Below are 72,089 nucleotides of genomic sequence, written 5' to 3' on the forward strand. Positions count from 1 at the left end.
TAGTGCTTTTTTATGTTCTCTCGCTGTTCCTGTCAGTTCAAATTAACAAATTGGTGTTAAAGGCTCTGGAACAATAATAAAAAACAGGCAACAACAGCAAGATATGACTAATTTCTGGAAATATGTGAGGTATTATATAATGGTTGCAGCTAAGGTGCAGTTAATATTGTTGATAGTTATAAGGAGTTTTCAAGCAGTCTCTCTCGCCAGCAAGTGGCTTTCTCCACTCCTTACTCTGCAGCTCTGCAATTTTGCTGTTGTGTGCAATGGGTACAGCCGTTTTCTCGACTAAAGGCTTTTTTCGAGTTTGGGCTCATGAAAATGTCTTCGATGTCGGACTCTCAACTGGCCCGGATCGGTTCTGGCTTGCATTTTCACGGCCGTTTAAAACTCTACTCTCTCGTTCTCTGTCTCTCAACACACAACACTCAATGTTTTAGTTGTTATTTTGGAATTAAATAGTATGAACGAGCTTTAAAAATAGCACTACTTGCCATTTCAATCTTTTCTTGATTCAAAGAGCCAGACAAATAGTCCCCATCATCGGCTTTCTGTGCATTTATTTTAATATTATTTTTGTTACCAAGAAATGGCTAGTAATAGAAGGTTACCTTAAGATTCAAGCTTAAAAGATTATGCGCTTTTATATGCGTCTGTATGGTCCATTATTTGATAGTATTTCTTGAATAGAGTAAGCCCTCTCCATCACTCCTCCTATCCCTCCCACTGTCCCCTGCTTTCACTGTTCACTGTTGTTCACTCATTTATCAGTCCATCTTTAATTCAGGCTTTATCTATTCAAATACAGTGTATGCTCATCTTCACAAGGCATATAGCCAGCTTAAACCTTTCACCAGTGTCAAATCTATAACTTTCTGTACTGCATCATTGATCCTGTGGCTTACTCTGCATGCAGTACCACCAGTGCATTCACTGACAGGCCATATACATAATTTAATCCTTTATAATATGAAAAATCTAACCTATGCAGGGGAATATTCATTTTCCCTCCCAACATCACGCCACCTGACTACTCATTTTATGAATTATTCCCGAAATTGGTAATGATGTCCTGTGTTGGTAGGCCATTATAGGGAAGGAGCCTAATTCACCTATCACTAATTAATTGCTGCATACTTACCAGGAGTAATAAAAATGCTATTAAGTAAAATACCTCTATCATTAACCTAACTCTCTTAATATGGGGATCAGCAGGGCTCGATAAACAAAAGCCGTAGTGCCCACCGCCATGCAGGGGTAATTAAAAATGCGCCGTCATTAATTATGTTGAGCGAGATCGTCCGATGAGTTAGGGGCTTGTTAAGTTTTCCCCCTGGTTGCGGCGCTGTCAGTCTCACAATGAGAGAACTCTGAGTTCTAGTTTTACTGCGTCAAGGCTAGACCCCCTGGTGTTGGCTAACCAAGGCAAACAATGCAAAATATAAATGAAGTTGAAACTCAGCAATTTATCCATTCCTGGAAAGAGACTGTAAATTAGTGGAAGCTAATGTATTATGATGCAGTTGCATCTGACTGTTGTTCATTTCAGTGCGTCAATGTTATTGCATCCATACCTTGAAAGTAATCTATGGATTCAGGATCAATGGTTGATTGATGTAATCTATGTAATCAATGGTTCAGAGTTGTTTTAATAGCCACTACTAACTTCAGCTAACTTTTAGCACCACTGGGAAGGGGGGCGGGGAAAAGTTAAACATTTGTGGCCCATAGACTACTTTCAAGGTAAGGAACCAAGGAACCACCACCATTGTAAAATACTGATCTTTCCCTTTAAATAAATAAATGGAGCGTTGTTAAGACGAACTGTTAAGACAATTCCTTGTGTAAAAATTCCCAACATGAATCGAGATAACCCCTCTTTTGATTCTGACTTTGTGGTTTGCAGTAAGTTTCATTGAATAGTCAGTGATCCGGGGTGCAATGAAAACACCTTCAGGTCAAGAAACCAATTAAATCGTATCAGGTTAAATATTCACAGTCTTAGCAAACAGCAAACATGCGTAAATGGTGCCCTTAGATCCTGATAGTGATATTGAGCTTGAATAAACAGGTTTGTTTGTAGCACAGATGAGATTGTGAGATAACTGTGCCATTCTGGAAGAGTCAGTGGAAGGGAAAATGTTGGAGTGATGGCAAAACTGTAAGTTTCCCTTGAAGATAGCAATGGCATGAAAGATACTCAGATATGAAATACCTTTGCAATAACTGTAATCTGAGGAAATATGCCCTTACGTGAAAGTTTGTTTTTCCATACTGTTAAGGTATCACTGCATTTTCCCCAGACACTAAACATTTTATGGCAAGAAAGTATTCTCATATTTTGACACTCCTGACAATACAGGTAAAAATCCCTTACCCACATTGCATACTGTGCATACACTCACACAAATGGTACACACAGGAACACACATACACAATCCTCCACAGAACCAGGCATGAGAGGAACATAGCTGTATATATCTCTGTATTTTTTTATTTTTCTCCATTTCTCACCGCAAGCTCCTGTCTGTCTCTTTCCTTCTTTCCGTCCGTCTATCCTCACCTTGTCGCGTTTCTGAGAAACCTGCCGGCGCGGGCGTGAAATTGATGTGATGAAAAACAACTGGGATATCTCTATGAGCCATTTGCTTTGCCATTATGGCGGCCCTCTCTCCCCACAGCACGACACTGGGGCGTCTGCTGTGATAGGGAACACACTGCAAATTACCCAGCAGCTATCTCAGGTTATCAGCCCCGCGCACCGTCGACCCCCCTCCCCACAAAGTTCTCCCCATCTGTAACCAGCACCGCTCCAGCCCCAGCCCCAGCCCCAGCTCCAGCCCCAGCCCCAGCCCCAGCTCCAGCAGAACTTCAGCTAGATGGGCTGAGCTTGGCTCCTCTCTGAATGCCTCAGCAACAATAAACTGGTCTGCTAGAGACCAGAGAATGTAGAGCTGAATGGCTGTGTAGGATTTGAATGCATTTGGTACTTTCTTCTCCCCTGATATTGAGGATAGTGTCTCTGAATCACAATGGAATAAGCAACTCACTATGAGCTCAGAATACCACAGATGGCTAAAGCACATATAACAAAACAGTCACCCTAACATCTCCCCGATGTGCCATGAAATGGGGCTCTGGCTTATCCTGGAGCTCCACATTTACAAGGACAGATAAGAGCAGGTCAGATCCATTGTTGTGGCCAGTGTGACCCCAAACATCTGAGGGCATCTCAGTCATCTTCAGTTGTGTGCCACAGTATATTGAGCCATATAAACTTTCCTTTGTGTGAGGAGAAAAGAGAAGTCTAGTAATTAAGTGAGGAAGAATGTAAGTGACTTCCTATGTGCATAAATGAATACACAAGCAAGCAACTGTGTCATCTCGGATGTGGATAAATGAATAAGTTGGCGAATATGGGTGTGGGTGTAACTGGGTTAGCATGTAAATAAATGAATAAGTTAGCAAATTAGTGTTTAAGTGTGTTACCATGTAAATAAATTAATAAGCAAGTGAAATACAACAGAGGGAGGGAGTTAGAGGGGTGAATAAAGACATTAAGGAAGTGAGGACGTTGGAAAGTGAAAGGGAGGGAGCCTCTTTCACAGAGCTGTCCTGAGCTCAGAGTAGAAGACTGACCTAGGTACAGATCTAGGATCAGCTTACCCTAACCCCAATGGGTAACCTCACCATAATGAGGAAAATTGACTCAGAACGGACCTTCAGATCAGCGTCTATGGGCAACAGCCGTTTCAGCGGGCCTTGTCGCAGCGCTGCGCCCAGCGTATCCCTGGCTCACGCGTGTCATCTTTCCTCATGTAGAGATGACATGCCAATTACTCCTTAATTACACGCGTCATCTGGACCAGAGTGCCCGTCGCCAGCGCAGATTAATCCTGTTTACTGTGGTGACGACAGTCCCGGTGGTCACATCGGCCCACAAGAGAAAGAAAGGAAGAGAGAGAAAGAGAAAGAGAGGGTTGAGAGCGTATAGGGGTGTGGAGTGGTTTGGACACCACAACGGTGTCTGGAGATTAAGACGACTGAGAGAAATAGTCATCGGATGTCATGAGTCAAAGCTATTTTATGGAAATGAGATGATGGCTTTGCCATGGGAATTGCCTAAGGGTGAACAGAAGAGGCCTGAGAAAAGCACCAAATCACCAGTGCCAACAACTCTTGAGGTTACCCACTAATGAGGACAGGCCAAACATTGGCCTCTGCCCTAAACAACAATATGCTTACACACACTTTCAAGTTGTGGGATGTTTGCCAAATCATCTGAATACTATACACGGTAGACACCCCTTTTAGTTTTCCAAACCCATCTAAAGTGCCATCAATAAATAGGACTCCTAATTCATTAGTTACCTCCCTCGATATTATTAACAAAAGAGCTAGAAAGATTGCTGCACAATTGCATTTCCTCGAAATGTAATACTCGCCCTGAGTAGTGAGGTCATGTTGGCAATGGAAAGGTGTGTGCGTGTGCGTGTGTGTGTGATAGACTTTTCTGTAAATTAATACATAGCACATGTGAGCCATATACACATCAACTTAAGCAGGAAGATCTCAGGCCATGATGGGAATGGGGGGAGGGGGAATAAGAATGGTGGCAGTCCCATGTATTTAGATTAGCGATTGTAGAGATGGTAGAACAGCTGGTCTGGGGTCAGTGGGGGGGCTGAGTCAGGTCCTCTGGGGGGGTACAGTAGCATGGCTTATCTGAAGATGAGAGATGGGGTTGTGTGTGTGTGTGGGGGGGGGTTACTCTGTCATCTCCAGTTTATTCAGGGGTGGGGTGGGAGGCTATGGCTACACTATAGCTTGTTATCATAAAAACGTTCAAATTTTCAGATGGGGGCAGCCACCTCTCGTTCACATGATGTAAAACCCTGCTCAATCAGACTGCTTTCTATTATAATTGGTGACATGATTTGATATTATGTCATAAGGGTTTGCAATAAACATGTTTCTCAGTAACTTTAACTAGCTATTTACCATACCTGTCAACATGACATGGAAAGAAACATGCTAGCTGGCCAAGTGGTTTGATATATCTTAAGCGGAGATTTGGGCAATTGTTGCAAAAGTATGGTGAATGTATCGTAACAGATCCACTGCATAAACTTCCAGTTGATTTAGCCTCATGTGTCATTGATTAGATATGGCTGAATTTATGTGTAGAGAGGCCAATGTATTATCGACCAATAGCCTACACGTATGTGAAGGTGGGAAATCTGTCCTGACGGCCCTCGACCGTATTATATGAGATACTAGTTGTTTTATTTGATATAAACCACAAAATAACCACAGCGTTTTTTCAATGTGTTTCTATCAACTGGAGGGCACTCAGCCCCCCAGCTGACAAATCGAAACGTTCACACACAGCCTTTTGTGACGCTTAATGATAACAACCTATATCTCTAGTCCTGTCAGTCTAGTGTTTCGCGTAGAGTCTTGTCCACTCTTCCTCTCTCCTAATCACTTCTCCTGTACTCACCTTGTGTCTCCCTTTTCTCTTTATCTGCCCCTCCTTTGCTCTCCACGTGGTCCCTCTATTTCTATCATTTCTCTCCTGCTCTGCTGTTTATCTCTGTCCCCCTCTCTTTCTTCATGTGCTCGTCTGTACACATCTGTTTCTTCCATCTCTCTCTCTATCTCTCTCTATCTGTCTCTGACAGTAGGATGCCTCAGTGAAAATAGGAATCGACTGTGCCTTCGCTTCCCAGTTGTCCCTGCTTCTTTTTCCCTCCTTTAACGGCGTGCCCCAGCGGTACGCCATCCTTTTAGAGGGGGATGAAAAGAGGAGTAGAAATGCTCCCTGTAAGGGGAAAAAAAGGTGATGATACAATCAGTTTTATTGTGCCGTAAGGATTTTCGCCTTGTGGTAATGCACCCTGTATGCAGGCCCATGTAAGAATTGCAATTCACATGCTTTTTTTTTTTCTTCTCTCTTTTCATTGCTCAAAATAATTAGGCTGCTGTCTGGACTAAGGGGCGTAACGCTGCTGCTCACATTTCTGTGGTACAAGAAAAAAAAAGAAAGAAGAAAAAGCCAGGTTGTGCTGCTCTAGAAAATTGTACCTGTGTGTCAACCCTGTCCCTTTATATGGTTTTAGCATGGAGTTCCACAAGGCACACAGCACTTCAGCTGACCTAATTCTTCTCTGGCACACATCCAGTGTCTAAGAGAACTTTAGAAGCACGGGACTTGATCTGTTGAGCTTTGGGGGTTATAGTGACCCCATAGAAAGTCCAACACCAATTCACAACATTTGATTAATCAAGATTGCCTACTATAGTGTCACATACCATGTAATAACTAGCATCTTTGTCACAGTCCAGAAGCTGTGATAAAACCTACTATTTGCTGGTTGTGTATCATAGATAGATACCAGTACTGCTCTGGCACAGACAAAACATAGCCGAGCCCCTCTTCAATCTATTTCACATTTCAGGTGTAGGCTACAGCATCATTTAATATCAGCAGGAATTGTACAAGTCTTGACATTCAAGTTCATGGAAACTTCAGCACGCAGGCTTGAATTTGTGTGTGTGTGTGTGTGTGTGTGTGTGCGCGCGCTACGCACCCCTCATGGTCCATGAGTTTAACATTCCTCTTGAGTGCCATCCAAGCAAAACCCAAAGCGCCCCACAAGTCCTTGCCCAGAGCATTATCTTACCACAGCTCTGCGCCACGCATTACACGCCACGCCTGTGCTTGCAGTTTGCCCTCTTCTTCCGCCGCCACTTTCCACATGCATCATTCATGACTCTGTGGTGATTTTAAACAGCCCCAATAACAGCCTTACAACAGGGAGCTCCAACGGGAGACTCCAACTCGCTTCGCCAAGCGACCATGATATTATTCGTCTGCAGGGGAGCGAGGCTCGCCGCTGTGCCCCGCTCCTAAAAAATAAGACGGGGTGCCACCCCGCTGAGCCCCGGGCCCCTTTTGTGTTTACCAGCCCCTGCATGGGACTGATGTTATTTTCAATTTCAAGGCTCAGCCCTGGCTAACTCGCCCCAGCCCTGTCATGCCATTTGCCTTAATAATGCGGGCTGGACTCTCGACAGGGAGAATCGTTGCCACCCTGAGACCTGCTAAATTACACAGTGGGGTTCACTGATGGAAAGGATTACACGCCTGCACGCAGGGTGGCAAGGCGACATATTCTATGAAGGGCACTACAACTAAAATGTAACAGCCTATGTCAAATTGTTTATGCAAGTATGGCATATTGCATTATGCATGTGCTATGCGCTTCTAGTGTAGTGTCCTTCACAGAGAGTGCCTATCGCATTCCGTTTGATGAGGGAGGTCACCTCTCTTGTGCCTGTGGTATGCATTCCTCTCAATTCTGGATATGCATTATACCTACATCCATAATTTACAGTGTGATTGGTCTCTTGTCATGCTTAGTAGATTGGGATTTAGTATTGTTCATAAATGAGACCAAAATCTTGAACTCTTCTCATATCATGCGTTTCAGATAAAACGTGTGGGTGATCTTCTTCCTTGAAGCGTTATCTCATTGTGGTTCGTCTGTCGTGTGCTGTACACCTCAGGAAGCCCTATGCTATCATTTGGTATCAATATGACCACATTAGGTATTCAAGCATGTATCTTTTTTCCCATTTCCTTTGGTCAACTTTGTATTGAAGCATGGCTTAGTAGGGCACTCAACTGTTCTGAAACACCGCTTCCTTTTTTGTCGTGAGCTCTAGGGCGGACAACGCATTTATCAAAGGAAAAATGACCTGGGTCGTAGAGCTCTGAAAGCATGTCAAACGACGATCATGACGAAAAAGATAGTGTATCTTATCATGTTTGTGAACAATACATGAAGAGATAGGGCATTCTCTTACCGCAGCCTGAGATTAATCAAAATAAAATCATCTGTTGTGCGTCAAACTGGCCAGATGCTGGGACAGATTCTGTTGGGAGGGATGACATGCGACAAAGTGATACAAATCATCTTCTGAAGCCTTAGATACAGTCTCTGTGAGCCACTGAAACAGATTACCTGACACTGGTCACCTTTTACGAAAGGTATGTGTCCTATGAAATTTGGTTGTGCAAATCGCACCTAGACGGTCTAGACACTCATATCTGACAATGGTTATATTAGAGTGTTACATTAGTGTGAAAGAAATGCTACATGACAAAATATATTTGCAATAAAGGGGGAAACATATTGAGCCTGGACTCTGTCATGTAATCATGATGTCTCTGCCATGTAATCATTTTAAATGGGGAAAGGGGACTTAATACCAAATACAGTGGCATGAAGCCAACAACAAAGAAATGACTTAATCCTGGGTGAATATTCAATATGGGAATATTTGACTGCCGTAGCCTCATATGTGAGGCTTAAACTCTGTAATATGAGTCGGGTAATGTTGAAAAAATTCTAAACTGAGATCATTATTAATGGATTATCATTACCCTCATTTTGGATGTGAGTTGCACCTGTCAGCTAATTCTCCAACAAATCATATAATCTCTGTATTTCTGTTAAATGCCGTCAGCACTGATGGACACTCATATCTAGCCGTCCAATGGGCTGGGTGGAATGTTTTGCTGTGGCTCTTCATTTTTACTAACCAGCAAAGACGGCATGATTTTGAATAGAACTACGTGAATGTTGCGTGTGACTACTTTAGTTAGCCCTAAACTGCCAATATTTTCAATGAGTCGGTTCATTCTGAAAGAATATAAAGGCTTTACTATTCTAGCTGTTAGATTGTAGCCATTGATGCGCTAATGCATCAATGTTCTAAACCTATGCTTCAATGCAACCACGTCCATCACACCACAGTTCCATATGCTGCAAATAGGCGTGAACCCCCTCCTATAGACAGATCCTTTTGAGGCATGATATCTATGGGGAATCCTTAATGTAAGGACTGTGTGAAAGCAGATCTTACAGTCATGCTTTGATGCCAGGAAGAGGAAGATGTGATCATGCTGCATGCATTGCTCTCAACAGGTTGCCCCAAATCTGCTTTATAATCTGTGCCAATAAATGTTTTCCAATGACGTAATGTGTCAATGTCTCAGACTACCTCCACAGACTGCTTAATTTGTCAATGGACTATCTTTATTTATTACACACTACCTAAAGTATCACAATGATAACCTCTACTTCAAATAGGGTTAGACCCCCAAATCCCGAGATTATCCCTTAATCTATAAACCTACTCAAATATATATAATATACAGTAGTTGTATCTACCAAGGAGAATGTATTAGAAATAACATACTGTAGTCATTGCTATATTTAGTCTCTGTTGTCTTAATTGGCATGAAGAGTACAATCAGATAAGGGGCACTATTTTCGGCTGGGTGCAAAGCAAAGGTATTGTAAAAAGCGTGTTGGCAATTTCAGTTTGTAAAAGCTGTAGTATTTTCAAATCATAACGCCAAGATTGGCAAATTACCAGTCTCACATCAGCTGTGGGAGGGTTGGCGTTATTTGAGGTGTGTCCTTAAAGGGGCAATCTGGGATTCAAACAAGAACAAAGCTGACTTCCCGACACTTTTTTGGTAAACAGCTAAGGGGTGGGGCTGGAGAAATGTAACCACTCTCAATTTCATAAACAGAGCTATGGATGCAAGGACTGACCAGCCATGAGATCAGCATTAGAGTTTTATCCATTTTTAAGATATGCAGTGTTTGTTTACAATTGGTTCTGATGGGGTAAGACAGTTGATTGGTCAGTGAGTGGTCAAGCCCTTGACACATCTCTTATTATTCATTTATTATTATCTAAAGCCAGGGTTTTTACACTACCGCCGGCATACTGTACACCCTGACTGATATCACCACAAAGCTTCATTTCTAAAACACCCCCTGAGTGATAGCGCCATGCCATAGCACTTAAATCAACAATTGGATTGTTAAAATAAGTGTGAGTGTGAGTCATGTGCCGCTACTGGAGATAGAGAAACTCCAGCATCTGTCTCATATCCACCATCACCAAAGGGGCTGTCCTGGATGTTGAATCTATCTACTGTATGTTGTCTTACTGTTTTATTTCTGCCAGACTTCAAGAATCACCATCTGTTCTGTGGTCCCTTTCCACAGTATGTAGCATACATACATATGCATGTTATTGGTCCATCTGTCTCATATCCCCACCACTGAAAGGGCAGTCCTGATTGCTGAATGAATGTTCCCTTCACGCCATACTTCCAGAGCCACCTACTATCACGTTCTGTGTCATTCCCATAGTCCCCTATTATATGTATGTATGGTATTGGTCCATCTGGGCATGGTGAGGTCACTGCACACCACCTGCTCAGATAAGGTTTCGCCGTGGCTTCTGGGTAGCGTCTGTGGGCACGCATGGAGAAGCAGATGTGTAGATTTACTTGTAGAAAGGTCCTCAGATGGCAATAAGCAGAAACACATTTCCACTGCGTACAATGCAAATCTCCAGCCCCGGAACCTTTTTACAGGTTTCTGTGCAATTTCATGTTTAATGAGACTTATGTGGCTTGCTAATTCAGGGAGACAATTGCTCCTTGTATGCTCAGGTGGACTTAATAGGCTTGCAACAACAAAACTGAACCGAGCATGGTAGATTCCGTAGAGTGAATTGTTATTCCTTATTATGGGCTCGTGTTGCATGGAATGATCAAAATTGTATCCTAAGTATCTCTGAAAAATACACTAATAGTCTTCCTGATGGAAGCAAACTCACATAAAAGAGGTGAACTGGTGCCTCAATCTACAATTTAATGTTTTTTGCTCTATTTTACCTTGACATATGTATTGGAATTACATGAGAGATATCTTAGTTGTGTCTACTTATATTTAGAAGGCTATCTAAACATTTGTGTCAACAATACTAAAGAAACATTCTGATGTTTCTTCCTAAATTCATGTCTTAATAAATGAATCCTGAATTGGATTATTTGGATGGTCTTACAAGCACATTATCCAAGGAAGTAAATACCACAAACAATAGGTAGGCTATTGCCCCCCTCAGGAGTCTGGTGATGACCCACTTTGTTTGAAATGTCAACACAGAGCTTTTGTTTTTGTTTCCTGTACTGATGTTGCATATACATGGTGTGTTTATAGTGTATACTTGGTTGATACTGTCACCTGCACCTTTATACCGTCTCAATAGGAAATTTAATCGTTAAACAGAAACACCGTTCACAGTCTTGACATCGTATCAGATCAGGTTACTGGTCTTGAAATTATATATATATATATATATATATATATATATATATATATATATATATATATATATATATATATATTTTTTTTTTTTTTTTTTTTTTTTTTTTTCAAGCTGCCGTGCTTTGGGGAGGCAAGAAACGAACCATACATGCAAAATGTATTTACTCTCGGTCGGTATTATGAGAATAGAACTGGAAATTCAAGACATTCCTCTAACGTTTGTTTGGATGAAGCACGCAGGCAACCGGGCAACTGCTGGATATTATGTAAACGATATAGCCTTTACGCACAAGACCAGCATCGAATAAGAGGTCTCCGAAGTGTACCCCAGTGGCATGCATTTGAGGTGTCAGAAAACATCACAGTAACATTGTTTAAACTATTTTGAAATGTGAAAGGAGTCGACTAGAGCACTTTTTATTTGTTATCCCCGTGATCGGTTATTTACTTGGCAGACTGAAATCCATCCACTCACACTCAACTGATGAGCTGTTTGGTCATGAGTAACAGGGATTGCGTCCATCACAGCTCTTTCTATAATTGAATATGTTTGGTGGCATTTATATACACCACATCAGTTTCCCATGTTGGGATCCTAAGCACAGGTTAGAATGTGTTAGGACACGCTGAATAAAGCTGATCCATCGCATTGATATCAAATAGTGCATTTTGTTATTACATCTTAAATATTCTGCATGACCATGATTCGATTGAGATATGTTTATGGAGCTAATGCGCGTTCTGACAGGGACGTCTTGATTAGCAGAGCGACGATTTACGTGTGCTGCGTTCGAAATGTCTTTTATCTCGCCTTGTCATTAGAATTGAGCGATTTTATAGTTGGAAAAGATTTACTATGCGCGTGCCAGACCCCGCCTGCTTTACAGTACGTCATTGGCGAGTAGTGGGGAGGGGGGTGAAGGGAGTCACTCCCATGCCTACTTTTAATAGCTTTGTCATGTGATGGAAAGCAGTTGTAAGACAGGTGCCCTCAGTTCATTCTCGGTAAGGGGCAGTTGCCTGTGCGAGAGCGAGTGGAGCGCGAGTGGATTTCTTTTTGCCTGATTTTGTTTTTGGTTTTTTCGGACCGTCATTCAGTGCCTGGATGGCGTGGGACAGGTGTAACCAGGACTCGGTGTGGAGAGAATTAGAGGTGAGCAGTTCTAAATATCCAACTTATTGTCAGCTGTAGAGCGTCTGGACCGTTTTGGGAAGATGGACCGCACAGAATATCCAAGACCGTGATTCCGATAGAGAATAGCCTGCGCTTTCCTGTGCTGGCGTTGGCACGCTGTATACGCAACTGCACAACTGAGGATACGGGGGGAAATACGAAGCGCAAGAATATGTGACAAGTCGGGGAGATAAGCAGAATCGCTGTTTTTATTTCAAAGTGTCATGCGTTAGTGCTTAGGTCCCGAGTGTAGTCTGCATGAGCGGTGTTTCTCGTGCGGCGCCGGAGTTTGCTGCTGGCAGTCTCCCTAGGATGTCGTGCAGTCGGAAAGAATGTTTACATGCTCGTGGAGATATTTCCAGTCACGGACTCAGTACGCTCCTATGCTGATGTTGAGAAGTGTCTGCTCTTGAAGCTACAATGACAGAAATGATTTTAAGTCAGGTATTGCCTGGTGTCTAAAAACCCTCTGACACTCTCTTTTTTTCTGGGTTTTATTGAGAATGAACATGATGTTTTCAAAGGCAAGCGCAAAGATGTTCCCAGGGACGGAGGAGCATCTTAGAATGTGTCGGGAGCTTTTAACATCTGTGGCAACATCCTTTTTGCGGAGCAAATATTTGTAGCCTAGAGTTGCATGTTACCAAATGGTTAGTTTGGCATATGCCAATGTTTCTACTTTTTATCAAAAAATATTTGCGTATTTGCCAGAGAAGATGACGTTTTCAATAATAGACTTGATGCTCTTTAAAATGCACAGAGGAACAGATTGGCAACTCTAAGCAACGATTTTAAATTGATAAAGTAGAAATTGAATAACGGAAATATTAATGAAACGGTGGTGTACTTATACATCCCTAATTCCAACCATGTTATTATGTTCATCATGTCCTCACGTTTAGCTTCAGGAATGTATAAGATTGCCATCGACTTCAATGCATTTAGGGGATAGAAAGCTCATCTTTAATATGATGCAGTCTATCAGCGTATTGTTTGTCTGCTATCACGACTTAATCGGTAGCAAGCTTGAAAAGAATTCGTCTGTCTGTAACGTCAGCTAAATCCATTATTTATTCACCAAGTATGCATGTATTTATTTGTGTTCCTTGACAGATCTTGGATAGTGATTTTATGCAACCGTAGCACTCCTTTACACTTTACCTGAATTATTCATAGAGATGGATGCTTGGTCGTCTGAGCTTGCTTGTCAGAAAAATATTATTTTTGTTTGTCTGATATGTTCAAGTAGCCCTCATCCGCGTATTGCTGTGCCAATATTAAGCCATAGTGTTAACCCCATAGACTCTCATAAATATGTGCGTGTTCTTCAAAAGCATGTCCTGTGCTGACATATTCTTGTCATTTTATTCTGTGAGTAGGCGACGTCGGTTCATTCTGAGTTGAGCATTAATCATACCGTGTAATTCTTAAAGCCTTCCTTTACAATCAGGGAATTGCTCCCCAAGTTTACAGTCATATTCCTAATAATCCCCACAAAGCAGGTGCTTTTATGTGTTCTGCGTGCGTAAATCACAGCGCTCGCTGTGGTGGAGCGCTCTCACCCTCTCCCTGTCTGGCGGCGCTATTTCATTAACATCCTTGGAAGTCGATGAGAAGATTGAGAGGAATTGTACCTTTTGAGTTCCCCCCCCCCTTCTTTGGTTCCTTATTTCCTCGTGTCACTCCTAAAACGGAATCATTCCTTATTGGGGCTAGGGTATTGACAATGATTAATCTGCATCCCATCCTCTAGTTGCAACTCCAACCCGACTGCTTCCCAGTCGGTTAGCACAAAAAGACAGTCGAAAACAGAAAACACACCGTCGCACTCTATTGCTGAATAAAACTCCGCTTCAAGATATCCTACTTGTTTGTTGTGTTGTTCTAAAATGAAGTCGAAATACTCACCAGAAGAGATGTTTGATCCGTGTTTTCCTGTGATGGTGGTGTATTCCGGGTGCCGGCTAATGCAAGCGCACGCTTTCCACTCAAGTTGTATATCCAGAGGAAAGCGTGCGCTTGCATTAGCCGGCACCAGGAATACCGAACAGCACAACAAACAAGTACGATATCTTCAAGCAGGTTTTTATACAGTGATAGAGTGCGGGGGTGTGCTTTTCTGTTTTCGTCTGTCTATGTGTGCAAACCGAATGGGAAGCAGTCGAGTTGCAGTTGCAACTACTTATCCCCATGCCTATGGCGGAGTAGACGAGTTTGTTTCGCAATAAATATAAAGTAGGCCTATGTCATAGCACAATAATTGCAATAAGGCTACAGATCAACTAAGGCACACATGTCTGGGCGGTTTTTTATACATAGCCTACGGATTGACACGGTATCCGTCTCGCTGCTGCCCTGAACGGAGTTCATCTCTTTATATCCGCACTCTCTGCCTTCATGGCCAACTGCCTCCCGGTATGTCGGAGGATACCCATCCCTATGTATTAGGCCTAGACATTGTAGCCGGATCATGACAGGTGTTCTCGTTATCATTAGAACGTGCAGGCTTGGCAAAAACATCAATCACATTTGAAAAGCTGTTAAATCCTCGAATAGATTATGGTGTTGAATGAACTGTATGGGGTAGGGAAAAAAAACAGTTTGGCACACTTTGTGTGACCTCTCCTTGGATGCCTTGGGATTGTGCGTGCATAGTTTCTCACTTGAAGTGTTCCAGAATGAAATGCTGGCGTGATAGCGTAACCTTGCTGCAAGCCTGGCCGCTGAAGCAATTAACATTTGTAACATCTTGGCACCTGAATAAGAAATGTAGGTTACCGAAACCGTTCCTCCTGGAACTTGTTTACATTGAGCCTGCAACTATGCTGGCACAGAATCATAAACTATATGCCCCATGGTCCCCTCTCACATCACCAAAGCGGGCTGACAGATTTAAAGTGTGTACCCCCTCGATCTCAGTTCGATGAAGCCGATGATTTGTGTTTCGAGAGTGGCGGAACAGCTGTCGCATAGACGTGCATAAAAGCGGACGGTGAATAATAAAATGTCAACAGGCAACATCAAGGCCCGGTGTGGATCACGATGTGTAAGGGAAAGAAGCTGACCCCTTGAAGGGAAATGTGTGCCGTAGGTTTGATGTCCAGGCAGTCGTGTGGAAAGTCTAGCCATGTTGTCATTCAGATAAATTTGACCAGTCAGATAAGCCAATTAATAAGCTGTGTGGACAGAAGCACATTCATAGTCTACTGCAAGATTTTGAATTATTAATTGGAGACCATACCACTTATTTGGCTAATTGTGAATAGGCCGACATACAGTAGGACTATGGCATATTGAAAACAAACATTGAAATATCCTACATCTCTCTCTCTTTCCGTGTGTGTATGTGTCTGACACCTCTCGTCATTGTTTTGCCTCCATAGTGTGCTGCCTTGGTTGGTGAAGACCAACCCCTCTGTCCAGACCTCCCCGAACTTGATCTCTCAGAGCTTGATGTCAGCGACCTGGATGCAGATAGCTTTTTGGGCGGGCTCAAGTGGTACAGTGACCAATCGGAGATCATTTCCAGTCAATATGGCAACGAGGCATCAAACTTGTTTGAGGTAAGAAACATAACTATGTTTTTGGACCTGTTATTCATTACCAAGCTTCTTGGTCCTCTTTCGACACCTGATTTATGACATGGTTGTTAACTTTTCACCAGTCATCACAATCACTATCATGATTGCCAGGAACCTAATTTCTTTTTAACTTGGAAACATAGGAAGTGAGTAAAAGTCAAATGAACTCTCAGAGGTCAGAACCTAGCTTTGTGGGAGATGCATATTTAACAAACATGGCACTGGAAGCATGCAATCTCTTTCTTAAAAGTTGTCCAGGCACTTAATAAAACCTGCGTCATCTACCAACTCTCTGGTTCGAGTTTACAAACAGGACTTTACATCCCCCAAAAGTACAAAGTGAAGATAACGGGGGCCGTATGATAAGCTCTGAGACCTTTGTCCCGCTGGTTGGCTTCTCCCTCTGACAGTACCTTATCAAACCTCAAGTCATTCATTTCAGTCCAGCCACAGGTCTGCGGCAGACATCTGAAGGGCAAAAAAAAGAGTCTACTATTAAACCCTGTGCTTGTCCTCTTGGCCGGCGGCCATATTGCGAAAGCCCCTTCAAAGAATTGGGAATAAACTTTAACCTGCTGCTCTCTCACACATTCAGGAAGCAAAGTCCACAAGAAGTAGCTCGATGGCCTGGGCAATAAAGCCATTTGGGTCTGGATAAGCTACAGGCCCAGTTCACTACTACCATTATCAGTGGTGGAGACCGACAAGAAAGAGAGAATTTGGAGCTTTTGCTTTGTGTTTGGAGGAAAGCACCTGGTTGGGGGGGGGGGCTGCAATGTGTGTCTGTGGCCTGTCATGTGGTCACGTTTGTGTGTTTGGGGGCCGGGGGGGGGGGGGTCTGAATGGCCCAGTAGGAGAGAGGTTGATAACAGACTGAATTCCTTCCACTACCACCACTACCCCCCAAGGCCCTTTAGCCCACCACCAGTGAGGTCCCCTCTAGACAGTCCCCATGCTCAGGGGCCTTGAGTGCTAGCTAGTGTGACTCTGGACCCTCTGTCGTCTGAGAGTGATATGGCCTACGGTCGATGAGTGGCTCTGGGGATGGATAAAAATACCAGGGAGGGTGTGTGTGTGTGTGTGTGTGTGTGTGTGTGTGTGTGTGTGTGTGTGTGTGTGTGTGTGTGTGTGTGTGTGTGTGTGTGTGTGTGTGTGTGTGTGTGTGTGTGTGTGTGTGTGTGTGTGTGTGTGTGTGTGTGTGTGTGTTTGAAAACACAATGGAGCTTAGCACTGCTGAGGCAGCCAGCTGAAAGAAACAAGCACACACAGTCAGGAGCTGTGCGTGCGTGCGTCTGTGTGTTAAGGCGTGTGCTTGTGCATGCAGGCAGAACATATTAATTCTGTATATCCAAACAGTAGGAGATGTTTCAATTCTCATAACAAGCCACTGGCTATGTTTTTAGGAGAGATGATGAGAAACACTCAGAGGGTTGTAATCAACAAGAAAGAACAGATATGAATTCATTTCAAATCAGATGGGTTACAATCTAGTAATGTATTCAGTTCGCCATCTGTGGAAAGTTTGGAGTTGCCATGTGAAGTGCTCAGCACATCATCAGGCAGAGTTGGGACTTGGCTGGTGTTTTTGCTAATCCTCCCTAATCTGACAGGGGAAAGTTTGTTCTGCTCAGATCAGAGGCTGGGGCTGGGACTGCACACATCCTGCACTTCCCTGATTGGTCTGTGTGGGGCACTGCAGTGCCCAATCACAACGTCAGGATTCAGGACAAGGTTAATAAATGGCCCAGCTCTTGTGTGAAACAAGTTGGCACACACATCCTCCTCTCTCTCTCTCTCTCTATCATAATCTACTGGCAATGTTTTCTTTAACTGCCTGACTAGAGGTTAATGGGTGTCCGGGGCAGGTTAGGGCTAACCCAACTCCAAATAATGCACAAAAACACACACACACACGCACTGGCACACTCATACAGACACAGCTCCCCAAGTCCATTCACACACATTACTCCTGCACACGCACGTGCAAACCACCATCTCTCTCTCTCTCTCTCTCTCTCTCTCTCTCTCTCTCTCTCTCTCTCTCTCTCTCTTCGTCTCCCTCTGTCTCTATTTTTCTCGCTGTGTGTCTGTCTCTCTGTTTCTCTTACACACACACTCACCCCCCCCCCCCCACACACACACACACAGCTGAAGGGGGTGTTGCTCTGTTGTCTGCTGTTTGTGATTTGCCATGGTGTTATTCCACTGTGCACAGAACAAGGCCTGGCTGCCAGGCAGATGAGGAGAGAGATAGGATCAGGGAGCAGAAAGGCACAGGGATTGTTGCGAGTTGACGGCTGATGCCCTTCAGTGCCAGTTCAGCATGATTTATCTGGCCCATCTCGGGGCTAAAATGGAGTCTGGAGGTGGGTTGGGAGTGGTAGGGGAGCGCTAGGCAGCGTCTCGCCCCAGGGAGAGTGCCTGGAAGCTGGATGCAGCTGTCACCGGCGGCCCCTCTCCTGGGGAGGGTGGGAGTGGAACCAAAACAGGGACTGCGTGTGCTCCCTCTGGCTACCGCAACAACTGGAGAGAGAGAGAGAGAGACAGAGAGATAAGGGGGTGGGGCAGGAAGAGAGCTTTTTGTCGTTCCCTTTTTTCCTCTTCAATAAACAGGGTCTCAGAATCTTAGTGTTATAGAGTTGTCTTTGATGAAGTAGAGTTATCTTGGATGAACTACAGTCCCAGTCCCACACTAATTTTTGAAATGATTTCCAGCTACAATGGAAAGAACAGCATAAGTGTTGTTTTCATTGCGTTGTCACTTTTTTGATATTCGGTGGCCGTGTGACAGGCAGGGGCAAATGTGTAGACAGGATGTTATTATACAGCTAAAAATGAAAAAAGTCACAGCCTGTCAAGAATGTGCCATCTAGCATGAAGTCTGTTTGATCATTAATGGGTAAACGGGGAAATTGTTTCCATCCTGCACGTGGCATATAATTGTCTGTGTTTGCATGCATTTGTGAACATTGGTGTGTGTCTGTGTGTGTGTGTTTCTATGCAAGTTGTGGTGTCAGTGTGTATCTCCTCGTGTTGTGTGTATGTGTGTGTTGGACGAACCACTTTGGGGGGGCTGTGCTGTCCCTTGGATGGCCTCTTGTTCTTTACTCTGCCACTGTCCCTGATGTGGGATCTGGACTATGCCAAGAACGGTACACCCCCTAACCAATGCAACACTCACTGTGCCGTCACCTCTGGTGGCTATCCTCTTCAGCCAACATGTTCTATATTGGGATGGGGTTCATGGTGGGGTTTCAGTTGCGTTACAGTGAGATTATGTCCAAATGTGCTGCCAATGTGTTCAGAGAATCTAACTGGGGTCAAAGTTTCCGTTATGGCTACCTCTTAGTAATAGCAGCAGTAGCTTTCTATGGGTGACCTGCATCAGACACACTGATCAAGCCATTTAAAGACAACATTATTTGATGCTGTCAGTCATTTGCTATTACCAAGTAAAGCAATCAAACCATTAACTGTGTCTCTTATTAACATAGATAGAGAGTATGTGTGTGTGTCTGTATCTGTATCTGTATCTGTGTCTGTGTGTGTGACACAAGTGGATGATCCCAGGTTTATTGATCAACGTCATTTTGTCAGAAGTGTGGCAGAGTGCCAGCCGAAATCCCAGATGATGAATTAAAAGTAAAAGGCTGGAGTTCAGATGCCGTGGCAAGACAGATGCTAGGATTTAGGGCATTAGCCAGGTAATATATATGAAATGGCTTTTCTTTGCGTGGGCACGTTGGTCGTGCAAGCTCTCCAAATTAGTCATTGACGGTATTTAAGATTATTCTGGGATTGGCAGTGTTAGGGGAGGTATTATGCGCAGAGGGACCCTCCGCTGTTTGTCTTGTTTGTTTATGCGTCTTCTGGGCAGATGCAGTGCTTACTCGTAAGCGGGGACAATGTGAAAGACTAATTGGCTAGTCCTTGCTGGTTATTTTTCAGAACTGCTAAACGTGTCATGATCAAAATGGTTTGTTCGATATCTCCTCCAAAACACACAGGCATACATTCGCACACAGTTACAGACACACAAAGATACACACAAAGACATACCCACAAATACCCTTGCATAGACTACACTCACACAAGACTGACACATACTGTACACAGGAACACTCATGCCCACACACATGCCAATTTGCTGGCACTCACACACACACACACACACACTGAGACACACACACACACACACACACACACACAGACCCTTATCCCCCCTGTTACCAGTCCCTACTGAATGCTGGCTGCGTTTATTTTGCAAATTTATGCTGACATTTGAAAGTACACCGCCCGCACCGTTTCACCAGTTCAGCGAGGGTGCGTGAATAATCATATTGCGCTGTATAATATGATTTTCTCAAGTGAGCCCTATTAGAATAAAACACACTTCCTCTTATTGTCAGGCCCTGTTTTTGTGCATACTGTATGTATTTGTAATGGTTGATGAGAGTAGGAGCCAGAACATTTCATTGGTCCTCCCACTCTCCCTCCCTCCCAAGGCTTGTTTTCCGTCTGGCTGTTCAAAAGTTTAAGATCTAATGGGCATAAACAAATGGATACACCCGTGGACACTTCTGTGGGAAATGGGGGGGGGGGGGGGGGTGAGGGAGGCACGAGTGAAGGAGGCAAGAGGGCGAGAAAGGCAGCACTTGCAGCTATAAAATAGTCCCTGCAGGGCATGTTTGGAAGAGACCAACTGAACATCTTCTGGTGGTTGCTTGGCTGGCTGGCTGGCTGGCTGGCTGGCTGGCTGGCTGGATGGCTGGCTGGCTGGTTGGCTGGCTGGATGGCTTGCCCTCTCTCTCTCTCTCTCTCTCTCTCTCTTCCTGCTGCTGCCTCAATCCCAGTAAAGCAGAGAGATGCTGTGGGGATTTTTGAATGGGAGTATATCAGAGTGTGTGTGTGTGTGTCTGTGTGTCTGTGTCTGCACGTTAGCCAGGCCAACTCTGCCTGTCTAATGTTTCGTGCTAATTATAAAAAGCTTTCACTTCCATCACAGAGGACGCACTGTACTCTGCCTGGATGGAACCGGCGGTGTCAGCTGACGAGCCCATATCTGTGGCTGCTGTCCCTTCTACAGGTGGGGTCAGCTATGTGACCCTTCCCCTTCTGGCTCCTTGTTGCCCCTTCTTGACAGCCTATTTACTAACCCCCTGAACTGGACTGGAACCAGGACGAGATCACTTAACTCTGAGAGCCTCAATGTAGAGTTGAGACCATATAGTCAGTTTATTCTGTCATAGTTTAAAGGTACAGTATGTAAACACTAGTCCATGTGTTGGCATTCCCTTTTACGTTGTAATCTCTCTCTCTCTTTCTTTCTCTCTTTCTTTATCTCTACTATTACTACTACTACTTAGTCATGCTACGTGTGTGTGTGTGTGTGTGTGTGTGTGTGTGTGTGTGTGTGTGTGTGTGTGTGTGTGTGTGTGTGTGTGTGTGTGTGTGTGTCCTCCTTGGGTGGTAGTGACACCTTATAAAAAGATCAGATGGTGGCGTTTGCATGACGACTCTGGCTAGCCACTGCACATAGCTTGCCAGTGTGTGTGAGGGGACTATTTTTAGTGCAAGGGGTAATCTCTGCTAAGAGCCTTTCAGGACTGCTTCTCTTTAACCTGGCCGGAAACACTAAGCCAATAAGCCACCACCCCTGACCCCCCCCCCCCCCCCCCCAGCCCCCCACCCACCCACCCAGCCACCCTCCTGTACACACACACATACACACTACCTTCCCCTCACACAAACACAGACAGCAACAAGAACCCAAACCAAAACCAAGCCTTCCTGTGTTATTTAATACTCCAGGAACGCTTTTTAAACCCCATATACAATGGCCGCAGAGAGAGAGAGAGAGAGAGAGAGAGAGAGAGAGAGAGAGAGAGAGAGAGAGACACACACACACAGAGAGACAGAGAGGAAGAGATAAAGGGAAAGATGGAGAAAACAGACAAGGAGAGAAGGAGAAAGTTAGGGAGGAGAGAGAGGCCTTCAATCCATGGGCGCTGTGATTATATGTGAAGCGCTATCAGTCCTCTCTGATCCACCACTTCCCTCTCCAGGAAAGGGATATCGATCAGAGGTGTGCAGTCCTGCCACCGTGCCCATGAGTCAGTGCTGCAGCTAGCATTTCTGCACTAGCACTCCTTGCTAGCTCCCCTTGCCCCTGCAATAGATTAGAAAAAGTTTGTCAACACCAATGGTTTGGGAATTTGTATTGTATTTAGTAGACATGGCCTACATCAAGGCTTGTTTTATCTAAGAGAAGGTTTTGGTTGAGGCAGCCCTTAACTAGTTGAAGAACCTCTTGAAGTAACTGCATTGCTAAGGCAAAACATGTCCTCCTATTTGGTATTTGCTGTCCAACACAGACCTGTAAAACTAGGCTTTCTCTCCCTCAGGTGCTCTTATAGTACAGCTTCCACAACATCCTCAACTCTCTTTACAGTCCATCTTGTATACAATGGCTCAGAACTGTTGTGAATGTGGCCATTAAAATGTTGTTTGGTATTGTTGAATTAGTCAGTGGTGTGTTTCTATCGCTCAGTATGTGTGAGTGTTTCTGAGGAGATAAAAACAAATGGTGATCTCTCATTGGCTGGGTGAACACACATTTGTAATGAAACTAAATTCGTACATCCTGGAAATAATGTGTTTGTGCAGCCTTGATGGTGTTGTTGACCTGATTAATCACCTCTTTCCAGGAGTACCATTTTCAAAGGGAGCTGTAGCTTCAAATCCCTCCATCTTCTTCTCTGTAAAATACAGTGTTGTGTAATTTCTCTATTGTCTGATAGAATGGGTTTTGGGGAAAAGTGTATTTTGGCTTTTAACCTGAGGATTTTGTTCAGCGTCATCAATCATGCTGTGTAGGATGCTACTAGCATGCAGGGTAGGATATGGCAATGATGGAGCATCAGAATATTTAAATGTCCACAGAGAACAGTAAGCAGAGTAGAGAGACATTAAGTCAAACTAAGAGACACTGTATGAGCACTTTCCTATAATTACCCATATTACCGCCTACGTCTTGGTATTGGTGTTGTGGAGGCCGACTTGGCCTCAGAAAGTCTGCGTAGTCTCTTTTGGTCTTTTCATTCCTTTGGTTGTAAAGATCTGAACAGCCCCATGTGGTACCACTTAAACATGTTAAGGCTTCTAGTGTCCTCTGTGTTTACTTGCTGCCACACGTGCCTCCGTCACACAAATGCCACTAGATAGTGCATAAAACATTCTCTGATAACCCGCTCGCAAAGTCAAGGCGCGGACTAGGGCTACCTACTGCTACAGCACCCTACAGTACCTGGAACAAGAAAAGAAAAAAACACACGCACACAGAAGTCAAGGTAAAAGATAATACGTTTATTTAGTAATCAGCAAATAGCTTTTATGCAGTGGGTAAGTGCTGAGGTCTGTAGGCTGATAAGATCATTTGCTTTCAGGTGTTTCTCTCCCTTATTGTGCTCAGCATTGAGTGCAAATTGAATCGGGTGACCTTTTGCTGCAGAATCAAATTGACTGCATTTCCAAAAAGATTCTGTGGTTTCAATTACCATAAATTTGTGATATTGGGTCCATACCCCCCCCAACAGGCATGCATGCAGACACACACACGCACGCATGCACGCACGCACATGCACACACAGTGCTCCCTGCATAACAATATTTATATGTGTCCACCCTGGTCCACGACACTCTGTGATACTGTATATTGTCCATCCGTTCTGCCCTTTCATTGGCATGCTTCCTCCATTGATATTACTGTGACAAATGAAAAGCCTCCGAGCCCTTATAGTGAGCCCTTGATGAGCTTGGCAGGGTCTGAAAGGTCAGGAGTGGAGAAGAGGGAGCAGCGGATATTAATCTTAAAGAATTCTGCCATTCTGCTCGCAAATCCGCAAATCCATGCAAATGCCATGACAAAACACCCGCCCTTCTGTGTTGTTTTTGTTTTGTTTACACACGCACGGCTGACCATAACTGTTACCAATGTGTGCTTTGGGGGGAAATGTGACAATGTCCATTTGACAAGATGGACGTTAGATCAGCGCCCCCCTTGTCCTCCCTCCCTTTCTCCCTCCCGCCCCCCTCCATCTACTGACCATCATCTCCACCCTAGTGTGTTGATAGGGCTGCTTAGCACTGCAGATTCATAGCTGCCTACTTACTGCTAAGCAAATAGCTATTTGCATACCATTAAAAGAAGGCAGGAATAAACACCACCTCTCACCCCATATATATTAGAATTTTTGATACAAGCTCATGTCAGAATTTCCATCCCCCCCCGGTATCGATGCAAGAACCTCTGTATCTTGCGTCAACCCAACTCATTTGGAGAAAAAACCCCAATGCCCAATCAAGAAATCGAAAGAGTATCCAAACATTGTGATGGTGTATAATTACACAAGACGGGGAAAAAACCCTCAAACAGGCTCGGACCATCTGTCGGACAGCAACAGCAGAAAAACAACAGCAGTCCTCCGCAGCCTTAGATGTGGGTTCTCTGCTCCCGCCTGCTAAACCCCCTGGCGGCAGCTTCAGCTGTTTGGAGAGGGAGGCTCTCTTGGGTGTATGGCTCGTGACTAAGCCTTTCCTTGACACTGGAGAGCTCCAGTTGTCGTCAGAGAAGGTGGGCGGATGGCTCAAGTCTCCCGGTGGGGAAGAAGGGTGGCGTCTGGTGACCGATTGGGTTTTTTATTTCCCCCTCTTTGCTGTAGGCCCAGTGCACTGGCTCCATTTAGTTGTTTCCAAAACCCCTCGTTTTGGGAGTTACAGAGGCCACAATGTGTTCTATTGTTAACACACTTACTTTAACTAATGTAAATGAGCATTGTCTCCATTTAAGATATATTCATTACATCAGTGTGTGTTAGTGCCAGGCTGTAACAAATGCCTGTACACACAGCAGCCCTCCAGGTCCAGAGTTGACCGTCTCTTCCTCCAATGGGACCTGTGTTTCTGTCATATTAGAGCATGGCCCTTTGCTGCTGTTGGGGTGTACCTCTGACCCAGAGATAGGTAAGGCTCCAGAATAAAATGGCATCAGGATGATATGGCATCAGCTGATTTCGGAGACCTCTCTGTGTTTTGTGTCAGAGTATGGACAGGCTTTGTTTCTCTCAGAGTTAGAGGCAGTTGTGACAAGTCTAACTCTCTTCACTCGAAAATCAGTCACAGCTTTTCCACCTCTCTCTCTCACTCTCTCTATATCTACCTCTCTCTCTATCTCTCTCTCCTCCTCTATATCTGCCCTACTCTATCTATATCTACCTATCTATCTCTATATATATATATATATATATATATATATCTTTCTCTATCTATCTATCTATCTATCTATCTATCTATCTATCTATCTATCTATCTATCTATCTCTCTCCCTCGCTCTCTCTCTATATCAGCTCCACTGATAGCTCTCTTGCAATGGTTCCCAGGAGACACATCAGTACACTCGCTCTAACACTTTTCCTCACAGTCCGAGGCTTTATCAGCAGGTCGAAACAGTTTCCGCTGTTAAAACTGTCTATTTGGTTGTCAATGGGAATGACATGTGACAACGATATCCCGCTGTGACATTGATCCTCGACGCGATGCAACTGAGGAAGCGTGTGCTAGTTTCGACAATAGTTCCGGTTAGGCTCAAGCGGCCAATGGTGGTGCAGGACAGTGAATTCCGACTGTGTAGAGGGGATTATGATGAGCCCTGTTATGGCATTAGCACAGCAGGCTGAAATTGTCTGAAATCAGCTGCATGAATCACCCATGGTGATGGCGATGTCCACTTGTATCTGTATTTAGAGCATAGGGCAGAAGGAACCCAGACAGGGAATTAGTCACTCACTGCTGGATTATTGTGAAAGACATGGTGTGTGTGTGTGTGTGTGTGTGTGTGTGTGTGTGTGTGTGTGTGTGTGTGTGTGTGTGTGTGTGTGTGTGTGTGTGTGTGTGTGTGTGTGTGTGTGTGTGTGTGTGTGTGTGTGTGTGGCAGCCTATGCGGCCTATGAAGTCTACTTATGATACGTAGTTGATACTAGCCTGTTTATTTAAACTGAGGGCCTGTATCGTGTACGGGTTGATTGTCCTTTTATACTGTATGTGTCAACTTGTATGTGTAGTACTGATACAATGCTGCAATCCTTGTGTCCAAAGCAAGTAGACCCAGTGTCTACTTTACAGGACCATTTGCTTGTGAAATGGGCTTTGAATAATTCGATGCACTGTTGACTTTTGTGGCCAGACAGAAAACGAGACTAGCCTTCAGCTCTGGAATCTGTTACCAGTCCAATCATGGTAACAGTTTAACATTTAGTTTTATGACTTGTACCACCGGCTGTGCAGCCACACACACACATACACACACACATACACAGGGACTAGGCATTGTTATGTATTGTTGTGTCGTTGTTTCTATAGGCTATAATCACCTTCTCTCCATCTCAGTAAGTTTGTGCTAAATGACTGGACGTCTCTCGTGGCTGCGTGATTTGTCTCTCCGCTGTGCATCGTGCTGCACCTTACCCCCCCTCCTCCCTCCCCTCCCTTCCCCCTCTCCTGCCATATGTTGCGCTGGTGTGACCAGCCGACGTGTCAGCCCGACTAAAGCCTTAGCAGTGGCTGACTTTGATTTATTTCCTCTGAAATCTTGGGCCAGGGGTAATAATACAAAATGACATTATTTGTTTATCAAATCTAATGTGCTTTCATGGCGGAGTTGAGATGTTGTGCCCCCCAACCCCCCCCCCCCCCACACACACACACACACTTCTGATTGTACTGTGATTAGAAGGTCTGGCTACTCGTTTAACCTCGTCCGAGGGAATGCCTTTGAAAACGGAGGGATGAAAAAAATAATCTAGACGAAGCAGCGCAATTAAATTGTCAAGGCGCAGATTTAACCCCAAGCAATTCTGGGTCCAATTTATTAAGAATGTTTTCTGTCTGAGTGGACTGGTTTCTTTTTCACATTTGCAGAGAGAGTATAAACAGTACTTTCAATACCAGATGACCCATTTAGGATGAGACTCTTTTTTTTTTTTCTTCTTCTTCCCAGAGCGGCTTTGTCACAGATTCTGTCTCTTTCATTTTTAAGATAACAGCAGTGCGAGATTGTGTCTGCAAGATACATACATATGTTATTGAATGATCAGGTTTGTAATTGTGAAACTTTTATAATATAATTGTATTCTCTCTTCAAGATGTTAAGATGCATAGCCAAATGTGTACTTGAAATATGATCCTTGGTACATTGCTCAGAGCTTCAAATCTTCAAGAAGCAATTAGTGGATTTAATTTGGCTGTTTGCCCCAGAGTTCAAAAGTGTGTGTTTAGAAAAAAACACACATTCCGTTATCAGTGGCATGAATAATATCTCTGGAACACAATGGTGCTGTGGAACTCAATAAAAGAGTTAAAGCAAGGACGATTTCAAAGACGGGCTGTCTGATAACAAAAGGCCTCACCTGATAATGAACGACTGGTGTGCGCTTTCTTTTCTCTGAGGTGGGAGCCAGGGGAGAGGGAAAGATGGAACGAGGCTGCTGGCACTTGCCAGCATGTTTTATGGCTAATTGAAGCATTTGAAGTAAAACAGCCAAGAATGGCACCCTTTAGAATTGCAACAGGGTTAATGTATTGTGATCCCACAATTAGCCCAGGATTGTTAAGATCTCTTTAATTCGGCGAGGTCTATTAACCGGGATGGGAGAAATGACGCTCCCACTGAGGCTATTTTTCTTTCTTTTTTCTTTGTCCCTCCTTCTCCTTTTCTTTCAACAGCTGCTATAGTAATCGATATAAGTGGACTTGGCCATCAGTGGGTTGCTAGGTTGTTCTGACAGCATCCCTATTGGGTGCCATATCTCACCAACTCAGGCCAAGTGGGGGATTTTTCTCCAGAGGTTGCTTCAGGGTGGTGGAGTTAGTTGTAGTAGATTGACTTTTGTCCAATGGAGCAGCATGAGGGAGTTTTTAAGCTGGCACGGTAAAGCTGGCTTTGCTGGACAGGGACTCTCTCTAGAGTAGAACCACTTACTCAGGTCTGCTCCTCTCCCAGCCCCTGAAACCCCCTGCCTGGCCTATGACTGCCACCGTCAGAGCTTTAGCTAGGCCTGTAGCATGACCGTCACGACTTGGGATTTTACACATGTCCCTTTCACAGCATTACAGTCCCTGGAGTTATCATTGGGGACACGGCCCACCTCAAAGCTTTAGCTGAGGTTTTGAAACAGGATTGAAGTGGACACATATCACAACCAAGTAAAACTTGACCAGAGCTTAAGATACTCCTGGGTCCCCACCCTGTCCTGCTGCTGAGGCCTGTATGGCTTTTTGAACTTTTACCGTGACTAAGTCAGATGGTGTCACATATAACATGGCCAAAACTGTTGCAAATATTGGCTTAAAAGTCTTGAGAGGAGGTCAGGAAAAATGCACCACCCAAAGTCTTACATGAGGAGTTGTTTAGATAAAATTCAAAGAGATTTAACAATTTTGGTTATTAAAGCCTCATATGAGATCATCTGTGTGTATGTTAGTGTCTAAGAAAAGGCTCTTGGTGTATCAACTGTTATTACCCACCCGCTTAGCCCTCGGCTAATAAAGTGCGATGTCAGAAAACTTTGAACGGCAACATAGGTTCCGGCACAGTGGATTGAAGCTCTTTGCAAGTAATTAAACAGCATGCTACCTCATAGGGAGCAATTTCCTGCAAACCGTTTACTGCCAGAGCTGCGTGGCCCCAGTCGGTATTTTGTTATCTCTGTGAAATATGTGTCCCTTTTATGATTTTTTAATAATGAGTGAGAGTGCATATTGTTAGAGGGTGGATATCTTCTGAATGGGCGTCAGATTAGCATTTTCCTCAGTCACCCGCCTAACTGAATGCCTACACTATCTGTGTCATCTTAGAATAAAATTGGAGGGATTTAAAAAAAAAAAAAAGGACGTTATTACGCGATCTCCTTAGCTCCAAAGATGCTCCCATGAAGAGGTGTCCATGGTGGTGTGTAATCGTGGGAAACTCAGGGATTGAATGTGAACAAGCAGACAGGGTGATTGTGTGCTCGTGGGAGCCGAGTCCAAGCAGCGGAGCAGTGCTATCTAAAGGGATGGTTCCCCCCCCGGCACAATGATCGCCACACGCTATCGCTGAGAGATGCTAATCCTGCCGTGTGCATAAAGGGATTTGTTCTTGTTGGGTACACCACGTAGTGTCCCGCGGCGACTTTCTGTTTATCTTTCCCTGTCTTTAAGTCCCCTGGGTTTTGTCCTGGAACTTCCAGTGCCTGTCGCCGTTTCCCCACCATCACCAGCTCCCTTGTTGATGCTAGGAAACCCATATATCGCTCTCTCTCTCTCTCTCTCTCTCTCATTATGTCACCCCTTTAACTGGGGGAAACAGCAGCAGCAAGCATACAACAGCTACTTCAAAGAGGAACAAGAGGCAAGAAGAGTTTATTTTCTGAAATGTTGATGGTAACTTCCAGCTTGGTGTGACTGTTAGTTATCTTCAGGTGCCTATAAATATCACATTAATTTATCATTTGCGGGTGGTAATTCGCCTTATCAGAGGATTGCTTGCAAACATCTTGTCAAAAAACCGATCGCTCCTTTTCCTTAGGGTAGAGTTGGGGATTGAGGCAGCTCAACTTCCCTCTATTGTGTCCTTCCATCTTTTGCATTTTTTTCCTCCCCAGATACTTCCTGTGTGTCAGCCTTGTTAATGGATTTCTTGGGGGAGATATTATTTTGGTCCAGTAAGCCGCATGCTTAAAATATGAGTGACAGGCCTGACTCATTCACGCAGTGAGAGAATTTAGTTTTTTAAAAGACTGCAGGAAAAAGCAGCTCTGGCGTAAAACCGTCCTACTCTATTAACAATAGAAGCCTGTTACCACCCACCCTCACATCTCACTAAAAAAAAACAGACACACTATAAAGCAACTTCTCCTAACTAAAATGTCCTATTTTTTCTCTTTTTCTCTCTCTCCCCCTCCCCCTTTCCCACCACTAAGAAGATAGATGAAGAAAATGAGGCCAACTTGCTGGCAGTGCTTACAGAAACCCTGGACAGCATCCCGGTGGATGAGGACGGATTGCCTTCGTTCGAGGCCTTGGCAGATGGGGACGTGACCAATGCCAGCGATCAGAGCTGTCCCTCCACCCCCGACGGCTCGCCACGCACCCCAGAACCGGAGGAGCCCTCCCTGGTAAGACTCACCCCCCTCCTCCCCACCATGTCCCCACCACCACCACTCAAGTCCCCATGATCTGTGATCCATGACCACAAACCCCTTTACCCCCAACACACCCACTTTAGCACCCTTGCCAAGCCACCGCCAACACTAGATAAGGCACTGGCTTCAGGCTGGTGACCAAAAACTGGTGCTTGCCCTGTTCAGCTTTAGCAGACACCCCCTCCCCTCCCCTGTTACATGTCTGTGTGCAGAACGGAGCCATGGTGCAGATGCATGGATGAAAAAGCAAATCGAATGGATCAGTGTAGCTGTGAGATGCTAATTACATTGAAGCGCATAGCAGCACAAACGCAATCATACATGCACAGTGGTGGGCTTGGTATTGGTGACACTATGCCATGGGCCTGAAATCAAGCTGGGATGTAATGAAAAATTAAATCCATCTCATCTCATGTCAGTGTGCCTTGTTAATCCCTGAGCCATCTTTGGCGAAAAGACAACTCGTGATGAATTTTCAGTTTACCTGTGTGTTCTACACAAACACACAACATACCCCTTCAATCTGGCCTTTTCTTTTGGCCTAAGGGTTTGACCTAAAATGTTTATTTTTTTCAGTCATAGTCCATTGTATTCCATGCTGGCCCCACTTGACTGACCTTTTCCACGTCCCCCTGCATTGTTTAGTCCATCACAGTAGTACAATGTTGTCGTTGTGTACCACAAAACACTTGTTATGGCAAGACTTTGACTTGTCCTTTAAACACTATCAATAAACAGTTAAAAGGCCATAAAGATATTTTCAGTCTATCTGTAATTCTCTTTTTTTCTACAAACACATCAAGACAAGTTAATTTCTTCACTTTCACATTTACAAAAGCAATGAGCATACTTCTGTAATTGTTTTATTGAATAGACTAAAGAAATGTAAGAGTGTTTGCATAAATCCTTCTCTCCCCCCCCCCCACTCACCCCCTTCTCTCTCCTCCCCCCTCCCCATTCTGTTTGGGTCTTTTGCAGCTGAAGAAGCTCCTTCTGGCACCCGCAAACTCCCAGCTCAGCTATAATCAATACACAGGTGGCAAGGCACAAAACCATGCAGCCAGCAACCACCGGATCAGACCAACACCTGCTGTTGTCAAGGTAGCTACCCCGTTGCACCGCTCACATCAAAGGCCTGCTTCTATTAGGCCTCCATGTTTGTTTATCATCTCTGTTCTCTCTCTTTTGAGTCGGCCTTGGAAGATGTTAAACTTGTGCTTGCTGTTGGGCTTTCCAGATGAGGCATCAGGACTGTTGTCTCATTAGCTAAAGCACTTATCCCTCTTTGTATGGCGCATGGCTAAAATCAAACATCGACAGCGCTGTTGCAGTGAGATTGATGCTGATGACAAATACAAATATAAGGCTCGACATTATCATTAGATTTCCCTTTGTACGAGTGATGCAGTTTGGGGGAATGTGCTTCAAAATAGATATTAGTCTGCCATATATATTATGGGCCCAGGAATGTGAATTAAATTAAGTATGTGATTTTAAGTATTTTGCATAGGCCTATTTCATTGGAACATGATGTATGTGCTTGAAGAGTTGATTTGTATGAAGTATGATAACACATGAATAATCCATTCATTTTTTTGTCCTTGCTCAGAGAAAATGTGTTCCTGATTTATATCCCTCGGTGCTTAAAAACTGAATTCGGAATGTGGTTGTAGTGTTGTTTGGTAAACATATCACAGAAACAGACGCTGTTGTGTGTGGGGAGTTACACATCTCTGAAAAGTCTATTTTCAAACCATTCCTTTGACTCATCCATTTCTGGAGCACAGTGGATGAAGGCTCCCTGAGGACACGGCGAGCGTACGGAATGCCGCGGTGCCGCTCTGGGGCCACGCAATTAAGATGATGGGCGGGTGGCGCTCCCGCCATCGCCTCTCAGACAGTTGGGCGACCGCTGTGCAGAGCCCAGCTCTCTCTTTCTCTCTCTCTCTCTCCCTCTCTTCCTTTTCCCTTTCTCTCCTTATATCTTACTCTCTTTTCCTCTCTTTAACTCTCTCTCTTTGTCTTTCTGCAGACGGAAAACCCCTGGAACAGCAAAGCAAGGGGGGGCTGTCCGCAGCAGAACCGTCCAGTGAGGCGACCCTGCACCGAGCTGCTCAAGTACCTCACGGCCACCGACGACATTCTCCTCCAGACCAAAGTCAGCGAGGCCAAGAGCGCCTGGGGTGTCGGCGGCGGCAAAGACAAGGGTGGGCTGGGCGCCTCTTCCTCTTCCTCCTCCTCACCATCCTCCTCATCCACCTCTTCCTTCTCCTCCCTCTCCTCCTCCTCCTCGACCACCACCTCCAAGAAGAAGTTGTCCTCGACGTCCGTCCTGTCGCAGCAGCAGCAGCAACAACAGCAGCAGCAACAACCACCGCATCACCAGCGAGGTGAGAGCCGGGCTGCTGGCGAGTGTAGTGTGGCTGGTGTGGGGGCTGGGAAGTGGCGTCGTTGTGCTCATGGGGCTGGCACTGAGGGACAGTCTGAACCCGCGACACCCGCTTCCATCCCCCCAGGCCGTAGGAACGGCAGCGGCCATGGCCGCCCCAAACTGGAGCGCAGGCCGTCCAGTGAAGAAGGAAGGCCGCCAGGTCCGCAGCCTGCGGCGGATGCGGGCCGCCTGGCAGCCGCTAGGTTCATTAGGTACATGCATTCTTATTCTCTCCCTCCTAGAGAGACTGGTCAGACAGGCAGCTGTGGGCGTTGCCGTGAGGCGGGCGCCACTAAGGCTAGCGAGTGCCGGGGCAGGCATGGCCGTGGCGCGCGTAGGCACATTACAGTGACCATTAAGAAAAGAGAGGAAGAGCCAGGGCACCCGTTGCTTAGCCAGCTGCTGACCTCCAAGCAGAGGCCCGCCCGCTATCGGGCCCACTTGCTCCTGTCCGCTATCAACTCTAAGCCCAGCAAGAGCAGTTCACCAGGAATAAGCTCTCAAGTCCTGGAGAGGGATGAGTATCCCAGCCAGGCTATTGAGGAGAAGGAGTACAGAGGGGCTCCCAGTGCCGACAGCTGGGGTGTAAGACAGGCTGAAGAGCCTGATTCAAACCCCCTGTTGGCTGAGAACTTAGGCCTAGGCAACTGGGTTAGTGAGGTAGACCAGGGGCTAGAGCTGGAGCTGGGGCTGGGGCTTGGGCTGGGGTGGCCGGAGGGGGGCCTGGAGCAGGCTGGCTTTGTCGGGGAGGATGTTCGCGATGATGTCATGGGCAGCCCCTTGGCGCTCTCACAAGGCCCGCCAGGCCAACTTTTCCCAGATTCTATAATTTCAGACCTCAGTCCCTCCGTCACACCAAAGCAACACCTACACAGGCAGGCACTCTGCAGGCACCCCGATGACCAGGGCTTCCCGTTGTTAGGTAATCATCGCTGCATCCCCGCCCTCTCTCTCTCTCTTCTCCCTCTCCTGTTCTAACCACTTCCCAGTTTGACTACACAACTAACCCCAATGCTAATTCGAGCCTAACTGTCACTATGAGAACAAAAAACAACAACAAACAGCCAGCTGCACTATCTTTTCTGAATTGGTACAGAGTCTTACCTTCAAGATTGAATAAGTGGGGAGGTGGGAGAGGGTTAAGCCTGTAATGTCTTGGTACATTATGGCATTTGAAGTCAACCCCTATTCTGGCTGGATCAAGCTGAATGTGCTGAATGTCCACATAGTCTCGGCCGAGCACTGCTCTAATGACCTAGACGTCTAATTGAGCGACACTCCTTAGCTGCAGTTGGAGACAGCCAGAGCCTCAGGCAACTGCACAAGCTTCCTTGACTCTCCTTTCTTTCCTCTGCTTTGGTTCCAAATGCATGCAACAATTACTTCATAGCAGGGGGGTCACCCATTGCCCATGTGTACTGTTTGTGCCATTGTCTTTTTCTTTTTGTCTTTTTTTTTTCTCATTTGTTTTATTGAGTGGGATATTTGTGTCAAACTGTGTACCTGAACACATAAGCCATTACTTCATCCTGCCTCACAAAGTGAACAGTGAACCAAAAATAAGACGGGGTCAATAGAAAACCTATTGCTCTGTAAAACAATAGCAAGAGAGCATTCTAACCGTACTGGGTTGGGTTTTGTAACATTACTGCTGTTAATGATCCAATTTGAGATTGATTTGCAGATGTGGACCTGATCTCTTCTGCGTCAAGTGTCATCTAGTTAAATAATTACCCATGCTCCTTTGTGTTCTGCAGCCAAACCAACCACCTTGCCACTTCCTTTGACCCCAGAGTCTCCAAAGTAAGTGAGAGAGTTTTTCAACATTCTTATAGTCCAGACAAAACAAAGAAAGACAAAGAAAAAAGAAAACAGAGAATAGCACCAACATGAGGCATGAGGCTAACTCTCATTTCCATTTCTTAGATCACAAAGCCTTTAAAATCCAGCTTTCCCTGTCAAGTAAAATATTGTGCACACTCTTTTTGTCTTTCAGTGACCACAAGGGATCACCGTTTGAGAACAAAACCATTGAACGCACATTGAGTGTGGAGATCTCTGGAACCCCAGGTAAGAATATATTATTTCAGTGAATTGATGAACACCTTGACAATGACATTTCACACAGATTGTCCATGTAATGAAAGGAGAGTGCAGGTTACTGGCTCTTACACAGCCAGTAAGGGGTTAAATTGCAGCTACTGCCTCTGGCTTTTCACACCATCTTGATAGTTCCATAAAAGTTCAGAGTTCAAGGTGAAGGAATAGGACACTGGGTGAAATCTTTATGTGCTTCAGTATTGATTATGCTTTCCAATCTCCTTTGAGTTTATTAGAGATCCACTCCTTCCCATTGAAGAGTGAATGTGCTGCCACTCCTTTTTCTCCTTTGGATCTTAATGCTCTTTGACTGCGATGCTCACTTACCCAATACATCACAGACAAATTGATGTGGCATTATTATTGTTTTAATTGGTTTTGCCACGTAATTCGGTTTGCTGATATTATCTGTGTCTTTTTTGCAGACAGTCTGGTAATTTGATTAGTGGCATGGAGGTAATTTCCAATGTTAAGGCTGGTATTTATGGGAAGGATGCCATTTTCCAAATGGGGTCAATGCGAGAGGATTTTAGTATTATTATTGTCATTATCCTTGTGTATTATATATTTATTAATTAAGTGCGTTGGTGGAAAGCTATAGGCAAAAGGTAATTAAAACCCAAATGAAGTGAATGTCAGCCAAAGCTAAAACACCAGGCTTCAGCAGTTCTCTCTCTCTGCGTGAATTATGCAGGTAATTATTTCAGTACCCCCTCCCCTCACTGAGATTAATCATCCCAGGTCAATAAAAACAAAATGGCTGCCCTTTTCTTCTCACAATGTGTTGCATTCAATGGGTCTTTTGGTATTAATTTACTAGCGGGGAAATGGCCCTCGAAGTGCACACCTGACTCCCCCCCTGAGCTTCAAGGTGACGTTTTGTTTGGTATTCTGGTCCAATGGGGATTATCCAATGCCCCTTTAGAGTCCAGTAGGGTGTAGATTTGTGGGACACCAAAGCCCAAGAGGGTTCCTCCAATTGACCTTGCTCATGTTGTCATTTAACCCTTTGTGTACATAAGCGTCAAAGGTCAAAGGGGGCACCCATAAAGGGTAACGGGGAGGCTTGTGGGCAATCAAACGCTGTTAATATGTTCTTGTTTTTTACTGCATGTGGGGTGTCTCTTACCGTAGGCAAAATTCAGTCCCATTCTGTGGTTCCTGTCATAGTTAATAAAGCTGTACTGTGACTCCACTGCCCTTTGCAGATTTGGGATTAGATATTAGGGGAAAAGCCATTAGAAGGGAAAGCTCATGGATATTGAGCCCATTCCGCTTTAGGATTAGTTTAGTCCCGTGCGGTAACAGACTCTCCCGGATATGGCAAAGGAAGGAGGGGGATGAAATCTCTGTGATCCGAGTTAATGTGTCCGTAGTAGACCTGTTGTAGTAGAATTTCACTACAATGGAGATTATGGTTCTTTAATTGATAACCAGGTGGAGGTGAGCCAAGGGGGAGGTTCCACCTTCAGATGGACTTAGGTCAGTAGTTCTGTTGCAGATGGAATTTTCCATGATATGTTGTAGGTGCAACGCGTTTGCTTTAATGGATTTGTTTATGGCATGTTGTTAGTAGTAGTAGTAGTAGTAGTAGCAGCAACAGCAACTACTTGCCATCATACTACTACTGTTAGGATTTGCTTCTGCTTTGGGAGGTGGCATCTTTTTACTGAGCCAAGGTAAACCAAGCAACAATTGCGAGCAAGGGTTTTACTGGAAGGACTAATCTCCCCTAGCTAATAGATTTACTCTGTGCTATGTTGTCTTTAATTACGGTATCTCATGACACTGGGGTGGTCTATATGTTGCTATTTGCATGGCTTACTGTGGGATCAACTCTTTAAGCCCTGAGTTGTTATTTGCTCTGAGGTCTCTTCGCAATTTACAGCCGGACGGAAACAGATTAGAAAAACCCTCTGCGCTATATGATTGGTGTTTGTGTCTATAGAGCATCTATCACCAGCAGGTTTGACTGAGAGGCACATATTTATCTAATTCTGATTTATTTCGTTGGTGCTAATGGCTCCTAGTTTATGACCCCGTGCGCATTGTTTTGCACAGATGGCGTTTCATTGGCAAAACAGAAGTTCCTCAGGCAGTGGGCCCTTCCCTCCCTTGCTTTTCATAGCTCATTTCATTGGCGTAATGATAAATATAGCCTAGTCCCTCAGCTCTCTGAAATACTGCATCAACCCCTATGTCACTATCAGCAAGGGAGGGGGTTTGCAGTCCTGCTTACTGTAGAAATCCAGATAATAAGTCTGATGATAAGCTGCCTGGATTAGACATCCCAAACTCACCAAATGGCCTTGAAACTGAATTTTTACGTATCAGTCTCCCTCCACTCTCTGGCTGGCTCCAAACTCCCCTGGTAAATATTCGTACACAGGATTTGATACTAATAGCTGTCATTTGGTGCAATTCACCGTGAGGGAGAGTGATGTGCATTCATAAGAATGGCAAAGAGGGGGAGCGTAGGTGTTCAAAGTGGCTGAGTTTGACTCCAGAGAGGGAGACTGTTTGTGACTAGTGTGCGTGTGTGATTGCGTGTGTGTGGGCACATTTCTCTGCATGAGACGGAATGAGAAAGATGGTTAGAGACAGAGGAGACAGAGAAAGATTGATTCAGAGAGGAAGAAGACAACAAGCAAGAGGAAGGGGGAAAAGACAAGACAAAGGGAGAGGGAGTACCACCGGTTGTTTGTGTGAGTGCATTAACAATGCTATAAAGCGGCCCATCTCAGGACTTCCCATATAACTGCCATCTGTCTCTCCATAAATCTGTCAGGGGTCAGGAGTCGGGTTGGGCATGAGCGAGAGAAGCAGGATCTGAGGAGAATGACAACCGATTCCCCGGCAGTCACCGTGCCTCCATTAGGAGACAGACATCTTACCGTGCCAACGCTATCGTATGACAGCAACAGTAACACGCACAGCAACATGTACCTCAGAGTATTGACATCTTGCTACCTTGACTGGCAGAAGAGAAAACTCTTGAAATATGTAGTGTCAAGTTTGATAGATTTTTTCAAAGGTCTTTGCTTTTATTCAAATCACTTGGCCGGTGTCCAACGTGTACATTTGTGTTCGGTTGAGACACTATATATTTTCGAAGGATGTGTTCCCTTCGTCCGCTATGGATGCATGTTTTTTTTTGTGAACGGGGATTGTCCAAGGTCAGGGAGGGAGGGGTGGCAACTCAGCCGTGTAGCGCTCCACCATATTAAGTTACACAGAGCATTACATTAATCTGTCAAGATTGCAATAAAATACGGATCAGGATTTGCCCCGAATGAAAGTGAATATTTTAATCAAGCCTGTGTGTGTCCACTGTCTATAAACAGACTAGGAGATGGGGGGGGGGGGGGGGATAGGTGGAGAGGTATGCATTATAATTCCATTCTCTTTTATCGGCCATCTCTCTCTCTGTACCTCTCTCTCTCTCTCTCTCTCTTGCCCTCTCTCTCTCTCTCTCTCTCTTGCCCTCTCTGTCTGTACCTCATTCTCTCTCTCTCTCTCTCTCTTTCTATCCTCCCAATCTCCAGGTCTGACACCACCTACCACGCCCCCCCACAAAGCCAGTCAAGAGAACCCTTTCAAAGCATCACTCAAAACCAAGTTGTCTTCATGCTCCTCCTCTGCTTTGGTGTGCAAGAGGGCTAGGCTGAGCGAGGCGGGCCCTTGCGCCCCAGCCCAGGCTCAGACCCCGGCTCCAGGCGCCCCAGGCGGGGGCCCCCTCAGAAAGGGCCCCGAGCAGACTGAGCTGTACGCCCAGCTGAGCAAAGTGTCCGCCGCCCTCCCCTGCAATCCGACCCTGGGGGGCAAGGAGGAACGCCGCCACCACTGCAACAACATGAGGGCCCTGCCCCGTGGCTACGGCGATCACGACTATTGCCAGTCGTCGGCAAGCACAAAACGGGACGGCGCCAATGCTAATGCTAACACTACCGTTACCATGACGATGACGGCCGCCACCTCCCCCCTCCCTACTCTGGGCGTGGCGGAGGGCAGGCATGTGGAATGTAAGGACTCAGTCATGCCACCCTCCTCTTTCTCTTCATCTTCTTGTTCATCCTCATCATCCTCATCTTTGGCTAAGCAGTTGCAGCAGAGCTCTTCCTCTGTGGATATGGAGGTGCATGGGCAGGAGGAGACCCCCAATAAAGGCACACACAGTCCCACACAGACCACTGACGGGGACCACCACTCCGGCAGCAGGAAGCCCCTGTGTGACCAGGAGATCCGGGCGGAACTCAACAAGCACTTTGGCCGCCCTCAGCAAGCCATCTACAGCAAGGGGGAGCAGGTGGAGGTACAGGGGGAGAAGGGTGGAGCCCCACAGCCCCCCGAGGAGACCTCCACTGGGGCTGAGTACTACCCCAAGCTACCTGTCTCTGGGTACCCAGGTCTCCCCCCCTTCCATGAGGAGCTGGAGTTGGAGGGGCGAGAGGGGCGCTTCCTCTATCCCTGGGAGGGCACCCCCCTGGACCTGCTCTTCGATGGCTCACCGTCCTGCTCCCCTTCCAGCTACTCCCCCTCACGAGGCTCTGTCTCGCCCCCTTCCTCCCTTCTCCTCTCCCCTAGACACTTCTGTTGGCCCCACTCAGGCTCGCACTCCCGTTCTCGCTCCAGATCCCGCAGTTCCTCCTCACGCCACCGGAGGCGCTCCCTCTCCAGCTCGCCAGACGGACGCCCCTCCTCGTGGTAAGCCTCAGCGACTCCCTCCTCAGTGCCTCAGTGTCCTCCTGTTTCCCCTCTGTTGTTTGAACGTTACTGAAGCATTGCGGGTGGCTCTGTCCGTGCACGGCAGGGGGCCGGCTCAGTCGTGTAAACAGCCTTCCTTAGCCGTCAGAGTTGATGTCAAGGAGGATAGGCCTGGTGACTGAGACTCTCCCAGCATGGCTCCTTCAGCTGCTTTTACATCAATTTCCTGAGCTAAATACAGGAAGGATTCATTATGTCTCTGACAAAAGGGTTTTAACAAGGGAGAATTCTAACCTGGTAGGCTGGACTTTGTTTGGCTGTATACAATTGCTAACCAAACTCTGCTCTCTGTCCTACAGTATAGAGCAGGCTCCCACTGCCTACTCTCCTAAATGTATTAGGCAAAGAGTATTGTATTAGACAAATTGTGATATCCCATGTACTGTTAAACTACACACAATGTAAATCCAAAAGGCAACTAGGAAAATAAACAGTGCCTTAGGCATTGTACTTTAGGGTTGTCACAGCCCTCATCCCCTGACTATGAATTTGATTTGAGCTGTAACTCTCATCCCCTCCTTCGTATTCCTCCAGTCTCTATTTGATGCTGTGCTGTTGTTTTAAGCTGCAGCTGTTGTTTTGCTGAGCAGCAAATCCCCCTTTGTCCCAAGAGATGAAAGCCAAATCTGGTAGTGAGTGTAGTCCTGCACCCCCTTATCTCAAAAGATGTATCATCATAGCAGAACTACATTTCACAGGGTTCTCTTTGAATAGAGCTGAGGGGTTGGGTGGCTTTGGGTAGTTGTCCATTGCATGGCTTCCACAACCCAGAGAATTATCTTAAGTTACTAAGTTATTTTGTTTGATTCCTGAAAGGTCAATCTGTTCTGCAAACCAATAAGCTTTTTGGGGGGATGCTCTCCACTATGGTTCTCTATCCCTTTATCCTTCACAAATCAGTCACTGAAGTCATTGAGGGGAGTGGGAAAAGAAGATCGGACAAATGATCCTTACTGAAAAGTACCTCAATCTTCTCATGGATGATTTGATCAAAGACTCTAATGTGAAAATTCAATACAAAATTCAATTTTCTGTCTTTATTTTCTCTACTCTCTCCCCCTCTCTTGGCTCCATGGAGCTAGCCTAGCTTCTCCCACTCTATTATTCAAGTCCATCTTCTACAGCATCAGTTCAATAATTAAGCAAAGGGAGCTAAAGAGCCTATACTCAGTGCAGGGGTATGAGCTTTAGAGTTAGGCTGCAGGGCCTACGGACCTGTCTCTTCATACAAGATAGATAGGAGGTGCATGTATATGCTGGCCCTTGTGAGGGACTAGGTGAGAACTCCCAACTGCACTGTAAAGGTTGGGGAGAGTCAGTAGTAGAACTAAAAGAAAAGTACTGTATGAATACAAAGTGAAATGTTTCAAAGACTTTAATACCAAAAAGTTAGATATTACACTTTTGCCATCGCTCATCTTCTACGCAAACTATAGTAACGTGATTTAGGAGATGATGTGCAAAGCACAGTGATAGTGACTTCTGCATTAGGTGTGTTATATTTGTTGGAAGTTTTCAGGCAATGCTCTCAACAAGGAAACATAGATATGCATAACTTATTATGGTTTAACCTTTGATGATGTTGTGATGATTAATGGGTGTTCTCTTTGGTTAATGCAGGTCTCGTCATAACATGGACTCCAGCACTTTCAGATCCAGGACTCACAAAAGCCCTCACTCACAGTGCCGATCTAAGTCCAGATCTCCTCTTAGTCGCAGGCCAAGGTAAAGGTCCACCTCATCCCTTATGTATAACCTGTATCCCCAGTATCACCTCAATACATCAAATCATGACATCTCTGTAGTTCATTTTCATCCGCAAAGTGGCACCAATGACACTGTACAGCTAGAAGCACAGTAGAGGGCAAATGTGAACAAGTAGATTCATGTTATTGATAATGTTCACATTGTTGTGATGCTGCAAGAATTGTAACCGGTCAAGATATGATCCCTTCCATTGATATGCAGTGAATATGTCTCCTAGGAGAAAGTTAGGTCTCAGGGCACCTGGAGCTCATGAGCTACATACACAGTCTAGAGGATGAATTTAAATAATTCTAACTGAAACAGTTTTCCATCCCCACATATCCTTATTGTAATGGAGTGGCCCTAAATTCTATCTGCTTGCCTTCACAACCACTGCAGAATTCATATGCACACAAGCAGAGGCACAGTGCTGAAACTGACACCCTTGCCCTGCTCCAAACTGATTTGGCATTGACGAGCCTAATGACACCAGACAAGCCCGAGAGTCCTATCTCTCAAAACGCACGGCCACGTCTTGGGGAAGTTGAGAAAGTTGCACTTTTCCAGATGAAGCCCTAACTAAGCAGAAAGTAATGACATGTGAAGTAGTGCTGACAGTGGCAGCTGCCCAGCTCCGACAGCGCGCAAGTCCGCTCTCCCGTGGGCCTCTCCTGTGGGATCCATAACCTTTACGACGAGGAGACGTCTTATTAATGCGTTTGTTTGTTTCCCAAACCCCCATGCGGGGGGAAAATTGGAGGGCCACTCCTTGGTGACTACCGGCCGCTACGCTTTATAAATATGGACATCAAAAGGAAGGGCGAATTTGAGGACAGTGAAGTGACGTGTTTGGTCCTCTGCAGGTATGACAGCTATGAGGAATACCAGCACGAGCGGCTGAAGCGGGAGGAGTACCGCCGGGACTACGAGAAGCGGGAGTTCGAGAGGGCGGAGCAGAGGGAGAGGCAAAGGCAAAAAGCAATAGTGAGTGCCCTACCATTTCATTTAATGTATTTTCTTATTTACTCAGGACTCGTCCTTCATATTGCTGACTGGCTTTATAATAGCCTGGCTCTACATAATATCTCACACACACCCCTGCATTACATAGACTCGGAGACAGATCCAAGCCCATGGCCATGCCACTGTTCTTTTTTAATGAATGAATACATGCAAAGTGAGTCCCTGAATCATTCAAGCTACACGCGTTTCCTCTTTATCTCCAGGTTGTGTATTTTTAAAGTCTCTGGTGTCTGGAAACAGTGTCGGATCTTATTAATCACACTACAGGGGTAAAAACGGGAAGAAGAGAGGGAGGAGGAGGGGGGAAAGGAAATTACTGCCCAAGGAAATGTATAGTTTTTGAATAGGGATTTTTTGGTGGTTATCTATTTCAAATTCAATCGAATGTGATGAATATCTATTCAACGTTCTCCACCCCGTCTTGAAATCACACATTTCCAACACGGTAACCCCCTACTGATAAATGCACAAGGCAAATAATGCATACGAGGCTTGGCCTGCATACATTTCAGGAGAGACAATTACAGGCAGCAAAGCCAAGCTGTCAGTAGAGATTTGGGAGGCCAAAGTGTGTGAAAGACACACACACACACACACACACTGCCAGCCTCAGGGTGCCATCTCGAAAGTCGGCATATTTATCAGTTGTCAGCAACTATATCACTAATTCAGCAAACACTTTAGTTTCAAACTGTACAGTATGTGAGTGTAGGGGGAAAAAGAACATAAAAAACAAAAGTTAATCGTTAATTTGTATTTTTTCCCTATTCTAAGAAGGGAGTGTATGTCTTGTCATTTAGTCCGCCTTCTTTGTGGAGGTGAAGTTTGAGTTTAGTCCAAGGCAACTGATTTACATGTATAAGTTACCAGTGCCCTCAGGGTAGTATTCACAATTTGAATGGATCTCAATGGACTCGCCCCAGTAATGGCAAGTAAATGAAAGAATAAATAAATAATGCCAGTGATACAACATACCCTGAGGCATGTGCTGTATTATATGATTAGCAGACGCAATTAAATTACTCAAAAAATAATTGCAGCCTCTTTCACTGGTTCTAAATTATTCCATGTAACCTCTGTGTCCTTTGTGGTTCAAGGAACAGCATGTTTTCTTCTCCCCATGGCTTACTGTTTTTCATAATGGTGTTGCTCACTGGTTTCTTATTGGTTTGTGTGTAACAATAGAGCTGAGCAATAGGCCTACTGTAGTAGGCTCACAGTTACCCACTAATCAATGATTCTTAAAGAGGGTTTGATCCTTCTTTAATACACACACAGACTTTTTTTTATTTTTACACAGATTTATTGTGTAACACTAAACAACTCATCAACTTATTTTGAGTTGTTGGACCGCATCAGAAAAGAGGAAGAGAGATGTCATCATGTGATTCTTATACCAAGGTTTCATGAGGTTTAGAAAAAGGCAAGCATGAAAAGCAGAGCTGACATCTAAGGGGCTGTCCTATCAGATAAGAGAAGGTGTTTAGAACAACCCAACCAATCATGGGGAACAAAACAGACAGAGCGACAATAGAGTGACCTTAAGTCAGCTCTTGCCATGGGATGTTAGAATCTGTTCAATATGGCCATAGAGATGACTTGAAGGGAGAGAAAGGGAGATGAACTCCTCCTTTAATCTCTTTCTCTCTGTTTTTCTTTAATGAGCAGGAGGAGAGACGGGTGGTGTACGTGGGGAGGCTGAGGTCCGATAGCACACGGACCGAGCTGAAGCGGCGCTTTGAAGTCTTCGGCGAGATCGAAGAGTGTGCCGTGAACCTGAGAGATGACGGGTAAGGCTCCAGGACTTTGTGTGTGTGTGTGTATGTGTGTGTGTGTGTGGGTGGGGGGTCAAAGACAGGTGGACACAGGGCAGGGTAGAGCTTTTGTATTCCAATTTCGTCTGTTGTCCTTTCTATTTATAGCCTAAAAAGTCCAAAGATACATTTTTATTGATTTCTCTCTGCATATAAATAGTGTGGATGTCCGCTAAGAGGGTCCTCTGTTGTCCCATTGCGACAGTCTGACATTTTCTATTCTCAATCAGGGATAATTTTGGCTTCATCACCTACCGCTACACTTGTGACGCCTTCGCTGCCCTTGAAAACGGACACACCTTACGCCGGTCAAATGAACCTCAGTTCGAGCTGTGCTTCGGTGGACAGAAGCAGTTCTGCAAATCGAATTACACAGACTTAGGTAAGTGCTGTTTTGCTATTGCGAGAGCCCCGGAGTCATGGCTCATACAGGAGAGGGAAAAAGCCAGAAAAACAAAAGGCTTGAGTGATGCCTTTAAAATCAAAGAGCATATCTTCGCACGGCTACCCCCCGAAGCTTTGAATACGCCTCAAGGTATCAAAAGGGCAAATAGAGTTCAAGGGTCACTCTGTGTACTTTCCAGGAATAGAGCTTCTATTCCTGCCGCAGTATCTCAAGGAAGGAGAAGCGTCCTCCATTACTCACGGCCTATATCTTTGTACTTTGTCGATATATGAGAAGTGTGGAATTGGGATAAAGATACCCCTTAAAAGCATGTCCGTGGGTGTTCTGATACCCTATACAGTGATGTATATTTTATTTGCTGGTCTCTCGGTGGAGGGAGGGGAAGAGAGGAGGAGGGGGAGGGGGGAGCAAGGTTAAGTCCCATCAGCCCCCTCCCTCCTGAGTGAGTCTCCATCTGTTGCCAGCTGTTGTGGTGTGGAGCAGAGGCAGGACCTCGCTGTGGCACATAGCAGTGTGTCATCCACGGAGGGAGGGGGGGGGGGGCTTGAGGAAACAGAGCTTGAGACGCAGTTCTGCAAAGTGGTGATTTAAAAGCACAAGATAGAACTTGTTGATTAATCTGTATACAAGTAAAAGACTGCACTTGATGTTCAGATGGATACATTGATAGAATCCAAGCCTCGCCCTACACATTGCCTATGTTTGACATGAAAGTAGGGTCTTCATTTCTACTTTCTCAAGCCCGATATCACTAACAGGGGATAGACACTCTAGAAGCCATGTAGAAACATGGCTGAGAGACACTCCGTTACAGTGGATGCTGTGCTGTGCAGCCTAAAAAGATCATTTGCTCCATTTGATGATGGGGGTTAAGATGGCAAGTGGGGTTTATAACGTCAAGCCGGCTTTCCACTTCACATTTATTTTCTACAATATGTGAGGTCAGGAATGTATAATGCAGTGGGGGTGGAAGGTCAGTCGGTCACTCAAGAGAAGGATGGCATTTTCCTCAAGAAATGAGTATGTTATTGTATGTTTCTGAGGCCCGGGGTGAAACCAAAGAGTGGAGTTATGTTTGTGAAAACATACTCACCGAGGCATTTGTTAATCCAAGAGCCTTCAGGCAAGATATCAGTCCCAAGGAATGAGAATACCATAATTCTGCTTGCCTCTTTTTCAGAAAGGCTAGTTAAGTTTATCCCAACCTGCACTGATAGGGTAGAATAAAGAAGGGAAGGAAAAAATAATGTTCTCTTCAAGCTGGGGACTTGAATAATGTCATGCCGCAATGGCCTCAGTTCCTCCTCTCAATCTTACGGCCTCTTGTCTTTTTTTGTTGTTTTCCAAGACACTGTCCATTAGTTCTAAGTAGTGCGCAGGGATATTTTTCATCCCTCAAGGTGCACGGCATGACACAATCCACCCCTTGGCCATAGTATTAGATCATGACTGGCATCTCCTGCCTGCCATGGTCATTCCCATTTCTCAAGCTCTCAAAGTGTGCCGCTGCCCGTGTGGGGGCCCCATTTGTGAAGCTGTCTGCCACATGAGATAAGACACTTTATTTATTATCACGTCTACCAATCAAAATATGTGCCTCGTGCGCATTTGGTGCTCATATCAAAAAAGCTTTATTTTCCACACTTAGCATTTGAATGATGTAGAATGACTTGAAAGTGTGGTGTCTAAAATCAAATTTGTGGGGCCATGAGATATCAAGTAGGAGAGGGCATAGATAATACTGATTATTTTCCCCTATTTGAGGTAGATATGGATGTGCCTAGCTGAGTAGCTGGGTAATCAGTAGCTGATTACCATAGAGAAAATGTTGTATTGATATATAAGTTTAGGCATAGAATTGCATAAAAGAGGTTGGAAACCTGTCAAAATTGATATGATTTGAATACATTTTATTGTGACCTTGCTCTTTCAAACAATAAGTATAATATGAAAAGGTAAACAAAGATGAGGTCTTTTATGTACATATGACAAGACTTAGGCTTCTATAGTTCTGCTCATTGCTCATCTCAAATTGATCTTGTTTCAGACTCCCATTCTGATGACTTTGATCCAGCCTCCACTAAAAGCAAGTACGACTCCATGGATTTTGACAGCTTGCTGAGAGAGGCCCAGCGCAGCCTGAGAAGGTAACAAGTGCCGTCGCACCTGCTGTCTACAAAGAGGGAATTCTGATACCTCACTAATGTGTCTGTCCTTTGACTACGAGACTACCAGAAGTTTTACACTCTATGTAAGAGAGTATATACAGATGAATATATATAGACCTATATATATGAATATATTGAAAAAGTTTACATGAACATAGCTGCTGAAGAGCTGGAAGGGGACATTTCCGGGAAAGCCAGTGAACCCTCATAACCTGTGCACAGTGCTGTACAATGGTCAGTGAAAGACATAAAGATTTATGAGAATTTTCTCCAAGCACTACAGCACCCACAATGCTTTGAGTGGTAAAAAGGTGCAGCTAGTTCAGTCTTTTCTCTTTTTTTGTTGTTGATTTTTTAATCTGGTGTTTGGATGTGGTGTTACATTATTAACAAGAGTATACGGAAACGTATGAAGCTGAAGATAACAATGCTGTCTACATTTTCTGAAAGAATTTCACCCTGTATTTACAGATATTATCAAAAGGAATATTTTTATTTTGTGTACATATCAGACAAAGTTCTTTATTTGTTACAGCTATGCACTGTAAAATGCAGCCTTTTTAAATGAAGAAATTTTCTTAATTAAGAATGTCGATCTGTAGTTATTACAATTATGTGAAACATGTTGTACACCTACATGATGTTTAGAAGACATGACATGATTGTAAAAATGTGTTGGGGATGGGTTGCTCATTTTGAGGGAGCATGTGAACAAATTTCCTTTTTTAAGATTTATTTTGTCGGGAAAAAAGGTTAACCATGTTCGTTTTATCTGTTTCTAAAGTTTCTCAATCAGTGTTTTCCTTATACATTTTCCTTGTAAAATGCATTTTTAACGTGTTTTTTCATGATTGTAAAAAACAAACCCCATTTTTCTTTTTTTTAATAATTATTTCTTACACAATCAGTACATACATATGTATTAGTTTTGATTTCAATGGCTTTTTATGCTTCTCGTTTTGATAATTTCACCCTCAGTGAGAAAGACTACTATGTTTAATCTGTCCAATCAGGATAAACCATGCATATTTATCTATTTATTTTAATATTTCAATCAAAATATTTATGGTCTCCATCTCATGGCGCACCTCACAAATGTTGCTATTTATATTGTTATTTGATTTTGTTATTTATCTTACAATCAGTGGGTAAGGTGTACAATTAATAACGTTTTTGTGGGAATATTACTTTCTATGCCTTTCAGAAACAATCAAAAGATTCAAATAATCACTTCCAACAGTGGCCCCTCATGAGATATGCTGCTCATTGTTCAAGTGATTTCTGTCTCAACAATAGTGGTTTGCAACCATGAAAAATTGTCTACCACATTTTTTTTCTTTATACACAGTAGAACATGAAGCAATAAAATGATTTTGCAGGTATTTTGTTGTACCACTGTAAAAATCTGTGTCGTTGCTCCACACACGCTTGATTATGTGAATGCCAAACAAAAGTTTACAATTTCCTTTCCTGAATTTTTTAAATCTTGTATTTGATGTACAAAATATATAAACATGTTGATGATAATAATATTGACACTATTCACAATAATTACAAAATAATTAATAATAATATAAATGAAATAAAAAGTATATAAAAAAGCAATAAATTATTTTTCAAAGTTGTATTTTAGCTCATGTTGTGTGGTTTTGGACTCGACCCATTACCCAGCTGCTGACTAAATATGGGGAATCTACTCCAGTGTCTTGGCATGATCACATGACCCTGATAAACACCAAGAGAGAACACATTGTTTGCCCCTCAGTTTGCATTTGAGTCAGTATATTATGTTTGTGTAAAACTTCATCACCTTGTGGCTTCTGTATAAATGTAAACTATTCAAAGGAAAACACAGTGTGAAAACTGTAAAGTTCAACAAGCATACAGTACAGTACCAAAATGTTGTATAGTGCATGGCTATTAAAACGATGACAGCCGATACAGCACATACTTTGGATATCTGGCTCTCCTGTCTAAATGGCAGTACTTGAATGACATTCTATAAGCCTGGTGAAACTACTCGATACCGCATGCCGCACCATTTTCCATTAGCCCTGCCTCACAGACCAGATATCACAGCACCTCCAACATGACATAAAAGGTAACCTTGTGGTTTCTCGTTCAATTAATATCCTGTTTATAGTGAGAGCCAAGTAATAAGAGAACCAGCCTCTATCAGACGAAGGAGAAATCTTTTGTATTAAAGCTTTGCTGATCACAGGCCACCTTTCATAGAGTTTCACTGTCTAGATGAAACTGCTAATTCTGACGATGCAACGAGGCATAATCAGTGGGGGGAATCTCTTTACCTGTATTTAAACTTTGTTTTTCTGTACAGCACTTGGGTAATGGTGTCATGTCCCATTTGATAGATGTGGCTTTAATCATTGTAATAAAAAAAAAAATCTGCTTTGTAAATTGCCTAGAGTAGCAATATATTATAACTTATGGTTCAAAATTTCAACTGTGGCAGACTTTTTAATAATGTGAACTACTGAGGAATTTGCCACTGCTTAAACGTTTGTTGGGTGATCATGTTTTATTTGGAAGGACAATGTGTGAGTGTGTGCATGTGTATGTGTGTTTATAGACAGGTGTGTGTGTGTGTGTGTGTGTGTGTGTGTGTGTGTGTGTGTGTGTGTGTGTGTGTGAGTGTGTCAGTGAGGGGTGGGGGTGGGGGTTGTGCTTTGGGTTGTTACCTGTTTGTGTCCTATCCACGTTGCCTTCTGCCAAGTCCTTACCAATGCCTTTGTGGTTCTACCTATTGTATGACTTTCTTGTGAATTTAATTTTTTATGTGCAATTCTCATCAGCCTCACCATGCCAATAAAGGGAAATGTGTTTGAAAGAAAATCACCAGAAACCTTCCTTTCATGTGCTTCTCTTACTGTCTCATGGCTCCTGCTTCCTGTCTGATTGTTATGGTAAGAGTGTCTTCTACTCTTATAGAGACCAATTTGAATCTGTGCGGTCTACCCATTGAGCAGCAACTGACTTGGTAAAATACCTGTTTTACTGTGTAAGATTGAACTGCCCATGGTTATAATTATTAACTGATGTTTTGACAAATTCCCTTACTATATAACACAAGGATGATAAGAAATGAAAGTTGGCTGGAACATTTCAAGTGTTGGGCACATCTGCCTCAGCTATGAGTTCACCATGAAGAAACTCAACTTAATTAGATAGAACTTTCCTCTTTGATATTCATATCACCTGAGAGAGGCGGTATTCTTCGTCTGTGTCCACAACTTGCCCAGCACACCATGACTCTGCAAGTTAATTAAAAAGTTGGGGGGACAAATTCATTAAAGCTAAGAAACGCCGATGGAGTGCTAGTGAGATGTGATGTGGTGATGTGGTTGATATGCAATGGCTGCTCATTATAACAGTATCCCCCCACCAGTTGGCCTTGGAGCTGGCCTCTCACTGAGAGCCTCCTAACCTTTTTTCTCTGGTGTGAAGAGAAATATGAGAGGAATGTGCATTAAACTTTAAGGCTGGGGGTCTGATTGTGTTTTTTATTAAGGGCGCCGTTTAGCCCCGGAGAAAAGAGCGGCCGGCTTTCATTTCGGCTCTGCTGTGGCGGTCCAGCGGGAGGTCTCCCTCTGTTTGCCCTTTCCACAGAATGAAACTGTCCCTGGAAATCTCTGCTCCCTCGCTTTTTTCTCCCTCCCTGCTACGATAGAATGGCTGACTTTATCTGTTATGTGCTTTTTATTATTAACCAGAAGATAAGCACCTATCTCTACTCCGGTCGGAAGTAAGTGGTAGCCTTGCAGATAATGGGGTTTGATCAGGTTGGGTTCTCTCCAGGATAAACATGAGTTGTTTAGAGTTGTGCCCATCTTCCTGCACTTCACAGAGTAGCACAGGACAGGGTTGTTGCTGTTGAAAACTCTGTGGTCTGTAGAGGACGTAATGTACTGAAATAAAAATTAAGTCTAATCAGCCTCCCATTCAAAAGGTATCACAATATATGTTAAACTCCCTTTATCAGGGCTTTGTCACCATGTAATAACCAAGTTATTGCTATGTTACTATCTGTACTTGGTAATGAGACATAGTACTGAAGAGGTGATTAAAATAGAGCCAATGACATCTTGCGTGTAAGACATTTTAACAAGCATCTGGATGACTTTGGTGACACTGCATTCAAGATTATTTTTCTCCAACACCCCGACTTCTTTTGCCTTTTGCCTCACATGTTTCTCACAAGTTCTTGCCTCTCTCTCCTACTGTGTAAGCAGGTCAGGGTGAGAAAAAATCTTGATAATAAGATTAGACTACACAAGAATAGTTAATTAAAGGCTCTGGGGTGGAACATGTGCAATGCTACCCGTAATTTAGTATCAGGAACAGTTTCTTCTTGGGGAAGCACATGATTCATCGGAAAAAAACATCTCTGAAGGAGTCATTTTTTCACCCTGATAGTGTGAAACTGGCATTCTAGTTAAATCACTTGCCTGTATAATTCTATCAAAATAATTAAAGTTAAGTGACACCATTAAGACTAGGGAGAAGGGAGGGAAAAAAACAGGATTACAGTGTGCCAAGAAGTAGGATTAGGGAACTGTTAGCGATGATGAAATGACATCAAAGAGATACAGATGAGGAAAAGGTCCCTGGATTCTTGAGTTCTTGCTTCAGTTTTCTTTCAAGGCTTCATAAGCTTGAGCCCCCAACCTCCACTCTCTCCTCCCCACTGTTATTTATAGAGGATTTGATAAGCTGTGCTGTTCCTCTTTGTCGCTAGGCAAAGTTAGTGCTATCTAAGCTATGTACCCACCGTAACCATTCTTGCCAGTTCCAATAAGTCCTGCCAGAACTGGTGGAAGAAGATGTCGTCTTCGCCTGAAATATCATAACATCATGATTCCCCTCGCCGGGAGCAAAGAGTTGCAACTCCATCAGTTGCCATGCCAAGATGAAGAGCAACTGCTTGATATGGCTTGTGGCATGCCAAGATGCTCTGATGGTCATACAAGCTAACAACTGGAATGCCGAAGGTCATATTGTTCTCATTTGATTATATCAAAATATTATTTTCTCCAGTAGGCTATATTATATTATTATTATATTAATCTGTGTTCTAAACAATTTGTTAAAGTCCAGTGAGAAGTATATTTAGACTAGAGTCTTCAACAATGTATTTGTCCCTGTAACCCTCTGACCACAAAACAAAACCAATCACTAGAAGCCTTTTTTGCATGTCCTTGTACCTCCAGTGCCTTCTCTATAAGACGTGACATCTATCGTATGGCAAGTTATGGTAGATGATAATGATGGAGCTATTATAATTAGAAGTGTCCCATTCCGCACTTGTGTTTCAGCACTTTGAGCTTTAAAGAGTAATGAGGAACAGAAGGATGGTATTCTTCTTTCCCCAAACTATCAACTTTGGGGACTGGAGGTATACTTCGCTAGATAATTAATGGCTACAGACAAATGGCGGCTGATTGAGCAACTCATCCTTCTATTTTCAATCACCATCTGCCGCTGGCGAAAAACAACGGTAATTACCTTGACTGTGCCCAAGACGTGTGTATTAATTAGAAAAACAAAAAAAAGAAACGTTGGGATCAAATGAATCAGATGTAGCCCCGCTGTATGTGAAGACAAAAAGAGAAAGCAATAGCAGATTAGCGTAGCCACCAGACGCAGGTTCTCTTCCCTTGCCGATAGGACTCTGGTTGCTGTTGCTGGAATAGTTAAGGAGGAAGCTGCAACACACCTGCGCGGTGCTGTTACCATGCCGCTCCGGGCCACGGCAGGCCTTTTAGAATGCTGGGGCTGGCAACTCTCTGGCACACCGGGATGTCAGCAGAAAGATGAGTCGCAGTGGTGACCATAGGGACAGCCGACTGACAGAGGATGTTAGGGCCCAGGCTGCAGATGGGTGTGCTTTTTGTGTGCGCATCACCTGAGAAAGGAAGAGAGAGAGAATGGGATTTACTCAACTTGACAGGGCTGTACTGTGTGTGGTTTCACAGGCCAAAGTAACGCCACCCCTTGGATAAAGCCAAGAGGTCTACAGGTGACAGAAGCTAATGATAGAAATGTGTTTTAGTGGCGCTGTTAAGTGTGAGGTTGATGAGCAAGCTTTGAATAAAATATGCAAATTAGATCATGTGAGTGCATTTGCCATATCATCAGTAACTATTTGGTAATCATCAAGTGGCATCAATATCCATTACCGTAATTTCCATGATTCACCCTGTCCTCAATAACATTATTCAAGAAACTGACAAATCAAATATGTTCATTTCCCCTTACAAATTGACAGTTTAGAGCCTATTAAACTGTTGTACAACAATTGCCACAAATATATTACATTGTTGAACCTGACTTTCCAGGCATAGATATACCATAGACTCTTACTGTATAATCATAGTATGAGAAAAACAATATTAGGAACTTAACCATGCTACTTAATCTATTCTATGGTTATTGCTTATGATCAAGCAATTTGTAGTTCATGATTCAACAGCAGCCCAGCACTGGTTAGATCCAGGCTTTTTAATGGACATAGCATTTTGTCACAAGCAAATCAAATACTTTGAGCCTTTGATTGAATCTGCCTGGAGTGCCAGATGGGCTCAAGCTCAATCAAGCGCAGATCAAATACTTGAAAGTAGTATTTGAGCCCAGTTCTACAGTATTCACAATGTAATAGCAGAGTGCTCTTTTCATTTGTTGAGTGGTCCTATACCTCAGTAGCATCTACAGCAAGTCCTATATTCCTTCCAACACCCTTTCAAATGGGGCATCCAAATGGTCTTCATCAGAGCTCTCTCTCTTTCTCCTAGAGAAGCCCCTGGCTTGACCCCTACAATACATACTGTACAAAACTTGCTCAAAGAAGGATACTGACCACAAACTCTCTGCACATGCACATCCCATGACCAGCCGCAAAACATTTTTATAAATAGAAGATGGTTGAGTGGTGTCGAAGCTACAAGCCCACTCCTCTAAGAGAAAGACGTATCCTTAAGGGTTATTATGTCTTATCTTACTCTTAATGGCCTGGACAAGGCTGCTCAACCCTATCAGATAGTAATCCCAATGAGGGGTATGATGGATCTGCTAAACAATAGGAGCCTTTACTTGAGGTTAAATAACAGCGTTATTTATCTTTATCTTTATTCTTATTCCTTAATTGATATCCTTTATTTGCATTACCCGTTTTCAATAATAACTCCTTATTTTATTTGTTGCTTTACTTATTTCTACTTTAGGTTTCAGTACCATAGAAATATTACATTAATTTATCTTATATTCCTTTATATATTACCTATTACTTATACTTTTTATCTTATATTATTATACTTATTTATAGGTGCAACCCAATCTATTTTCAACTATTTCAAGAGTAAACGTAACTCAAGTCTCTAATTTAACTGATCAGGTTAAACTATTACTTGGATATTCCTTGGTATACTCTTCTAGACATAAAACTCAGCCCAAGTCTCAAATTCAATCTATTCTTGAGCCATTACTGAGCTATTCTGTGTCTTATCCCATTCCGTTAAGGCCCTCTTAATGAATCTAACACCTTTCTTACTCTGCACAGTACTTACATTTGTGGTTACCTCTGTGGTTACTTGATCAGGTATCCCGGCTACCTCACCTGCGTACCAGTGTTATTAGGTATAATCAGGCTTCCACGACAAATATCTATTCCTGACCTTTTTTCTACCAATGTTATTAGTACACAATCTCAAGCGTAGGTCCCTTTATATTTTTACTTTAATGCTTTATTTTAATGAATTATTTGGTTGTAATTAAGATTAATTGTGTGAAAGTCAGGAGAAGCATGAGTATGATGCGCAGCAGTTACAATCAGCTGGAGGTGGCAGGAACAGCAGGAGTGTTGTCACAAATACAACTTAAATTAAAACAGTATTCACAAACTTTTGTTGGCTACCCGCCAAAGTGGCTACAGATTTACCCGGCAATGCCAAAATCTACCCACATTTGCTGGGTGGCGGGTGTTACCCTGCCTGTCACCTTAAGGATGCAAAAGTAAAACCACTTTTGAAACCACCCCACCAGTGAAACCACATGTACTTGTATGATTCTTTAGATTACCGTTCAGGACAATATATGGAGATAGATTACTGCCAATATTATCGTAAATAAGTAGAGTACAGAAAAATCATTCAACCCCAACACATGTCCTAGCTCGAAGGTACTTTCCAATGAGGAACTGAGTACCTTGTTCCTAAAAATACATACCTGCTCTTCATCAATATGTTACATAACTATAACCTTACTTGACCCTAATGGTCTGACATTCTTCTTATCCCATTGTATTCATTACAAGCCTTGTCAATTAATCAGTCCTTTTGTAGATAATCGATAAAGTCCAATAGTTTGTCAATTTGAGTTAATGTCATAATCCAAATTAATTCAGTTCATCTTCCTCTTCACTCTTCATAGAGCAACCGTGTGTGTGTGTGTGTATGTGTGTGGGTGTGTGTGTATGTGTTTGTCAAAGCTCACTTCTAGTTCCTCACAACAGTTTATAGAACCTGGCGGGGGGGTCGGGTGTGTGGGCTGGAGGAGCAGACCTGCAGTCCAGCAGACCCCCAGTCAAGGCTTCAGCATAGCTTTTTCTTTGACCTCGACCTCTCTCAGGCCACACCAGCAAGTTAGTCATTTCAGTGCTCAGTTCTTTCTGGAGCTCCACACGATTCGTGAGCTCCCAAAGCCTCTCAGTGTCAGTTCCTTCCTTTTTTGCTGTTGAACAGACCTAAACCACAGATCAGTAGGCCTAAGTAGTTCATCAGTCCGCCTTTTTCCAACAATGGCTTGAAATCCAATGGTAGCCGTTGGAAACTAGCCACCCTGGAAACTAGCAACAATAGCCACTTCAGGCATACGCAGAGAGTTTTGTTAGTGATAGGTTTCATATTTTGTAATATACATGTACATTCGTAATATATATTTGCATTCACTCTCCTTAAATAAAGTAATTTTTGCTGATTGTTGGGCTAACATGTGCTCTGTGCAGCAAGATAATATCACAAGTCCCTAGACATCACACACGTTTAGCTCAAACCAAAAAGGACAATCTGCAGATATTAGTAAAAACTAAGGTTCACAGCCCTCCTATTGTTTTCTAACATTGACAATCCGACCCAGTCCTTATTTTTCCACAGACTGTGGACAGAAATGGAGGCAGAGTGAACCCTCTGGCTCCTATCTCTGTGCCAGCCGTCAGGGTACATTAGAATGTAAGGTAGACAAATGTTGTTTGTTTGCACAATTGATGTCAATGTACACTAGCAGACAGTAAACTGCCTGTTTTACATTGAGATACATTAAGAATACTACACATGGCTTGGGGACATGTCTATTCATTCATGCCATTTAGGTCTCATTTCATTAGAATGATGGCCATTTCGTTTTTGTTTTTTTTGTCTATTTGTGGTAGTGCCTTTGACTGTCTGGGGCAGAGGTGAAATGCAGGTACGCTCTTTGCATTTGCATTGAATTCCACTCTGTCCTGTGCCCCACCTACCCCCTCGTAGACGCTCCCTATTCCCCCCCTCCCTCTTCACCTGTACTAGATTGATGTGTGTAAATGGGGTGACCCATGTTAATCAAGATAAATCGAGGTCTTTGTAAACGGGGGTCAGACAAAGAAAATGTTTCTGGTATTTTAATGTTATCTCTGTGGGAGTAGGACTGTGTGCTGGGTTCAATTGCTGACATGACAATTGTAGAAAGAGTTGGGTGTCCATCAGCAGTGAAGCCATGTATACCACATCATAGCATGTGTAACACATTACCAGATCTCAAAGGGGAACACAAACACCAACTAGGGCTACACCTAGGCCTACAATATGCATCAAATAGACAGAGACATTGTTAACCTTCTTAAAACGAGTTAGTGTAGTTACTGTATATAGAAGTATCTATTATGTAAGCATTTACCTGCAAATGTGTACAACATGAAATCAACCAAACTGTAAAACATTGACTTTATATAACATGTGATACTCAAATGTATTTGAAGATATTTATTGCTATTCTAGTTTATACATTGAATCAAAACCAGTCTTTGTGTTTCACAATAATAACTTTAACTAATAATTAATAACAGAAATGTCAGAATTATCCCAAAGCGTCATGGGGCATCTCTGTTTTGGAATATATCTTTCCTAAATGTTTGGATTGTGAAAAATGGAGACCAAAACCAATGTGTCTAAACTGCATTAAGATGCATGGACAGTATAACTACAATTACTGGTTAAAAATACTCTATGCCTTAATCCACATGGTAATAACGTAATTAAAGTGGTGTTTCATGGGTTTCATAATCTTCTGTGACAAGGCTTAAAATTCAATTAACCCCATTTTAACACTTTGTTTCAACTTACTCCGGAAGGCTAATTTGCTTAAAACTTACTTCACTCAATATAATTATGTCTTGAGAATTTCCTGAAACTAGAAGTATCAGTTGTTTATCTCAACAGAACATTGATTGGCTAAAGACATCATCTTATAGGTTGATGAAATTCCCACCCAATAAGGTAGCCATGGTGTTATGTATTGGTTTATTGTCAGTCTTTGCAGAACACTGTAGCTAGAATGGCTGGAAGGTGTGTGATTTTGTATTAAAGGGATTTTATGGCCTTCCAGAGCATTTTTATTTGTAACAATACTGTATCGATGTAGTCGTACTAGGTCAAGTCACTCAAATAATCTTAAAATATGACATTTCAGGAATTTGCATGGGAATTATCTATTGTATTTCAAAAAGACCTAAAAGTAAAAACATGTAACTGCACACATTTTGGTAATTTATCCTTTCTGCAAATGACCGCCATAGCTGCAATCCATTTAATAATGTCCCTCTTGTTCTCTTCTAAGCTCATGCTGTCTGTGACATATTGAGCCGGCAAACGTTCCATGTTCTCAGAAAGAAGGTCGTTGGGCCAGCCCAAATCTAGCCTCTGAAACGGAGCCAAGATTTCCACTGGTGTCATTCAGATTAGCATTAGACGTGAACGCCTTCCCTAAGCAAATCAGACACTGTGAAGGACGGACTCATTCTTCCATTCAAGCACTCCCCACTTGTTAGGGAGACAAGACAAGAAATGATAGTGGCTACATCACAAAAGGAAGATCATGTGACGTAATACATTCATGAATGATCATTCATAGACAGTGCAAGAGGTAAAATAAAGGATTAACCAACAAAATGACTATGGGATCCATTCACTGATATTGTCATATCGTCACAATAAGCAACCTTTTCAGTTATCTCAATTTAAAGTACATCAGTAATATTACAGGCATTATTACATTGTCTAGACTGCTTCAAGTGCAGTTAGATTAACACAGAAACTGGGTCTACAATGGACCACTGTGCACATTTACATACATAAAATATGAATTTTCTCTTTAATGCCAGTAGTGTTCATATCTAATTCATATTGGGTTTTACTGTATAGATTTAAATATCTCCAATTAGACTGACTTATTTCCTCACTCTAACCAAAGCCACATTAAATATAAACAGTTAATCAAATGCCCGACCAGGGAGGAGAAGATTTTGGATCACTGTTACAGCACCATCAGCAGAGCTTATCACGCAGTTCCCCACACGGCTCTGGGACTATCTGACCACGCTCTTATTCATCTGATCCCGGCATACAGGCAGAAACTAAAACTTTCTAAACCTGCTGTGTGGACATTGGAGCAGCAGAGGAGCAGTGGAGGAGCTGCGTGACTGCCTAGATACCACAGACTGGGACATTTTTAAGACTGCTTCCAACAGCCTGGACGAATACACAGAGTCTGTGACGTCATACATCAGCTTCTGTGAGGACAGATGTATTCCAACACGCACCAGGGTGAGTTACAACAATGACAAGCCCTGGTTCACAGCAAGACTCAAACAGCTTCGTTTGGAGAAGGAGAGGGCTTTCAGGAGTGGACACATGGAAAGGTTTAGACTGGCTAAGTACACGTTTGGCAAGGAGATTAAGGAGGCCAGACGACAGTACTCAAAGAAGCTGGAACAACAATTTGCAGCCAACGACTCCTCGTCTGTCTGGAAAGGCCTTCGAGTGATCATAGACTGCAAAACCAAATCCCCCCACTCTATGGATGACTTCAGACTTGCAAATGACCTGAATGAGTTCTACTGTAGATTCAACAGACAATGAAACAGTCCTGACTCTGACCCACATATCCAGCCTCGTGCTCACCCACCTCAAGGCCATCACCAACCCCCTCCTCGACCCACTGCAGTTTGCCTACAGAGCCAACAGGTCTGTAGACGACGCAGTCAACATAGGACCTTACTTCATCCTTCAGCACCAAGACTCCCCCGGCACCTACGCTAGGATCCTGTTTGTGGACTTCAGCTCTGCATTCAACACCATTGCCCGAGCTCTCCTCCAGGACAAGCTATCCCTGAGCATGCCTGAGCCCACCTGCAGGTAGATCACTGACTTTCTGACAGACAGGAAGCAGCAGGTGCGGCTGGACAAGCTTGTCTCTGAGCCCCGGACCATCAGCACCAGAGCCCCACAAGGCTGTGTGCTCTCTCCTCTACTCTTCTTCCTCTACACCAACAGCTGCACCTCTAGCCACCCTTCTGTCAAACTCCTGAAGTTTGCGGATGACACAACCCTCATTGGATTAATCTCCAATGGTGATGAGGCCACCTACAGAGAGGAAGTTGACAGCCTGGCTTCCTGGTGCAGCCAGAACTACACCCTAAAAACTGTAGAGATGGTAGTAGACTTCAGGAGAAGCCCAGCTCCAACCGCCCCTCTCATCATGTGTGACTCCCCAGTTAACACTGTGGAGCCATTCAGATTCCTGGGGACAATTATTTCAAAGGACCTCAGATGGGCGGAGAACATCACCTCCACCATCAAGAAGGCCCAGCAGAGGATGTTCTTCCTGCGGCAGCTGAAAGAATTCAACATGCCGCAGAAAGTGATGGTCGAGTTCTACACGGCCATCATTGAGTCCATCCTCAGCTCATCGAGCTCATCACTATCTGGTTCGCTGCCTCCACTGCCAAGGACAAAGGCAGACTGCAGTGGATCATTCGGTCAGCCGAGAAGGTCATCGGCTGCAACCTGCCATCTCTCCTGGACCTGTCCCACTCCAGGACCAGTAAGAGAGCAGGAAAGATCATAGCTGACCCTTCCCATCCTGGTCACAATAGACTTCAATCGGGCAAAATGTTCCGGTCAATCAAGACTAAAACCTTGCGCCACCTGAACAGTTTCTTCCCCATGGCAGTAGGGCTCACAAACAAGCCCCCTGCCTCTCACTGACTCTGGAACTTCCACCCCCCCCTCCACCCTGTCACACACACAATGCACTGACAGTGTAATTTATTTAAAATTATTCTGATTTCTAGTGTACATGCCCCATAACCATTCCACAGCCTCTAGCCTCATTGCCACTTAGTCTCACACAGCCTACAAGATGTATTGTTCTGCTGTTCTTTTTTGTAAATTTGTAAATTTGTTATTGCTATTTTGTTAATATTTTGCTATTTTGTAAATTTCTTGTCAATACTTGCTATTGTTTTTTATGTCCATGCACCAACCTCACCAAGTCAATTTCCTGTATGTGCAAATATACATGGCCAAATAAAAGAATTCTGATTCTGATACTGATGTTTTCTTTCTGCATTTAATACCCATTGAAGAGAGATAGGTTTGATAAAAACAGATGAATCCTGAGGTTGTAACCATTTTTGTGTTGATGGGTAAGCCACTAGAGAATCAGTATTGATTCACTTCATAATACAAACGTGCACCTGGACTTCATCAGCATTGATTGGAGAGCACAGCCTGCCTCTGCATGACAGCAGAGTTTCATGGTCCAGCAACAGGAAGCTACTGAAAACGACAACAACTCAAGCGAAACGTGTAGTTACCTCATACATGCTTCTCTGGTCATGAAATATTGAACATCCAGTCATAGTTTTAAGAAAATATTTAAAAAAAAAACATATTTTTTTCAATGATCTGAGAAGATAAGATGAAAGCTGAAAGCAATGTGATGGAGTGGAGGCCCAACAAGGAGATGAAGCCACTTACAGTGCTTTTCAGATCCATCCTTTTATTTGGTGAGTTGGTCATTCACACATATACAACGGAAACAAACAAACAACTATAATGCACAAGTACATAAAAACCTTAAGTATGCAACATTCTTTATTCCTCAGAAATCAATATATCCCAGGTCTGCCATCACAATGGAGAAAGAGCTAGTTCTGACAGCAGGAGGAACAAAGCAAAGCACAGGGGTGGATAGGCTATTTTTACTGAAGCCCAAGAGTGTGTCAAACACAGAAGGTGAGATGGGAGGGGACTAGAATTTGGGAGCCATTTGGGAATGGGAATCAGGTAACGTTAATCATCTGGACAGGAGAGACATTAACTGTGCATGAGGCTCGGTCTCTGGGCATTGCATTTACTGTACTGTCTTCAAACAAAGGCAGGGTGTGCGTGTGCGTGCGTGCGTGCGTGCGTGCGTGCGTGCGTGCGTGCGTGCGTGCGAGCGTGTGTGCGTGCGTGCGTGCGTGTGAGGAAATCCACTCAACCCCAGTAGAATATGCCATAGATTTCTCAACTTACATCCAGGTTTGGTAAAACACACTGACATTGCAGAGAACTTGCTCCTCTTGGCAGGCTTGTCACACAGTAACCTCATTAGAATTGCAGATGCCATGAATTGCAACAAATCACTGAATATTTACAGTGTGTATACACCAGTGTTGAGTAAAAATGTACAATGGCACTGTATGCTTGTCTGTCTTGGATACAATATAATGCCTTCGTATGCCTACAGATTTGGAGAGTGCTGATACGGCACATTTACCATTGACTAAATGTGAGTGGTGCAAAAGCGAGGCTCTCACCTGAAGAGAGTGAGGGCACACCTTTTTGTTATTATTTTCAGCACTGCTGATTTGTGCTGACCTACTTTGCTGGGATGTCAAGGCGGAATGAGGTGATGCATATGAAATCTGTTGCTCAGTTGGCTCTCAACGATTCCAAATTACCTTTCCAGCCAGTGGCTGAGGTTATGGCCAATTAGTAAGAGCAGTTCTTTTATTTTGTAAACCATGATCGTGTTCTACATGACAGTGTTGCACACCCCTGAAAACAGGCCCTTGGTGTACCTGTATTTTGATATCATCCACAACTTCCAAACATCTAAGCTTTGTTGAAGGCACTGTAAAGGCTTATAACACTGTACCAATTTCAATTGGGACAACAGCATGATTGGTGTATTTGGTCCTATTGCATAGCATCACAAATGATAGTTATTAGACATTGAGTTGAATACAGTGCTCAATCCACCTGATGGACATCTGTCAAGATAACCACAGCTAATGTGTAATTATCTTTATGGTTTACCTGCAACTGTCAGCACTATCCTCATCAACATCACATTGTATTATAGCTTTGTCTTGAATGCAGTTGGAATGTACAGGACAGTGCAGGTGGTACAGTAGCTTTATTTTCCAATTTCAGATTCCATACTGTTGGTGACCCAGAGCTTTCACACTCTCACCCCTGCAGTGAAATAGATACCTAGACTATAAATGTGGTGAAGCTTCTGTTGCTACATGTGAAATTTGATTTGGTGAAGGCTATCCTTTGAAAAGACTCAGTTATGACAGCCCCCAAGCGCACGCAGGTGCACACGCACACACACGCACACACACGCACACACACACACACACACACACACACACACATACACACACACACACACACACACACACACACAGCCAAGAGCTCGTATTGCCCAGTTTAGAGGAGATGACTGACTCTTTTTCTCTCTCTCTCTCTCTCTCTCTCTCTCTCTCTCTCACACACACACACACACACATTATCTCACACACAAACATACTCCACCTCCACCTATTCTGTGAATGACCTAGTTTAAGTTGAACCAATAGTTAGATTTGGATTCACAGAGGGTGAAATGTAGGTTGGCTTCAATACGCCAAGCTTATGCCAGCGATAAGAGGTGTGATCCTCTGTTTTGGAACCCAGATAATACACTCTTAGAAAATCATCTTCAGAGAGCACAGTGGCCCCTGTAATTGTCTCTGCCTCTGCTGCTACTCAATCTGCAGTGGAATTCACATATTGAACTTTGCATTGTGGAGGGGAATGAATAATTCTCCAACTCAAATCATCCCAAGGCTATAGCACTTTCTCTCTCTGGAGCTTCAGTATAAAATGTCAGGCTGGTCAGAACTTCCGTTGCTCACTATAATCAATGTCAAAATATATTGGGAGAAGGGAAAAAGTGGCACCTTTACTGAAATGTTGTTCAAGAAACCACATTTCCATGTGGTACTTTGACACTGCCATTCGAATTTACACTTGTACTGTTCCCAAGCTCTGACTTATTCAAGATACGTCTCCAGTAAAGACCTATTTTGCAAATCAATCATGCCACATAAATACTGGTGCAGGCTTATTTTCCAGCCCTGTCACAAGGCAAAAGGAAAAATCTGTCTGTGTTTGTAGAGAATATGAATGAAGGTAGCATGCCGCTTTTATGCTTCCTAATAAGCCCCTAAGGCGTTGGTACATTTGAGCTTTTAGTTTTACAACCACTGATGGTCTGCTCAGAGATGCATGGATGGCCTTCTTGAGGGGATTGGGATATCTGTATACTGGTACGTTTCACATGAATATGGCCGTGAATCAGATGTCGGTTTGCTCTTCCTTGATACTTCTCACAGATGATTTGCTTGATAAATAGGGGTGGTGGTGGTAGGGGGTTGGGGGGGGTTTCTTCCCTGCGAAAGATTGTGATCTGACTGGCATTCTAATGAGTGGCTGTGGTTGTATGACGAGACTAGCACCCCTCACTCCAACTACCCCCCTTGCACCCCCTACCCCCATCCACACATGCCCCCCCCCTTTCCATATCTTAATCATGTCACATCAGAGTGTTCCTTGCCCAGTGGATGAAATGTGCCTCATGTTTGAGGAGGGGCAGTCCATCACGTAGTTAACGAGGGAGACTATCTGACGGAGGCGCCTCTGAACACTCACTTAAATAATCCCTCTGATAGAGACACATGATTATCACCACCACCATAATCAAGCTAATACAAACATATGGACACAAGGATACTGAGGCCACTGCGACTGTATTTTTCCCTATTTATGAAAACGTATTTAACCTTGCTTTATATACAGTACCTCAAAGCAGCTGCAGTACACATTACTCTTAGGGAATGATATTCAAATTGGTTTATCCCTTTTGGCCCTTGATAAGCATATTAATAGTATTTTTTCTGGCTTCTGGTAATGTAAGCACAATCAAACAATGAATAGCAGCTGTGCTGTAAATGTCTTAGAACCGGGACAAAACATTGTATGCATATAATACAGTAGTTCTTTGTAGATTCAATTCATATATTATATAGATTATAATAAATAGATAATTAGCTGCTAATGAGTGATTAAATACTTAATTTGTACCAACATGTGGCCTATGTACCTTCTGTTCACCCACTTCTGAACTACTGCCTTTAAGTTATGTGTGAGAGCTTCAGTAGCTCTGGTTTATATGAGATCCCTAATGTTGTTCTTCAAAGTAAATTTATTCAAGCACATTGAATTTGTACCACATTCATTTTAGGTACACCACTTTCCCGCAGTATGCTTATCTGTGTTGATGTGTATCTACAAAAATATATCAGCAGAATCGACACCACTGTGATTTTCCGTAAAGATTATAGGCTAAGCACATACTTTATGTTCAGTGGATGCTATTGGAGCTTTGCATTTCGTCTCTTAATGAATTCTGGATGTTAATCCATTATTTATGCATTTTAATGTTGGATAGTGCTTATTCCCCATGTAGTTTCATTAAAAGGCAGCCATATCTTAACTACGCAAATAAATCAATTACTTAAAGCATCCATTTGCACCATTTAGCAGAATTCAGGGGCGGGTGGGAAGGAAACAAATGTTGTTGTTGTTGTGAGAGTTGATGGGGAAGTAGTAGAGGCTTCAGGCAATCTGTGATTGGTACATACAGTACATTTTTTTATGGTTAAATGTATGATAAAGAGCCATGGATTCTTGAAGAATATAACTTAGCAACTTCAACTTACAACAGGTGGTGTCGTTCCTGCGCGACATTTCAAGCCTCGGCCGACCTGTCTGGTAGGATGTGGAACCGATCTGAAGATCTGAAGATTAGAAAGCATCTGTGACAGTAATGCGCCCTCCCATTGCTTTCTATGGTACAGCTACTTATGTTACAAAACCATGAAAACTGTTAGTTACTGTTGTTTGAAGTCACTTTTGGAATAATGTATATGCACTGTTAAGTTTGCACAGCTAAAGGTAAAGCACCTGTTTCGTTTCATGTGAAATATGAGTGTCTCAGCTGGCTTGCTCACTAGACAATCTATGCTAGTTTTAGTGTACATTTCCAAACTAAATAACTGCCCCTTCAACCACCAAAGTCCTTTGCTAGTTTCATGGTCATTTGCTGGAGAAAAACCTACAAATAATTGACAGATACTGTATATTGTTTCAGTTACGAGTAGTCTACACATTGTAACCAAGGATATGACAGCACATTTTAGGTGGGCTATTTCTGATCTATCCCATGACTGTAACGCAAAATATACGCTTATTTTACTTCATTGTTTGTTAACAACGTAAGCACGCTTAAAGCAAGCTTTAAAACATAATAAAACAACTATAATTTTGATCTCATGTATGGTCAGTCCTTGCCTCCATAGCTCTGTCTCTGATTTTGAGAGTGGTTGCATTTCTCTAGTCCCATCCCTCAGCTTTTTACAAAAAAAAGTGATGGGGTGACCGCTTTGTTTTTGTTTGAATCCCAGATTGACCCTTTAAGGCTGTCTTGAAGTGCACAGATTTAGCTTGTAGATGTGGGAAATTGGGGTAATTGGGGCTCTATCAAAACAAACAGACGTTTTTAGATAACACTAAATACAGCTGCGGTTGATTGAAAGAACTAGTGGGTTTGTGAAAGACTAGATATTGGTTTGAGGGGACTTTTTTCCCTCTACCCACCACTTGGGTATTTTTAGGGCTGTAAAGTGTATTCGATGATTCAGACCGATTAATCAACTAATGCTTTAGTTTTAGAACAACATTAATTGGATTTCTATATATCAGACCAAGCATGAAGTTAAAGCTAAAATTAGTGACATGTAGCCAAGTAAACAAGAGTGTTGTACCAAGGAAGTTCAGTTCAAGCAATTAGCATCCATTTGTCTTCATCTATGGGAATGCAAATGGTAATTCACAACATTGATTTGGAGGCCATCCTTAATTGTTCACTTTTAAAGTACCCTATTACTCCCCCACTCATTGTTAAAGGACCACTTCTGGGCTTTTTTGTCAAGGAATGTTTAGAAAATATCTGACTACCTTAATTGCAAGGTGAAAAATAAGGCGAAAAATGTCACATTTCCACATTAGATGAATAAACTACATTAAACAACACATTTTCTAATTATCCACTGACAGCTACAGTCTTTTAAAGTTGAGGTTTTGTTTCTTAGACACTATAGGAGATAAAGTATATATTGTTGAGAAATATTGGACCTTGTCTTATTGTTGCAGAGAAAGCTCTTGACACCATGCCAGCACATTCTTTTGTTAGAGAAATCCCCTGTGTTACCTGTGCCCTGATGGTGTCCTCTACGCCTATACATCTGAAATCAAAGCCCTCTGTTATTCACCCCTTCTCCTTTGCTGTCTCATCCCCCCCCCCCTCTCTCTTTCTACCACACACACGCTTGCTCGAGCACACACACACACACACACACACACACACACACACACACACACACTCACACTCACACTCACACACACACTCACACACACACACACACACTCTCACTCACTCACTCACTCTCTCTCTCTCTCTCTCTCTTTTTCTTTCTCTCTGTTAATGCTTCCTGGAATACACTAGCCGATAGAATTGCTGCTCTCTATATTATCTATAAATATTTAGACCATGGGATCGATGTGAGAGATCCTCCTTGTGCTATTGTGGAATGTATACACAAATAGACCTTTGATCGCATCGACTGCCCCCCAAGTCTTCAGACCCTGTTGCCTTGTTGTGCATTACCTACTGATGGTCTCTTTATTGTCTGTATTGGCTTTGTGTAATGCTGCTCTGGGAATGATGCTATTGAAGTTTCTTATGGTCCAACGCATCATTTTGTGTCAGGAGGCAAAGTAGGCAAAGTATACCCAGTAGCTTTTATGTACTGTACAGTTGCTATGAGTGTTGCTACTGATTATATTTGAGATTTTACATAAGGCCACAGCCAAACTTTAATTTAAATGGATCTACAAATTAAACACAGAACTTTAGGAATTTAGAAGTTGAAGTCAAGCCACTTACAGTGCATTCGGAAAGTATTCAGACCCACATTTTGTTATGTTACAGCCTTATTCTAAAATTGATCAAATTCAATACCCCATAATGACAAAGCCAAAACAGGTTTTTAGAAATGTTTGCTAATTTATTAAAAATACAAAATTTAAATATCACATTTACATAAGTATTTAAGACTATGTATATAAAGACCTTTTACTCACTACTTTGTTGAAGCACCTTTGGCAGCAATTACAGCCTCAAGTCTTCTTGGGTATGACACTACAAGCTTGGCACACCTGTATTTGGGGAGTTTCTCCCATTCTTCTCTGCAGATCCTCTCAAGCTCTGTCAGGTTGGATGGGGAGTGTTGGTGCACAGCTATTTTGACCATCTTTACACTTCGACCATCCATAAAAAATGTGTTGTCTAAGCCTGCACTATGCATACACATACAGTACATACAGTGCCTTCAGATAGTATTCAGACCCCCTCACCTTTTCCACATTTTGTTGTGTTATAGACTCAATTTAAAGTGGATTGAATTAAAAGAATTTGCCATCAATCCACACACAATACCCCGGTATGACGTGAAGTGAAAACAGGTTTTTAGAAATGTCAGTAATTGTAATTGATTCCTATGCAAATCAGAGACCCTATAAAAACAAAGATATTACTTCCAAAATTACATTAATTATTATCCTTGCATTAAGATGGACTCACTTCAACTTATTGAATGATTTGTTCATGACATTTTAGCATTTTAGCTAATTTTAAGAGTGTCATAGCAAAGGGTCTGAATGCTTATGTACATGAGGTTTTTTTTGTATTTTAATTTTAATAAATTTCCTGAAATTTCTAAAAACCTGTTTTCACTTTGTCATTCTGGGGCAAATTCTTTTAATTTAATCTATTTTAAATTGAGTCTATAACACAACAAAATGTGGAAAAAGTGAAGGGGTCTGAATACTTTCCGAAGGCACTGTATACACCCATTATACATATACATATACATACATATAACCCAACCAACCCCAAGATAAAACCACCTCCTGAAACCTACCCCCTCTCACACAAGCAATCCCCCAGGACTCATCATGTCATCAGTAGTGTGTTAAATAACCCTGAAAAAGATGAGACGGAGAGAGAGAAATTGTGTGTGTGTGTGTGTGTGTGTGTGTGTGTGTGTGTGTGTGTGTGTGTGTGTGTGTGTGTGTGCATTGGAATCCTTTGCCTCCCCTCATCCCACAGAAATGATAAACAGACAATTAACTGGTCAATTTTAACCGGCTGCGCGCGGCCGTAACCAGTGAGCCCTGCGGCTGGCCTGAGGTCGGACACACAGATCTCCCCTCCACGCCTCTGGAGGCCCATTCCCTAGTCTACGCGCCACTGCACCATAGACATTATTTACACCCTCCAAATGAGGTGGCTCTCTGACAGCCAGCACACATGAGAAACTGACCTACCTGTAAAGCAGTTGGAGAGTCACTGTGAGACAATAAAGTCAAGGCTGACTTTTTTGTGCATCAAGCAATGGACTTTTTGGAGGCATTTATCATGTCATTTTGAGACATTTTAAGGCAATCTGCCACAACATGGACACACAGAGACTAATCCAATGACCAACTTGCTCTGAAACAGACTTACCAGAGCCACTGGTATGATGTGACGTTGACTAAATGTGCCATTTCAGCGAGAGCAGGTCTGTCAGCAGGGGATATGAGAGGGATTACACCACGGAATTAACCATCTCAGTGGCATCCCAATGACTTAGCTAGCTACCCATTTTCACATTGATACATACTTTATCCGTACTTTATCCAAGCCATTGATTGGGGGGCTTCATCAGCCAAGAGGTGGTTTGGGCAGTGTGCTTTTTATCCCCTGACCCCGCTAGACTAGGGAGTGCTGCTGTTGCCTAGCAACCAGTCAATTTAGTGTCTCTGGCTATTATAGAGTGTCATGTTTGTGGAGAGTAGTGAGCTTTATATTTGATAGAAAAAAACAAGTCAAACGTAAGTCAACTCTTTAGAATACGGTGCTGTCCACTTTGCACAGTGCACAGCTATAAACCAGTGCAGTTGGAAAAGTCCTGGTTCAGTTTTCTTTTTTGCTTTGATAAATATTCACTTTAATCTTTTTAATTATCATTACAGATTCAGATCTGCAGTTCATTTCTTTAGCGGAGGGTTACTCTTGAGGTTGTGCAACACGCTAAAAAGACTGTAGCAGACAAAAAACTATTAAATAAATAAAATAGAAACTGTGTTTTGGCACACTCCATTGCTCCATTTGCTCTCCCCCATAAAATTCACTCAAATTCATTCATGTAGGACACAATTTCTAATTGCTATATTTAATGTGTTAATGATTTAATTATTCTTTTAATTAATTTGTTACGACTAAATGATTGACTTAATTCAAGGGCTCTCAGCTTGTCTGGGGGGGAGGGGGAGGGGGGGCTATACAGGCCCCTTGCAGATGAGTTGCAGACGCCATTCTACATCAGAATCCAAACTTTCAGATAGACGGGAATAGGGAAAGGGAGGGACAGTGAGAGAGAGAGAGAAAGAGAGAGAGCAGCCCGACATTCTGCTTTGTCAGATGGAGTCTTTCATAGTTAGTGCGCTGAATGGCTCCAATGCATTACAGAGAGTGGCAGCAAAAACAACAAGCACACCCCCTCAGTGAGAAATGACTGGCTCAGTCTAATCAGAAGTAAACAGACCCTCATGGCCTCCCAGAGAAACAAGGGGTGTTGAATTTCTCAAGCACATCAACCAACGGCACCAGCATCAAAGGGATTTCCATTTTTAATTGAAATGGCTTTAATGTATTATGTAGTTCATTTATTTAATTTAGATTTGATGGCTGAGGAAAAGGAATTGAGCTTGAAAGGTCAGACAAAATATCAGCATTCGAGAGCAAGGCTGCACTATTATTTGTTTTATTTGTTTTACAAATATACCTGCAGAAACTTTGAAAGTGCATCGGAAACGTTTGGATGGCTGCAACTTTGGCTTGCGTTTCCATTAATGATAGAGTGAAATATATACTTATCCCGATAACTAGGGACACTAGTCAAGACTTGGTCTTGTTACAGAGCGAACACTCCCTTTTGGTGTCCTCATCAATACCAGTGTGGAATCGTTGTTTCTGCTCAACCTTCGGAGGCACTTTGCAGAGCTAACTGCCATGATGGAGAGGCGCAGGATGTAATCTGGGATTAATTACTGAAATTCAGTGTGCTCGTTTGCGGTGCTCACAGGCATCTGGTGCCGGCGAGGCTAATCTGGATGACAGTGGATTTGGATGCCGGCTGGAGGATGCAGGTGTCAGTGTGTGCTGTTAATACTTCCAATACTGCAGTACTGGATGTTGACGTAGCAGAAATCACAACCACACTCAGAAATATCTGAAGTATGTATGTGTGTGCTTCTGTGTGTGTGCGTGTGTGTGTGTGTGTGGGTGTGTGTTAGTACAGGTGAATGGAGAGTGATACACGACAGAGCCCCCGGCGGAATCTAGTCCTGTTTACTGTTAAAATGTTTGCCTGTCTCTGGATCTGAAGACTGGGGGATAAGGCTGAGACAGCCCTGTCATCAGGAGAACTGCCTCTTCCCTTAGAAGTATTTTTTTATTAAATAACATTGATTTCCTTTAGCTTTTGATAATACATATCCTAGAGTCAAATACACATCCATAGTTCTAAGGTATTCCCACTTCAAATTCCTCACACCATGAACCAGTATTATTGTTTTTGGGCATTTAGTTATTCTAGTTAGATCGTTGAAAGATGTCCCTACAGGAGTTGTATTGAAATACCCTGTCAATATCCCACAGTCAAAGCAGTGATCTCATTCACCAATGTGTCCCCACAATCTATTCACCATCCCTCTTGTATTGGTCAAGGACTTGGCCCCCATAGCCTCACACAAGCAGCCACACAGAGCTCTATGATATAATAGCAATGTTATTGATATAGCTTTCACCCCATCTGATGCGAGTGGCTGCAAGTGGCTCCCCTTTGGCCTCCATAGTACCCTTCTCACCTCCAAGGTCTGTGTGTGTGTGTGTGTGTGTGTGTGTGTGTGTGTGTGTGTGTGTGTGTGTGTGTGTGCGTGTTTGCATGTGTGTTTATGTGGCCTCCTCAGTGCGCTCCTCACTCCCAAGGTGTGTCTGTGTGTGTTCCTCTCTTCCTCCCTACGCTCCACCTGAGCACGGTGTTCCCATGGCAATGGAGCGATGCACAATGGGGGGTGAAGGGGGGTGTCGGCAGCGCCTGTTGGCGTCTCGGTGCGTCTCCCCGTCTCCATGATGGGCCCCTCCTGGGCCCGGCGATGAGCTAAATTATTTTTAATGGATCTTCATAAAACCATCTGTATCAGTGCACCTGCACACTGGAAGGCTATCGACAAAGTGATTACGACCGCAGGACCCAGAAATTGCTCTAAAATGTGTAATCATTTTGTTTGCTATATATAAAGCTCCTTTTTGTATCTATATTTTGGCCTGTGGTGGTTTGAAGCCAAATACAAGCAATTTGTTTTCCTCCTGGGCCATATACTTTGTAGGATTCTTTTCACATTATTTTTAGTCGGTGCATGGTTTAACATATTGCGGGAGCGCTTCTGTTTTGCATTCAAACATGCTTTGTTTTAAATGCCATGCAAATGGGCTGTTTGACCTGGCCAGAGGTGCATTGTCCGTAATAAATAAAGGTTAATTGTGAAAGTTAATTTACACAGATTGCAGCCATAATGAATTTGATTGGCCATCCAGGTTCCATAATGAGTTGCCATCATTCTTTACAGATGCAGTGGTTGCTGTGCATTTATGAATCCTGTACCATGATATTACATATAGCATGAATTAGCACACCAGTTCAGTTTACTGTTTAAAGTGGCAAAGACCTTGTCAAATGATTGCATGCTATTATGAAATTATTATAGCATGTCAGTACTAAACTGGAATGTGTTGCAGTATGTTACTGTACATATTCATCATTTATTATTGCACTTGCATTGCACGACTAGCA

At 43.5% G+C, this 72,089-nt stretch overlaps 1 protein-coding gene across 4 annotated transcripts; it reads left to right on the plus strand.

Annotated features, from left to right (window-relative positions):
• Positions 1 to 12,229: 12,229 nt before the first annotated feature.
• ppargc1a (peroxisome proliferator-activated receptor gamma, coactivator 1 alpha) lies at positions 12,230 to 48,273 on the plus strand. 4 transcript variants are annotated; one of them, XM_083672242.1, is made up of 13 exons: positions 12,230 to 12,357; positions 15,762 to 15,941; positions 29,975 to 30,169; positions 31,175 to 31,297; positions 32,229 to 33,549; positions 34,385 to 34,430; positions 34,624 to 34,697; positions 38,273 to 39,431; positions 41,112 to 41,216; positions 42,101 to 42,221; positions 43,929 to 44,050; positions 44,305 to 44,456; positions 46,528 to 48,273. In XM_083672242.1, the coding sequence occupies exons 1-13, from the start codon at positions 12,310 to 12,312 to the stop codon at positions 46,629 to 46,631; spliced, it is 3,750 nt and encodes a 1,249-aa protein (XP_083528368.1). In that variant the 5' UTR covers positions 12,230 to 12,309; the 3' UTR covers positions 46,632 to 48,273. The 4 variants fall into 4 exon arrangements, with proteins under 4 accessions (XP_083528368.1, XP_083528369.1, XP_083528371.1 ...); XM_083672243.1 differs by having other exon boundaries at positions 32,229 to 32,586; XM_083672245.1 differs by having other exon boundaries at positions 32,229 to 32,403.
• The last annotated feature ends 23,816 nt before the right edge of the window (positions 48,274 to 72,089 follow it).

The sequence above is a fragment of the Argentina silus genome (genome assembly GCF_951799395.1).
Source record: "Argentina silus genome assembly, chromosome: 1".
Taxonomy (NCBI): domain Eukaryota; kingdom Metazoa; phylum Chordata; class Actinopteri; order Argentiniformes; family Argentinidae; genus Argentina; species Argentina silus.

Excerpts from the sequence above, each read along its gene's own strand:
- ppargc1a (XM_083672242.1), top strand. The coding sequence starts at position 12,310 with ATGGCGTGGGACAGGTGTAACCAGGACTCGGTGTGGAGAGAATTAGAG. Across the intron at positions 15,942-29,974 it reads AGGCATCAAACTTGTTTGAG|AAGATAGATGAAGAAAATGA; the intron begins GTAAGAAACATA and ends CCCACCACTAAG. Across the intron at positions 34,431-34,623 it reads TTGACCCCAGAGTCTCCAAA|TGACCACAAGGGATCACCGT; the intron begins GTAAGTGAGAGA and ends TTTGTCTTTCAG.